The sequence below is a fragment of the Gadus macrocephalus genome, chromosome 11, assembly GCF_031168955.1.
Source record: "Gadus macrocephalus chromosome 11, ASM3116895v1".
Classification (NCBI taxonomy): Eukaryota; Metazoa; Chordata; class Actinopteri; order Gadiformes; family Gadidae; genus Gadus; species Gadus macrocephalus.
The window spans coordinates 25293677-25365765 of NC_082392.1; the positions used below are offsets into that span (position 1 = coordinate 25293677).

The following is a 72089-nucleotide window of genomic DNA, read 5'->3' on the forward strand; positions in this document are numbered from 1 at the left end:
TGTGTGTGTGTGTGTGTGTGTGTGTGTGTGTGTGTGTGTGTGTGTGTGTGTGTGTGTGTGTGTGTGTGTGTGTGTGTGTGTGTGTGTGTGTGTATTGTGTTATAAAGGTATGTAACCCAACAGGGTTCACGCCTTATTGCTGTAGAAAAATGAAATGCAGAGCACACGTTGTTGACATACCAACCAACAAACCATCCACGGGGGCTGTTAGGATGAGTCTGAGAGCTTTACCATGTATGCACACTTGTTTTTACACGAGTCTCTTTGGTGTGTAGGCCTACGGTGAAATCGCCCACGTCGGCGTTCTTTTCAGCTGATTCAACATGCGTAATCGACCATTAGAGTCGTTCAGTCTTTTACCATTCTGATTGGTGGAGGGCTAGCAGCTTGACTAGCGAATCAGTGAATCCCCGAAGTGAGAATGGTAAACAACGAAGACGATGTCGACACACAACTGCACACAACGCATTGTTTGGCATCGAATTGAATCATGTGGACCGAAGACCTCGAGCAACAATTTATCACATTATTTATTAAATGTTATACTTTATTACTTCTTACAATAAAACACATCTTTGAAAAAGCAAATCTCCCTGCAAAAACATATTTTATAGCCTATAATAGGCCATGGACTGCTCCTATGGTGTCTGAATGTGGGCCAGTCCGTGTTGTCTACAGACATCATTCACATGAAGTGAACACTTCCTTCGTCCTCCATTCCCGTAAGAAATGTCACTACTGACAAATGCCGATTTAAGAGTAGGCTACATTACATTGACATTTGAACTTTTCACATTCCATTATTCCCTGACCAAAAACTATGCGGCATGTTTCCAACATCTATGACCAACCCGGTATCACGCCAAGGCGTAAAATAGATACGTCTGTCCACATCGCAAGGCGTGTTCAGGGTGACGCTTTGCCTGACCAAAGCGTCACCCTGAACACGCGTCCTTCTCCATTCGAAATGAATGGGGGAATAGTACCAACAGGGGGCGATACGTTCTCCTAGCATTTGGAGAAATTGTTACGTAGCCGTATTAATCGTTATTATCTGAATGGGAAATGCAATATTTTAGGACAGATACACCATTAAACGTGTTTCTAATGACATTTCTAGCGAGAAATGTACATTTTCCTTGCATAATCTTCAGTCAGTGAATGTGTATGATCTTTATTAATCATTATTATCTGAATGGGAAATGCAATATTTTAGGATCGATTCACCGTTAAACGTGTTTCTAATAACATTTCTAGCGAGAAATATACTTTTTACTTGCATAATCTTCAGTCAGTGATTGTGTCTGATCTTTAGTTTTATAGTTATTAAGAAGATTTAATCGTCTCGCTCGCATGTTTCAACGACGTCAGGTTGCTAGGGACGCTGCTTTCGCTAAACTAGCAGCTCACGTGTTTCCTGTGTTTGTGTTATTAAACCGTTACTTTATGTAACTTTTAATGATATTGTAATAACCACAGGCGAGGTATTGAGCGAAGTAAGCTTGAAAGCAGGTTTATTGGATTCCACAATCGGACAGGCAGGCACAGCTCCACCGGAAAACTACAACAACCAAAACTCCCGCCCGGAAGGAAACCCCCGGAACCCCCTCTCAGAAGGCCCGCCCCTTCCTCCCAAACCCTGTGACGTGAAACACGTTTATCTGAGAGCCAACCCAGTCGCCAAAAGCATACATTGACAGTGTACGTTTTCGTGAACACTGGATTACGTCGCATTTCAACATAAAATAGCGTGTTAGCACACATACACACGCACGCACGCACACACACACACACACGCACACACACACACACACACACACACACACACACACACACACACACACACACACACACACACACACACACACACACACACACACAATGCATTTCGCTGCTAAAACAACAACTTGGACTGCTTCTAGGACATTTTGGGTGGATTTTGAACGGTATGTGGGCAGGACGTTTTTTGCAGGCAGGACCTGGCAACCCTGCGCTGTTGTCCGAGGTGCAGAAATGCTCCGGAACAGATCTGGATCCACCATGGCCAAAATAATTGTCATGAATAGCATGAATAGATTCATGCATTATCATTCAACTTGAACATGTGTTTTTACAGTATAGAGTGGCGAAGTCACGCCCTTTCCGGTAGGGCTCATGGGACCTATGAGATCGAAAAATATGAATGGGTGTCAATGGAGAGAAAATTATTATTTTCTGGTCACAGTCTTTATATGCCCTGGATTACACATATGTTGTTTGTGGATTTAAATGATAATTTCTCATGCAAAGAAAACTAAAAATGTTCGTGAAGAAGTTTGATAATTTTAGGTTTTATGTGAGGCCGCTTTGTGAACTACAGCTCTTCGCTGCTCTCGACGCATATGATATACGTCACCACACCCGCCCTTGGAACTCGGCACAGAGATGGTGATCTCTCTGCCCCACTTCACCGCTTTTTCCAAGGGGAGGATAAAAGCATCGAAAGAGGTGAAAACCATTATAAGTCTGGGCACGTGCAGAGTTTCAGTTATGCCGATGGGAAGATTGTCGGTCTTCTCCACGGCAGTCGCAGGGAGCGTGACGTCACATACGAGCCGTGTAGTCTTTCTCGTTGTGTTTTCTCTACAGCCTTTATCTGAACAATTGCACAATAAACGGTCGAACTCTTTGCATGAAAAATTATCCTTTAAATCCACAAACAATAATCCAGGGCATATAAAGACCGGGACCAGAAAATAATTATTTTCTCTCCTTTGACACCCATTCATATTTTTCGATCTCATAGGTCCCATGAGCCCTACCGGAAGAGGCGTGACTTCGCCACTCTATAGAGTGGTGGAGGGATGACGTATGTTGGCCAACCCGGAAGTGAGCGTCGACCTGGGTTTCCCTTGACAAAAAGCCAACGGGTTTTTCCATTGGATTTTGGATTATTGCAGAAAAATGTGCATCTTTGAAGCACCTCCACAAAAAATGAAAATAATTAAATAAATAAAAATAACTGTGCTCCAAAGAACGAAATGTAAACCAATGCATTCTGAATGGGAGTGTTTCTCCGATTTTTCCATGCTACACAGAACGAAATGTAAACCCATGCAAATAAAGACTTCATGGTCATAATAATTTAAATATCATTATTCTCCTCAGTGTGTAGGGTGGTATTCTATTTTTTTCGACGGGGCTGCATCCAGTCACTTCACCGTCATGGTTGCTATGGTGGTTGCTATCGACCAGCCCCTCTAATCCTTACATGGCTCTAAAAACCACGCGGCAAAGGAGCTGCCGTCCATTGTGTTGTTTTTTGTCGTAAACTAGGGTCCGATGGTTAAAAAATAGACAGTTATTCCAAGGTATCCTTAAAAGGCAGCTTGGATGTTTTTATTTTCTGCAGTTTAGACTTCTTCTATAACCTATTTTTTAAAGCAAAACACCAAGCTCAATGATTTAACGAGGCAGGGTTATTTGAAACAATTTATTAAATAAATATTTGTGAGAGGTCATTCCTTCTCCTGAGTTTGCTTCCTATTTATGTCTAGTGTACAACCCTACTGTCCACAAGCATCACCCCCCCCCTCCCCATATGGATTTGGAGAATTGTTGCCACGTCCCAGTGGTGGAGGTATCATATATATGAAAGAGGGCATTCAATTATACTACAATGATCAATTAGGAGGCCAAAGCCCTAAAGGAAGTGATGCAATAGGTGACTGGGTCGACAACATTTAAGTAAGCTGTACTTTGACGTCTCTTATATCAAAGGGGGTCTCAAAGGACGCATACGCTTCAACCTGTGGCTCCAGCCCTACAGGAAATGACTCAGCAAGTGCTCCATCTCGTTGCACCTGCACCCAGCGGCTCGCTTGCAAGATTTTGGCCTGAAGTTCTTCACAGACCTACACCGTAGCCATCCAACCTGCATATCTGAGAATCAGGCCTCTCTTTAATAATGACAAAAAGTTATGAAAGAAATACACATTAACTTTTGTCTCATAAGCGGCGTGGTGCCGGCTCCTTTTGACCTTTTGACCCCAGACTTCTGGGGGAATAGCTGAATCAATTCATTAGTCAATCAGAAGCATGTAAATATCTTCCCGGTGGCGTAAGAGGGCGGACAAGGTGTCCTTCAACATCTACGCTTCCAGGCGATTGCAACGGTGCCACACATGAGCATATTCGAACATGTTTAATGGTAATAATTAGCTGTCAAAATTGGAGGCCTTAATCAATAATGAGCAGCTATTGATTTGCTTCCCGATAGAAATTTGTGACAAATGACATGTTATTTAGCATCTACATGTTGAGTTGAGTCCAATGACACCCAGCATGACACTCTAGCAAATGGTAACATGTATTTTACATGGTACACCTAGGTCTAGGACATGATCTCGGTGTAGCAAGAGGGCGAGCTTGATCTCATTGGACTCAGCTTAACGTGTAGATGCTAAATAACATGTATTTTGTCCAAAATCTCCATCGGGAAGCAAATCTATAGCTGGTCATTATTGATAAAGGCCTCCAAAATCGACAGCTAATTACTACCCCGAAACATATTCAAATATGATCATGTGTGTGGCACTGTTGCAATCGCCTCGAAACGTAGATGTCAAAGGACACCTTGTTTGTCCCGTTACGCCACCGGGAAGATATTTTCATACTTCTAATGGATTGATTCATATTTTAAGGTTCTCGGAGTGAGACTTTAAGCGGCTGCAGCAGAAGTGTTGAGACGAAAGATGATATCAAGACATTTATAGAATATTCCCATTCACATTATGATTCTTCGTCATAACATCCGACCAAACATCCTTTACAGTCACCGAGCGAGGATTATGAAAGTCCTGGCCCCCCCTTCCTGCACTCGGGGTCCGACTGGGCCAAGTTTCGGGCAGGAAGGGCCACCCCTTCCTGCCCTCGGGGTCCGACCGGGCCAAGTTTCGGTGCGGGGGTCCCAGTTAGGCCTTAAAATAAGGTATTCAAATTTCAGGGCGGTATCTCAAAAACTGTTTTTCCACCACATTCTGAACCATTAGGTCTTGCAGGTAACACTTCTGAGGGGCTTTGTCCAAATGACTTTTTTTCTCTAAGGGCAAGAACTCCAAATCTCGGATATGTCGTTCATTTTTCAGAGGTGGAAAGTAACGAATTACATTACTCGCGTTACTGTAATTGAGTAGCTTTTTTGTGTACTTGTACTTTTTTAACTACTTTTTAAAATGTGTAATTTTACTTTTACTTAAGTACATTTTCTTTGGAGTAATGTACTTCGGTACATTTTACAGCACAAGCGTTACTGAGTAAAAAAAAATCTCACTGAAACAAAAAAAACGTGTTCTGGTAATGAATTATGGGATGTAAAAAACTGAACGTTGTGCCCCTGCGCGCCGGCAGCTCTAGAATTCTAGCCTAGAACCTAGTTCTTTTATAAAGAGTGTTGGCGCGTACGATCTGTCTCTCACTCAAACGATGATGGCACTTTTTGCTGAATGTAGCACTCTGTAGTTTATGTAGCACTTTTTTAAATAAAAAGAAATGTGTTTTGGAAATGATTTTACCGTGAGTAGTCATTTTGCCATTTGGGGCTGCTCCCTTGCATGGGTGAGGCCAATTTCCACTGGAATCGGCACGGAAGCGGCACGGCAGCGAATCGCTCGCCGAAAATAATAGAAACCATTCAAGTGAACGTAGGCTATTCCACTGGATACGGCACCGGCACGGCACGGAACCGTCCCCAAACCGGCACTTCGTTTACGATACTTGTCTCTTCTATTTCTGAAAGTTGCCGGTTCGCTGCCGTGTCTCAGAACACGACTACAGCCAATCAGTTTGCCTTTGCGCATGAATATTCATGAGCTCACATCGATCCCTATGCAATTCACAGGGTATTTATATATTATACAGTCTATCTATGGTATGGTATCAATAGCTAATCAGTGGCAAAGAAGAAATGAAAGTCTGCGTCGATGCCTCGCAAGTCCAGTGTCGCGAGTGGACGTTGCCATGACATCTAGAAATCATAGGTCTACCGTATTTAATGGGTTATGTCATGTGTATGGTTGATTATAAGGTAGGCCTATGTATATATGTATATATTATAATGTATATTATGATATATATGGTTTCAATATAACTCGTGAATAATATTGTATGAATACTTATTATAATTATTCACGTCTTGAGCCATCTGTCGGAACGTGTCCGTGCCGCTTCCAGTGGGGATTGCAGTACGGTTCCGGTGGAAATTGGCCTTGAGGCATAAATGCAATTTTGTTGTGTGCAGTGACTGAGCACTGTGTGCTGTGTCACAATGACAATGGGAATTTGCCAGGTGGGCTTTCGATTTCCCAGGTGGGCTTTTGCACATCACAGTAGAGGCAGAAAACACTGATTGTAAAAAAGTAACTTTTTACTTTTACTTAAAGTACATTTTAAATTATTTACTTTTTACTTTTACTTGAGTAGATTTTTTGACCGGTAAATTTACTCGTACTTGAGTACAATTTCAACAGAGTAACAGTACTTGTACTTGAGTAAAATATTTTAGTACTCTTTCCACCTCTGCGATTCAGATAATAACGATTAATATGGCTACGTAACAATTTCACCAAATGCTAGGAGAACGTATCGCCCCCTGTTGGTGCTATTCCCCCATTAATTTCGAATGGAGAAGGACGCGTATTCAGGGTGACGCTTTGGTCAGGCAAAGCGTGACCCTGAACACGCCTTGCGATGTGGACAGACGTATCTATTTTACGCCTTGGCGTGATACCGGGTTGCTATGACACTAGTGTGGTGACTTAGCAGTGATGATGCTACATGAGGCAATTATGATTTATATGATTTTTATTGATCTCTCTGAATAATCACCGTTGATAATGGTAATTGGTGTTGCATCGCTGGATCATCGGTCTGACAAGTTCTTCCAACATGTGGAACTGATCAGGAAAGAGCCGAGCAAAATTTCTGAAATCATGGTTCATCCATATGGCTCAACAAAAATTCGGAGAAGCTCCTTGGCCTGCTCGCAGTTGTATCAACTGCTTCACCCTCTTAATGAGTCTAACTTTTCTCCTCATTTTTCGCTTACGACTGTCTTCTTCCAAAAGAAAAAGCGCGAAAACTGACAAGGCCAGTATCTTCGTATCAACTTCATCCATCGTTTGACAATAGTGACTGGTGATGACAGCGTGCTTTGTGTTTTGGTCTAGGGAGAGGACCTGGTATTTCCGGTTTTGGATTTCTTTTGGACCAAAATACAGATTAGCACCACCTGTTGTTTTGGAGACATTACATCTTGCGCAAGCGCAGAACGTACAGTGTCGGCTGTAATCACGTAGGTGTGTGTTTCCCATTTCGGTTGATCGAGTCGGCCAGATTAATAGCCAGACTTAATTTACCGACGCGAATCGGGCCGGTGTGTCACCGCCTTTAGAGGAAGGGAGATGAGATACTCTGCCAAATTCTATTGCTGTGGTGGCCAGCTCGGGCAATACACTATTTATTCATAACGTTAAAATATAACACTTCTAATATGAATAATAAGTCAAAGTTAGATCAAACCAATAGTGCTTGGCCAACCTCTGACCAGGGGGGGCCATGGCCCCCATGTGGCTACGCCCCTGTGTGAGAATCTCGAGTGAGTGCGCACACACTCACAGACACTCACTCTCTCTCACACATTAACAGACACAACACACACACGCAAAAAAAACACAGGCACACACACACACACACACATGAACATAGTCACACACAAACGCACACACACACACACACATGTATACACACACAAACATACCCACACCACACACACAGCCATCCACATCCACATCCACAAATATCCCAAATTCATATACTAAGGAATATTACCCTATTCCTTAGTGTATGAATTTGGGACATTTGTAATTATATTTCCTATTGATTTTCACATTCATTAATTCCGAATAATGGTTGAAAATCAATCATGCATGATAAAAACAATATCTAAGGTTGGACTATGGACTTCAATCAATTTTAAATGTTTTTTAGAATCTATTGGTTTGGATTTTATGTAAACGTCTGCACATCTTAATACGACCTGTGTAATTTGTATTAAGGTCCTCAGCCACTAACGACACCAGCCAATGGCACCTTTTAAGAAATCTATCATTTTTTAATGGCATTTATTTAATTGAAACCACTTCAAGTAATTTAATTCCTGGCCAATAACCTATACCTGGGGGTTGTTCTGGTGATGGTGAGAGTGGTTCTTGACTGTTTTGTTTGTCATTTTTGGAAAAATTGTTTATCAAATGATAAACAATAAATGTTAACTTACAATAAAATGATCAAATCAAATCATAAATGATCAAATGTTAAATGTTAATGATACATCACCATGTTAACTTTGAATGGTGTCCTGAAATAGTTGTAGCCTACTGTAATGAATCGATGTCCCACATTGATATGTTGTTTTAATAGGAATTACTCCTCATGTCGTTAGAACTTTGTATTTTCTGCTACTGCTCCTCAGCACTGTTCGGGCTGTAGTATATATATATTAGTGGTGGGCCGTTATCGAAGTTAACGGCTGCGTTAACGCGAAACTTTTATCGCGCGATAAAAAAAAATATTGCCGTTAATCTATTTTCAAACACTTCCTTGTTCGGACCCATCACGTGACTAAACTAACCAATCAGAAGCTAGAATTTAGACTGAGGTAAACGTGAGGGAATCAGAGAGGCAGATTCAACAGAATATCCTGACTGTGTTAAATATGTAAATATGTAATAATTGTGTAACATAAATATGTAAATGATTAACTGACATTTAAGTACTGTTAAGTACATTTATAGCAAATTAACTCCAATATAAATTATATTAATTTATTCTACAACTTTCAAATATTTAACTTCTAAACCTTACATTATTATGGATTATTACACGGCTCTTCTCAATGCTGTAGACTGCTCCATTCACTTGCATGGGCCTTCCCAACGTTCAGCTGTCAATTATTTTTGTTTATGCTCCGTTCACTTGCATGGGCACTTCACAACTTGCGGCGGTGAATTATATTTGATAAATCACCATTGCCCAGTATAATTGACCACTGTCAAGGTAAACGAACAGATTTTTTGCCGTTTGCCATTTTAATCTAGATTAATTTTGGAATTAATCTAGATTAAAAAAAGTAATCTATGGCCACCACTAATATATATATATATTAGTGCTGTCAGTTAAACACGTTATTAACGGCGTTAACGCAAACCAATTTTAACGGCGTAAAAAAAAATATCGCGCGATTAACGTAGCCTAATTATTTTATTAAAATAAAATAAAAAATACTTTTTTTTATTTTTTCCCTTTGGCTCAAAACAAAGAAGCAGTAGCCTGACTGCTATGTTCAAGGCAGTATGTTTGTATGTTCATCGTTTAATTGCACAATAGGCTTTTTTTTTGTATCGTCCTGTTTTGATCAGTATGTAGGCCTAGGCCTATTGTTATCAATAAAAAAACATTTGCACAAGGCAAGCCGATGGCACTTCTCCATGTTGATAAGAGCATTAAAATGAGAACAATTAATGGGACAAAGAAATCAAGGGATATTTAGCATAGAAAAAACATTTGTGAATCGTGACTTTGACATTAATGTGATTCATTATTTTAATCGCTTGACAGCACTAATATATATATATATATATATATATATATATATATATATATATATATATATATATATATATATATATATATATAGGCCTATATACATATATATTAAACTGCGAATTTGAGTCCACCGCGTGTTTTTCCGTTCAAGCCTGAACATTGTACTCATTCTAAACCATGATCCGTGGGGCTGTGTCACATCCTCACCGAACAGAACTGGGTGTAAACTTTCCTTTGAGGCGGAGTGGAGCAGTGGATGTCAGGGCAGTACAACTCGATCTACGCTGCTGTACATAAACAGAACGGCTCTGAAATAGGGCTGTCATTTTCAAGACACGACTTCGCAAAAATATACTCTTTAATAGGCTACAACAAGAAGACTGATCGAACAGAACCAAATTGGGATTGTATGGTGAAAACAACCCCATCGGCACAGAGGTTCAACCAACATAACGGGGAGCAGTCTGCATTGTCTCTGCAGACAATATGCAGCGGTGGTGAATTCACTTTTTATGGACCTCTTCTTTTTAGTTTGCTTATCAGAACGGATGGGCTTTTCTTTACCTTGAGGACAAATTGTGCGTAAAACGTGTTCTTGGATGAGTCCGTTCTTTAATTAAAGTGATCTCATATTTTCGTGTCAATTAACATAACCTCGAATATCCCTGATCATTTGGTTGAGATGAAGGACAACACGTGCTCTGAGTCCCACCCAGACGCACATTCTGGCGGTTTTTGAATACGAGTGTAATCACCGAGGAGCTTCGAGTGGCCGATCAGCAGCCAGACAATCAGGATCTTTTATGTTTCGAGATCAGCTGCAACTCATGGCCATTGTCTCTTATGAATTGACCGATCTCACATTAAACTCTTCACTTAGGGGATTTTCGATTTTCGATTATACGGCTATTGAAATTAGAATGTGCCATTCTGCCGGTGGCCCGCTGCCTTCTCATGATTGACAGCTGAAATTGACACTCCACGCTTTGCCTCTCATCCAGAGGAACTCAAGCTCCCGCTAATTGCAGGTAATGCATCTTTTCACTGTGTTTGATTGCATAGGAAATATGAAGTAGCGCACAAGAGGGAGAATCGATCATATTTTTTTCTAATTGCTTCAAAATTATCTTTTGTTGCCAGCGGTTAAATGCAGGAGCCGCCGTTCCCCGGTGCGTGAGGCGGATATAGCCGCGGGTCGGAGGCACCATGCGTAACGCGGAGCGCAGCGCGCGGCTCCATCTCCTCTCCAGATAGGACCGAAGAGCCGACATGGTGAGTCCACAGTCACCATCCTAGAAACTTGGCTGCTTTGTAATGTTGACTGTTGACTTTCTTCTGTACTTCAGTGGATTCTATTTAAATCCAGACTCTTCATCATTCCTTCACATTGGCGTTACAGAAGGGACGCCACTCGGACTACTGTTTTTTTTAGTGTTTTTTTTTTAATATATTTTGTATTATCTGTTACTTTCTATTATTATCTGTATCGTCGGTAGAATTCGAACTAGATAGTAACGTAATAATTATAACACAATAAATACTAACAGGACTCTTACTAAAATAATAACAATAATAATTATACTTATGATGATAATAACAACGTAGGCCTATATAATAAATAATGGAAATGAAAATCATATTCATGAATTTTCTAAAAGTCGAAATAATCCTTACGATCCTAATAGCATTTACACTGTGAATGAACTCTTCCCCAGTCTGACTCGGAGGTGAAGCAGGAGCGGAGCGCCTCGAGCCCGGCGGCGGCGCCGTGCGCACGTTCTCCTCCGCCGGCCTTTCCGCCCGCGCGGCCGTCGGTGAAGAACCAGTGCGCGAGCTGCGGGATGGACATCACCGACCGGTATCTACTAAAGGTAAAGTAAACCCCTCAGTAACACAAACTGACAGGCAGGCGCCTGCATAATTTTTTAACTGATTTGTGTTGTGCGTTGTTGTGCGTCAGGTGAACGACCTCCACTGGCACGCCGGCTGCCTGCAGTGCTCGGTGTGCAGCGCGTCTCTGCGGCAGAGCAGCAGCTGCTACATCAAGAACAAGGAGATCTTCTGCAAACTGGACTACTTTAGGTACTGACCTTCGGTTTTGACATTGTATGTCTTCTTCTCGTTAGGGCCGATTTAAGGTCGACACGATAGATTTTCCCAACATTCGTTTCTGACGTTAAATTGCAAAAGAAAAAAAAGCTTACAAAATATCTTATAGATAATTGCATGACTTCTAGCTCATTGGCCTGTAATGTTATAACAATAATTCTCAGGTCGAAGATATTTTTTATCAGCCGATGGCAGGAGGCCTAATGCAGAGACCCTGAAAATAAACAATACAAAATAAACCATTAGTCAGTCATCCGTTTAGTCTAAATGAACCATTAATGATGTTGGTTATATATATATATATTTATTCACCAACTTGTTGGCCAAAATACGTGTTTGCTGATTTGCTGAATGGACCGCGCAATAATAGAGCCATGCAAAAAAACGAAATAGGCCTATGCAATAGCCCAATAGTTCATAAATTTGGACTATGTAAAACCCAAATTATAATCTAATTACGAAAACGTTTTTACATCAAGACTTCTTCTTTTAATAGTTTTAAAGCCATTTATTCATTTACGGTGAGTCTTGTTATTATTGTTAAGTTATTAAAATAAATCCTAGGCCTGAGCCGTTTCCTCATTTCGTTGGTGTTAGGCCTGTTTGCTGAGGATTGACGAGAGACCTTGATAGAAAAATGGTTCAATCGAGGCAAAATCATTTTGAATTTATTTTGATTGTTCAGGTTAGGTTAGAATTGTTTCAGAAATCTCTGAATTAAAAAGGGAGGCTAACGTATGCATTCAGATCGTGTTTACGGCCCCAAACTAGAGCGCCCAACGCCTTGAGCGCTTTAGGTTCCTAATGAGCAGAATGGCTGAGTAACGTGTGGGGCAAACTGACCATGGGCCAATGTTGACCGCTTACTCGAAAATGTAATTTGTTTTCTAATTTCTAAGTTCAAAGTTTTGGTCTGGCTGGTTTTACACGAACCGATTAGTCCTAAAACATTTCTGCAACTCTAAGCCTACAGAAAATATTTATAACATACGTTTTTCAACAGTAGAATTACATTTCTCATTACACGTTCGTTATTATGGGCCCTTCCAATTTATTTTTTCAATCCAATTGTGATTCAGTGAATTGTTTGAGAAGAAGGTAACCACCCATCTGATCAAATTTACTACTCTGACTAAACAACAGAACCCCTCAAGACTCGGATCTCGATGGAGCCTGACCACTAACCCCCTGCGGGTGGTGTTGTATCTCCAGTAGGTTCGGGGCCCAGTGTGCCCAGTGCGGCCGCCAGGTGTTCGCCAGCGACTGGGTGCGGCGCGCGCGGGGTAGCGTGTACCACCTGGCGTGCTTCGCCTGCTTCTCGTGCAAGAGGCAGCTGTCCACGGGGGAGGAGTTCGGCCTCGTGGAGGGCAGGGTGCTGTGTCGCAGCCACTACGACATAATGCTGGAGAACCTCCGCAGGGCCGCCGAGAACGGTCCGTCAGGGTCACAAACACATTTACACACACATTTGTGTGTGTAGTTCACACACACACACACACACACACACACACACACACACACACACACACACACACACACACACACACACACACACACACACACACACACACACACACACACACACACACACACACACACCACGCACGCACGCACACACACACAATACAAACACAAATTTGAGAAATATTTAGATATAGATTCATTTATTGATCCTGGAGGAAATTAATTATTGATCCTGGAGGCAATCATTATTCCCAATACATTTCTGCTAAACGAGAGACTAAAACCAGAGCAACTTAAGCGTGAATCTATAATCAAGAACATAGTAAATACACAATTCTATTACTTTCCATTCCATTCTATTAAACGAAATCAACGAGGCAGACCTTTTATGTAATGTGAAGGGTTCTACTCTACTAGACCAGATAAGAGCTCAGGATGGTGAACCGTGGTGTTAAGGTGCGTTCACTGTTACAACCCGGTCTCACTGAAATATGTGACACTGTCACGTCACGTCATTTAATCTATACATTCGTGATCTGGGACACGTAATTTCAATTTTTTTCGTGCCAAGAGCACAAATTTCAAACTCATTCGAAAAAGAAGAGATGAAGCAGATACCTTTTTATCCGTTGCGGTTTGCCTACAGAGCAGCGCACCTGCATTAAATATATCTGTGAATTGTCACAATTTCCCAGAATCAAAGGTGAAAGTAGAAACGGGTTGCCAAAAGTTGTCAAGCTGTCATATTAAAGAAACAGAAATTTGTGCTTTTGGCACGAAAAAAAATGAAATTACGTGTCCCAGATCACGAATGAATAGATTAAATGACGTGACAGTGTCACGTATTTCCATGAGACTGGGTTGACTGTTACGGTCTTCCCCTGCAGGCACCGGGCTGACCCTGGAGGGGGCGCTACCGTCCGACCAGGACGGCCAACCGAAGCCAGCCAAGCGGGCTCGGACCTCCTTCACCGCAGAGCAGCTTCAGGTAGAGTCCGGCCACCACCATGGTCGTGTTGTCTTTGCTTCTTCTATAGCATTTGGGTCATGCTGTGTGTCTGCCTGAATATGTTTGTGTATGTTTGTGGGTGTTTGAGTGAGTAAGTGTTTGTGTGGTGTTTGTGTGTGTGTGTGTGTGTGTGTGTGTGTGTGTGTGTGTGTGTGTGTGTGTGTGTGTGTGTGTGTGTGTGTGTGTGTGTGTGTGTGTGTGTGTGTGTGTGTGCGTGTGTGTATGTGTGCGTGTCCATTGTCTGTGTTTGTGTGAGCTGTCTGTCCAACACAGTGACCCGATGCAAAGCACCTTATCCTGTCCCCATGGTGTCCCCCATCAGCACCACTCACTCTTGTTGACGGCATCCTGCTCATGACTGACGCCAGCGTCTCCCTGCAGGTGATGCAGACCCAGTTCTCCCAGGACAACAACCCTGATGCCCAGACGTTGCAGAAGCTGGCCGAGATGACAGGTCTCAGCAGACGTGTCATTCAGGTACAGGCAGTTAGAGCTTACTCTGACCAAACCCACAAACACACTCTATGTAAAGTGGGGTGATTTTGGGGCTTGACCAAAGTCCCAACCGCAAGGAAGTGGCTCTGATCCTTGATCTCTGCACCCTATTTAAGTAAACCAGGTACGCTCAAGGAGATGACACCCCATACCTCAGTGGTTCCCATGGGGTCAGGACCCCACTCGGTTCTGCCTGAGATTCAAATGGGGGCAGCTGGAGAGTTAAGAGAAATGTGACACATAGAAATGGGGTCACCAAAAGGTCCAAATGGGGACCCATGTCCCCTCCTGCTCCTTAATGTCCTCTATCGGAATTCATAGAAAGGCCATTTGCTTTGGATAAAAGTACCTGCTAAATGACCAAATAGTGCTAAACATAACTGTTTATACATTTATCTATCAGGCTGCAACTAACAATTATGCAAACGTTTTTTACAGATTAATAAAGTAATAATTTAGTCTATAAAATGCCATAAATAATAGCAAAGGCCATCCCAAATTACCAGTGTCTAAAGTGATGTTTTAAATGTCTTTGCTTTATCCGGCAAGCAGGAAAAAAAAACGAAGCATTCATTTAATAAAGATGCATGAACCAAGATTTTCATTTTGTGAAGCATTACGCAGAAAATGTTTGCTTGTTAATATTTGTACTTTATAAATGTTATAATTCTGTGGATGAGCTAATCCATGAAGTGTTGCAGACGTACTGTCGTACTGACACCTGGTCCTAACGCCCCCCCCCCCCCCCCCCCCTGGCCCCCAGGTTTGGTTCCAGAACTGTCGAGCGCGGCACAAAAAGCACCCCCCCCAGAACAACGGCTACCCTCCCATGGGCCGCATGGCCCCGTCACTCCAGGACGAGCTGCACTACTCCTCCTTTTCGGGGCCCGACCGGCCCCACCTGCTGGCCCTGCACGGCTACCTGGACAGTAGGTCTCAACATCTTCAAACCTCCACACGCTGGAATAACATTCATAGCTTACAGATTTATACCGGCTAACGGCTATACCGCTATAATGCATTGTGATATATAATGTGGTCAGGTTAGGTAAGGTTATTCTGCCACAATTTGCCAAACATTTTATTTCTGTATATGTATTCATTTATTTGATTCCTTTTTTATGAATAAAGTGAAAGAAAAGGGCTAATTTTGGATCTGTTTTTGAAAGTATTCAATTTTCATGAATCAACAGCAGTCCTGTTAGTGTTTACATTTTGGTTGAAGAAGAATTATTTCTATAACTGCGATGTGTTCTTCACCTACATTCCTAAATCCTCGTGCCCAACGGTTCTTTTCTTCTGAATGTTGGGGAGATTTGCCTGTTCACTAGAGATGTGAAACATGATTGCAGTACTGTTGTGGTGGGTTGTGTCTTCTGTGTTGGCAGGCCATCCCTTCTCGGTGTTAACTGCCCCTAGCCACTTGGGGCACCCAGCCATGCCTCTTCCACAGCTTCCAGTCAGTCGCTGACCTCCATCCCCCCACCTCCACCCTCTGCCCTGACGCTTCTCCATTTTGTGGAAGAATCCCCGGGACATTCCATCTCAAAGCCCCCTGGCTCGTGAGCCCCGTACCCCTGGACGGAAATGAAGCGATCCACACAGAAGCTTACCGAATACCAAGCTGGGACTAATGCATCAATCTATTTAATATGTCTTGGATTTGTCATTAATAAGAGACTGCTGCAAAGCCAGCTATTTGGTTCCATGATCCGACCCAAATGACGAGATGGAAAAACTGATGCTCTGTCTGGCCTCAGTGTAGCCTGTGGATAAGGAACAAGAACAGGACGCTGTCTGTTGGTTGATGTACCACTCATCCTCGTCTCATTTTAAGTGGACTAGACACATAGGACCAGCTGGATTTATTCCCTCGCATATTCCACATTCAAGGTATTCCAGTAAGAACTTTGGGTTTGAGGATTGATTCAGTCTTAAAGTGTACACCTCAAAAAAAATTCTATGTGTTTTGATGAATCAGTATTCAGTTTGTGATACCTGTGATTGTATTGTCGTGCAAAAAATGAAAACTTGTTATTTATTTCGAAAGAACCTACACAAACAGCACTTTTAAATATATCTTGAAGTGGAATAGTTCATGGCTGTACGTTGTAAATACTCATCCGATTTAATAAAATATATTATCTGAATGGATGTAATCAAAAAGAGAGGGTTGATTATCAAAAACTTGATGTGTATGTGTGCGGGTTGGGTTGGTGTGGGTCGGTTGGGTTGGTGTGTGTGGGTTGGGTTGGTGTGTTGGTTGGGTTGGTGTGTGTGTTTTTTCACAGTTTGACACAGTACGTGTGTGCGTGCCTGCGTGTGTGTGTGTCTGTGTAAGTGAGCGAGAGAGATCCTAACTATATCTCACTCCCTCTATCTAGCACTCCCTCACTCACATGCATGTGTGTGAAAATAGCAGCCAAACAAAGAAGAATACACAGCGAGAGAGAGGGGCCAAGATTGAATAACACAACAAAGACTGAACATTTGAAACAAATTATAGGATGAAATCTATAGGTCAGCTTTAAGGTGCCAGGCTCGTCTAATAACTGATCATTATGAGCAATATTGGTGATAAACCCACAGGTTGCCTCCAATTGACTCTCCACACTTCACCACAGAATCAATGGGGATGGTGGCGTTCACCATAAAGGAGGCTTCACTTAGCAGTGCTAAGCTATTGATTTGGTCATTTTGAGGCTTTCATTGGGCCTTTTAACACACAGTACTCTCAGGTTTTACCATTGATGGGTGGCTCTTAAGTGCCCACTGTGTGTTTTTGTTAAAGATGCAGGAGAGCAAAGCTCTACAGGTTCATTTTAGAGATTTCCCCAAAACCTGACTCAATGTGGAGGGCCCTCTTGGTAGAAATATCCTGTGCTTTAGTCATGTTCTTTACGTTCACATATCACGTTGGGTTTTGATGTTGGAGCTGTGGTGGATTCTATGGGCTTCTACTTACATATGGTTATGTTATGATTGTATTTTGTTCATGTTCTTGTGTTAAATTTCTTCCTCATGTTTCATTTTGATCTAAACTATCAATATTTTCTTTGCCGTCATTAAGCAAGTTAAAACCTCGGACAAAGAAATAGTTTAAGCTAATGTATGTCCGTAAATATGTAATAAACATTAGATAATGTTTTATTTATCCAATGTTCAGTTTGTAAAACAGTCACATAAGTCTTCTTCAAACCAACAGTTAGCAGACATTATAATTGCAATTATAAATCTCATGATTTTAAATGCTATCTCACACTATTATTTTTATATAAATTGAATATGTGGAATATCATTATCTATAATACTATATAAACTGTTTGAATACAGATACCAAGCACAGATAATTGCTGTGTAACCTATTTTTAGGATTTGATCAAGGTTTTAAACCCTTCTCTGGCGTCGGGTTAGTGAGGCTGGTTGAACAGATGTGAACGTTGACATCAGGGAGGAAACACAATGGAGATTCACTGAGAAGAAGAAGAAAAAGAAGAAGAAGTAGAGAAAGAGGAAGAGGAGGAAGAAAAGGAATGTAAGAAACAAAGTTAACACAGAGCTTCTATGTTCCTGGTGACAACAGAAATCTCGCTGAACATACTGAGAAACCAACACAATGGATCCTGATTAGAGATGAGTAGATCTTTGATTCTGCCAGGTTTATGTGTGTGTGTGTGTGTGTGTGTGTGTGTGTGTGTGTGTGTGTGTGTGTGTGTGTGTGTGTGTGTGTGTGTGTGTGTGTGTGTGTGTGTGTGTGTGTGTGTTTGTATGTGCATCCATGCCTGTGTGTGGGCGTATCTATGTGTGTGTGTTTGTGCCGTGATTGCCCCTGTTAATGAATACGCCTTTGACGACAGAGAACGATGAATGTCTAAAATCCTTTATAAAGAAAATCATAATAACACCGATATTAAAGATGATGATAATATGATAATCTTATAATGCACGGATCATAATGCCCTAGTCATCCAGTAGAGACAGACCTGTCTTGGAGGACTTGAAGCAGACTTTATGAAGAACATGTACTGTGCTCTGTCCCCGTCATCAGCATCTTACACTGAAAACTCAACTCCAGCCTGCAATCCCAGAATGTGTTCTAATCAATATCTTTTAATCACATCACATCCCAGACGGAGAAAAGGCTAGTTTTCTGCAAGATGGAATGTAAGAACAAAGGGCCGTCTTCATCACGCTGAAGACCAGAGATGATTATCAGGCTGACATCTCGTTGGCCACCTGCCAATAGAACACCATAAACTCAGATTTCTCCCTGATGCAAGTCTCCAAGATAGGATCGCTCCAGGCAGCGTTTAGCCATGTTTTTCCACGCTGCCTAAGCATCTCTGAGCGGTTAAGCCGCCCAGTTGTGTCATAATGTAATGCGTCTCCCCACTGAGTGGCAGGCTGAAGTGGTTGCAGATGAAAGCGGCCCCCCATGCTAATGAATAGGCCCCTGATTGCAGAGGCCTTTGTGCGTCGCTCGGCTAATGAGCGGTGCCCCTCGTCTCTGCATATTCACATCACTATTCTCCATGTGGATCCGCCCTCCTCTGCACCCAACAGTCAACAAAAACCTGAAACACAGAACCTTCCTCATCGTCGCTCTCCTCTTCCTCCTCAAGTTTATCTTAAATGGAAATGTTTTGTTTTTTCTTGGGCTGCTCTGCTTCCCGAGTATAAATCTGCATTGTTGTGTATAGGATACAGAATCCGGAAATGAGACCATAACTATCATACAGAGCCAATAAAAAAAACGTTGGATATAATAATGGCCTACACTTTTTATACTGTTTTGACTTCTTGCCTATAATTAAAAAAGGAAACATAGAAGGCCCTTGTCTTTCAAAGCAAAGTAGCCTACATGTTAGGCCCAAGTGCAGTTTGACCTGACAGGCCAGCAAGGCATTTAGCAGAAACCAACAACACACGGTCCTGAAGTCTGCAGCAATAGGGCGTATAGTGAATAAAAGGAGGATCTACAGGATAATGGACGCCTATGGTGTTCTCTTAGTCTGGGTCACGAGTTCGGGTCCTGGGTTTACTATAATAAGGGTCTCTTAGTCTTTAGAAGCATCACTTTATCAATGATTCACTCTTTATGCTCCTGCTGCAGCCTGAAACACTGCTTCAGGTTGGATGTTTGAGTTGTAAGTGCTGTCGGTGTAGGCCTATGTAGAGTTAACATCAAACAGACGATTTCGTTCACGATACAAAATTATCGACCTGTATTTGTTACATTCTGACCACCTTGCGGCCACTGGTCACATATCCCAGCCCTTTGGAGAACGACTGTCATGGATTAAAACATGCATAGGAAGACACGAAGAGTACAACCAATTGTACTGTGAACCACTGAGCATTGTTTGGGCCCACCCCAATTACATGTTTTTATTGTTTTACTTATTCGTAATTCAGAACGATCTTGCCAATATTTAGTTCGTGCTAAATATAATAATTGATATGTGACATTTCCTCAGTAGCATATGAATACAATTGCAGGCCGCGAGGAAAACAAAGCGAAAATTAAGACATGAAATCATCACATGACATATAAATCACGATGCAAAAATGCACATACGACTGCTCACGAAGTCTGTTTGTTTGGGGGGTCGCCAAAGTTTTACAGCACTTCACTTCAGAATTATTTATAATCTATCCTGGAGGCGTCCCCACATACTGAAGTGTAGGTTCGCTTAGGCATCAACCCTATGCACTTCAGTTCGACGGTTATTGGACAGATCTCCATATGATCTGACAGTGTCTCCATACTGCTCCTTCTTTACTGTCGTTGGTTAGTGACAGGCTCAGGGCTAATGAACACGTCAAACAATGTTCTCGAAGAGGACCAATCAAGGAATCACATCAGAAAAGAGCCCTTTTGATCCGGCTGCCAATGAGTGTGTGAAGACTTCGTGAACCGCACTCAATAGATGCTGCAGCAGGTCGGGTTCAGGTTGGTTCGGTATGCAGCGGGTGAGGTTCAGGTTGGTTTGGCCTGCAGACGTCCAACCCTTTGCTTCAGTACCATTCTTTTTTCTTGCTTAACGGATTCGTTTAAGTTGTTTAACGGATTTAAGATTAAGTTCACCATCATCACTGCAGTGATGGTGAACGTTTTTTTTTTATTCCGTGCGTGAAAAGTTGGATCTACGAGTTGTGGGGTGTGTGCAAATGCCAGGGCCGTTTTTTGATCCAAGTCCGTCCCTGATAATAACCTTGTTTCGTTTATCAGTTGTGCCTCTATATAGTCGATTCGATTGACATTGTATAGGATTTAACAACGTAGAAGAATTGATAGCGCACGTCTGCTATTCTTTTTTCCAGTATCTCATTATGCTCACATGATGGCGCTATAACCTTATAGTAGCCTAACTGATGTGAATTTTATCTGAATTACAGTTTAGCCATTTTGAGCACATTGATGGCATGCAACTTGAATGTAATGCAGTCGTAATTTTTATTCAGATAAACTCTTACAATCTGTACAACAATTATTGGGGAAGTCAGGTTTGTTTAGGCCTATTTGTGATCTATCCTTAAGACTTTAGGCCAACATTTAAGTCATTGTCCGCTACTGATTTAATCTGTTTCTGGTTTTCTTTAAAAAATATTACGGTATAAATTATTATTAAATTATTGGTGTGTGTGTGTGTGTGTGTGTGTGTGTGTGTGTGTGTGTGTGTGGTGTGTGAGTGTGAGTGTGAGTGTGAGTGTGTGTGTGTGTGTGTGTGTGTGTGTGTGTGTGTGTGTGTGCATGATGATTTCTTTGGAAATATTTCTGTATGTGAGTCTGAACGTGTTAGTATGCGTGTGCATGTTTGTGTGTGTGCATGATGATTTCTGTAGAAATATGTCTGTGTGTGAGTCTGAACATGTTAGTGTGCGTGTGCATGTTTGTGTGTGCACATTTCTGTATGAATGTGTGTGTGTGAGCACATGTGCATGTGATTGCGTTGGTATAGCTGTCTGTGTGTAAATATAAACCAGTGCTCCAGGTCAGGCGACGCCCTCCTTTGTTCCTCCAGGTCCTCCCGAGGAGACAGCCGTCTTCAGGTGCCCCTCGTCTCATCGTCTCACGGTGCAGCGCATTGTTCCCCGGCTCAATAGGAGGAGGAAATGCTGAGGCTGTTCTATCCAGCTCTATGAGTTCAGGTTAAACTCATCCCTCCAGGCAGTGTCAGTGTAATGTAGCCATTCGGCTTTATTGGGAAGCTCTTGGATACGTTCTGTATGCTGTAATATTTGTATTTTCATTACCACAATGCTTTCATCAACTTCCTATTATGACACTCAATCCAATTGTCAATATTCTACAGTCTTATACAAACAATACAATGTTTTGAACTTTCAATTTTTTTTACATTTCTAGTTTCAAGTTGGACGTTTATGACATACGAAACGCTCAGATTCCACACTTCTCCAACAGTGCATACAAAACGGCACACACAATCACTTTCCCGATAATTTCTTTCATTCTTTTTTTCTTTCATGGCTAGTGTGACGTCCTGTGATCATCTGCATATGCGCTTCACCTGACTCCACCCCACAGATGAGTGCTGGTATATACAGCCAGCTGAGCCCAGCAGTCCAACAGCCAGCAATCTTTTAGTAGCCTAAGCCAGCGTGAACACACCTCTCAGGGCCAGACTGCAGACGCAAACCTTCAGCAACACAACTCAAGTTAGTATTTGTGTTGTTTTCTCTTTATTCTGATCATATGTATTTGTCGATGATCGTTTTGGAATTTGAGTTTCCGTAATATCTAAACTGAGCGTGGGATAGACATTTTTATGCAGTGCAAGACTTCTGAGTTTGTGTGTTTTTGATTCATGTATTTTTACCTGCAAAAATGCTGTGGTCAGTGTAACTAAAAGTTGCTCAAAGTATCATTTTATTAAGTTACTAAAAGAAACTGCAGTTACTTACTATTCCATCCGCATTTTACTTACTTTCCTTACTCCCATCATATCCACTCAGCCCTCCTGACTGACCTTGCCCCCCCCCACCCAGGTGGATCCCACCATGGCCTTGTCGGTGCGTAGCTTCTCCCTCCGCCAGCCCTCCTTCTCCAGCCTCTCGGTGAGGGACAGCGGGCACAGCGGGCGCAGCGGGCGGGCCAAGCCGCCGCTGCACACCACCATGTCCTCGCTGGGCATCACCAGCAGCGGCCTGGCCCGCTCCGTCTCCCTGGGCAACGGCCTCAACGCGCTGGGTCCCAGCTTCTCCGTGATGGGCGGCAGCAGCCTGGGTCTGGGCGCCAGCGACAAGGAGACCATGCAGGGGCTGAACGACCGCCTGGCCAGCTACCTGGACAAGGTGCGCTCCCTGGAGCGCTCCAACACCGAGCTGGAGGCCCGCATCAAGACGCTGATGCTGGAGAAGTCGCCAAAAGGACACGACGTGGAGGGGATGCTGGCCCAGGCGCACACCATCGGCTTGGAGGTCAGTGTGCAGGACAGCAGGACGTAGCAGTTGAGCTTTCAGGGTGACGTTACAGATTACTGCCCTGATCCCCAACCAAAGTTTGGCTAATCTGTCTATGAATTAATCAAAAGCCGTATCTCGTCAACTGGAATGAGCTTTACATGTAGAATTCAGTGCCGTCCGTCAAATCGTGTCTTTTTGACTCTGACTGTGCTCTTGAGCAACGTATCCGTGTCTCCTGCCTGCAGGTGAGGAAGAGGACCCTGGAGAATGCCCGCATCATGCTGGAGATCGACAATGCCAAGCTGGCGGCCGACGATTTTAGGGTCAAGTGAGTGTGTGACCTTTCTGTCAGACTCGAGGCGAGTGAGAACACCCTTCCCGCGCTGCCTGTAAGATACGTTGAGGTATGGCAACCGTGGGTTAGCGTAGCACCTGTCAGATCGCTCAGGGTCAGGAAGATGTATTTGTTTCTTCTGAATAACCAGTTGACACAGTGATGTTTAAGGGAAGGCACCAGAACACGCTGCCGGAATCATCTTCATCTTGTCAATCGTGTATTTCACAAAGGGTCAATGGTATGTTCCTGGCATGCCGTGGATGAATGCAAGTGCAAAGATCAGACGTAGCTGTTTGCGTGCCTGGGAGAGAGGAATGAGAAGAGAGTGTGTGTGTCTGTGTGTGTGTCCCTGGTCACACATTCTTCAATGTTGTCTGTGCCAGCACTACCAATACTCAAAGGTTGATTTCTGTGATTCTGACATTTACTCTACTATATACTCACTTCTTGTTCCTTGTGTTATTTCCCTTGTTAAGCACTATGTATTGCTGTATTTGCACCAAAAGCATGTTGGAAATAAAGTTTGCTGGTATTTCATGTCAGGAGGACTAAAGAGGCTCAGAAGGTACAGTTGGTTGCTGGTTTGTTCCACGTAGTGTCAAGATTCCCCTGAGCAAGACACCTAACCCAAGCTGCTCCCATCGAGCCGGCTACTGCCAGCGCCATGAGAGTATGTATGTGTGTATGAATGGGTGGATAAGTGAGGCTCTAATTGTACAGCGTGTGAGGGGTCTTTGTCTGTTGTCTCTTTACCACGGACAATGAAGTCTCAATCTCTGCTCTGTGTTTAAAGATGGGAGGCAGAGGCCACCCTCTGCCAGTCGGTGGAGAGGGACTGCCTGGCCCTTCGGAGGGCCAAGTCGGACCACGACCAGATGATCGCAACGCTGAGAGGAGACCTGGACAGCCTAAAGGAGGAGATCTACTTCCTGAAGAAGAACCATGATGAGGTGAGATACCCCCTGGGCAGATCTTCACCATAAGATAGGAGATATGATAATAGATATCCATGAGGTATTACAGTAGCAAATACAAAAGCAAAACACAGAATATCAGATCGTTACATGACAAAAAAAAGGACAAACAAAGTGTTTAAAAAAGAAAGCTTCCAGGGTTTTGAGGGTTTAAGACTGTAGGCTTGTTATGGATACAGCAAGTGTCTGTCGTCATTGTTTTGGAAGAAAGAAACTGTGAGAGGATATTGTTCCCTCGCTGTGTAGATGGGATGGGTCCACACTGTTCCTGTCGGAAACATGATCATGTGTGTAGGACCACGCCTTGCACACTATTCTTTGTGTTGTCAGATACAACGATAACACACACACTCACAGAAGCTACACACGTGTGTGTGTGTGTGTGTGTGTGTGTGTGTGTGTGTGTGTGTGTGTGTGTGTGTGTGTGTGTGTGTGTGTGTGTGTGTGTGTGTGTGTGTGTGTGTGTGTGTGTGTGTGCTTGTGTATGTCTGTGTGTGTGTGTGTGTGTGTGTGTGTGTGTGTGTGTGTGTGTGTGTGTGTGTGTGTGTGTGTGTGTGTTAGCATGAGTTTAGACCAGGTGGGGTAAACAGGAAATGACAGTTTATCCATCAGTTAACTCAAACATTTTCACACCTCCCTCCTGTTTCCAAGGTACACATATCATGGGCCAGCCCCATGATTTCAAACGTTATATCCTATTCTATTCCACTATATTTTATTGTTCTCTAATCTAGTCTAGTTGAGCCTAATGTAGTCTAGTCTAGTATTGGATTATGTATACTATAAGTAAGGGATAATGTATAGAGCTGGGGTTGATAAATTACTGGATTACTCGCGGAGTGATACGAAAGACGGCAAAAAATTCACTTTCCTTGACAGCGGTCAATTATACTTAGCAACGGTGAATTATCAAATATAATTCACCGCCGGAAGTTGTGAAGGGCCGATGCAAATGAACGGAGCGTTCCAAGATATTGAGAAGAGCCGTGAAATAATATTGTTATATTTAATAGTCTAGAATGTCCTAATGATTCTAGTCTTGTCAAGTCTATTCTGTAGTGTCGTCTGTATGTTCTATCATAGTCTATTCTAGTCTGCTTTGTAGTGTAGTTTATTCTAGTCTAATCTGTTCTGTAGTGTAGTAGTCTGGTCTGTATGTTCTATTGTATTCGTCTTGTCTAGTCCAGGGTTGCAGTGGGCGGGGGGCGCGGGGGGACGCTGTCCACCCACTTAATTCAGCATCTTACAAAAAATAAATATATACGTATAAAGATGTTTTTTTTGCACGTTTGTTTTCACTATGGCAGCGCCGTCTGCTCAGTTTGTCATGACTGTAGGCCTAGCCTGTCTTTAAAGTGGTGGTAGCGTGGCGATGTTAGGAGCCTTTGGTTATTTTGGATTTGTGCCTTAAATGTGTTGAGTGACGTGAGTGTTTGTCTAGACCTGTAGGTATTGTTTTAATATATAAGGTAATGCAAAGAAACAATATTATTAAACATGTTGATTTTTACAATTGAGATTAGTTACAATTTCCATATTTGGCAAGTAACAAACCTCAAATTTCTTCTGAATGTGTGTGCGACCGCGTGCACGCTGGATTCCTTTTTGATGACGTCATACAGTCCCCCCACTAAAAAAAGCCCCCGCTGTTCTGTTGTCTAGTCTTATCTAATCTGTCTGTATGTTCTATTAGTTCTTTATTAGTGCAGTCTAGTGTAGTCCGTTCTGTAGTCTATTCTGTATGTTCTACTGTATTCCAGTCCTTATTTGAACTCCCATTGGCTGCTGGTGTGCAGGAGGTGGGTGCCCTGAAGGCCCGTCTGTCCACTGAGCAGGTGAGTGTGGAGGTTGATGCTGTGCACGGGCCTGACCTAGGGGCCCTGATGGCAGAGCTGAGGGTCCAGTATGAGGCAATCGCGCGCAAGAACAAGGAAGAGGCAGAGAACTGGTACCTCAAGAAGGTCAGTTTGGTCTCTCACTTTACCTAGAGTATGGGATTATTCCTGAGTTGCATCAAAAATGTACTCTGTGTTTGTGTGTGTGTGTGTGTGTGTGTGTGAGTGTGTGCGTGCGTGCTTGGTGTCGGCATGTGTGAGGCTGTGTGTGAGTGTGTATTTGCATGGCTTTGTGTGTGCGGCGTCTGTGTGTGTGTGTGTGTGTGTTTTTGTGTGTGTGTCTCCAGCTGGAGGCGGTGCAGTCTGAGGTGAAGCAGAGCAACGAGGCTCTGCGCTGCGCCCAGGGGGAGCTCAGTGAGAGGCGGCGCTTCCTGCAGGCCCTGGAGGGAGAGCTGGAGAGCCTACGCAAACAGGTACCACAGGGCCAACTCCTGAAAGGACCACACTTATCGTAACCATTACTAACAAAGGATATCAGTAATGGATCTTTGAGTAAAGCAAGGAGAGGCAGCCACGATGGTTGGGGGGGTCTGGGGGATCCAATCATCGTGGCCATCTCTCCTGGTTTGCTGCCAAAGACCATTTACCGTGAGCACGCTTGACACAAATGGCAACAATGACAATATATAAATTTGGTCTTTGTGGTAACCCATTTTGTAAATGACTTGTATTGTGATTCACTGCTGTGTTGTACACAATCTCTGTGCCGACACACATTGATACCATAAGATGAAAGTGCTACGTTGCCATTGTATACATTTGTCGCAAGATGTGTTCACCCTTTAAGGGCTTATTTTTATGCCAACAGGTGTGAGTGTGATTAACCATTACAAGCCGTTTGGCTAATCACCCTCACACCTGGTTTCATAATATCATCCCTTTTCATGCTTTTCGGCAGAATTTGTACAAGAAGGTTATTTTGAAACATCCTATAGGTAATGTCTCCTGAATCCAGGAGATACGGTTACCATAGTTTGATTACGGTTACAATGGCTTAACTCAAGTGAAGGGATTTGAACAGAGTCTAAATGGAGTGGACATGCAGACCATTTAAAAAAAGTCACATGTTTGGAAACAAATAAAGTGAAGAGTTAAACAAATAGCTAAAGCGATAAAGTTTGAATACATTTGAGATGAAATTTAGAATAGCTGAGCTGTTAAAGGGCAACTTCACCGGTGGAGACATGAATCTGCATTGAAAGTGGGTCATATATTTATTCAAATAGTAACATGAATCTCAAATTTTGTCCCTTCTTGACCGAGAAAAGGCAGACAGTGACTTTTTGACTCGTTTGCAGACTCCCGGAGCTCTTTATCTAAATACATAATATTATATAATATAGTAGGTATTTATTAAAATGTTATATATAATATCATGGCTAAAAGCTGTGTTCGCCTCCGGATGATATTAGGAATTAAAGACTGCGTTGGGTTCTCGGACATCTCTGGTACTTCCACAACAAATAAAGACTCGTAGTGGGGGATATCTCAGCCAGAGTCCTGCATGGGTTCGGGTACCCGACGGGTGACCCGCACAATTTCAATGAAACGGGGGGAAAATAATGTCGATACTGTGTCGGACACGGGTGCTGGTCGGGTCGGACGATGTTATTCAGGAGCAGAGCAGTAAACTAAAAAAACGTCCACAGTGGATGATGTGCTTTTTTTGCACAACAATCTAAAGCACTACGCCAAACACCGGATAGTGCAAATCCCCGGCGTTCCATCTAATGTGTCTAATTTTCCTTCGGGTGCGGGTCGGGCGTCGGTATCAATTTATAGTGGGTCTGGTCGGGTGCGGAATGTAATTCTCGGGTCCGGGTTTGCAAAATAAGACCCGTGCATTGATTCTCGGCCATGGTGGAGAAGGAATTGGGGGAAGAAACATTGGTTTTGACTCTCTGAAGTCCAGATTGAACTGCAACTTCAGATTGATGTGGAAGGACCAGTGACGTCGGAGAACCCGACACAGTCTCCCTCTGGAGCCCCACTGCCCACTGCCGCGAGGCACCAACACCGCGAGGCACCACCGCCACTTGGGCTCCGGCGGAAGACAATCGTGGGCAACAATCCCTTTCTCCTCCATGTCGCGGTTTAGTCTACTTCAGATTGATGTGGATGTGGAAGTTCAATCTGGACTTCCGAGAGTCAAAGCCAACGTTTCTTCCCCCAATTCCATCTTCACCATGGCCGAGAATCAATACACGGGTCTCCACTTCAGCTGTTTTCCATTGCAAATTTGTTTCTGCCATGGTTGGAGGTTTGTGTCGGTCTAGTTCTCTAGCTAAGCAGTGAAGAATCATGGCGGACATTGTGTTTACGTCTCGTACGCCAGCTCCAGCCCCCCTCATTCCTTATTGGTGGGCTTATAAATGTGCAGAACGACAGAGAAGGGTCCATCTGCAGTCTTGGGCGTTTCCGTCATGACACAAGAACGCCCTTTAGGCCTCCTGGTAGCGTTTTATCGACCAATCACGAGGTGTTTCGAAAGGCATACTGGGTTTCGCAAGGCATACTGCGAATGTAGCCCTATTGGGGCATTAGAATATCTAGATATGGACTAGTGTCTAGGTTCGTAAGGAGGGAAGAATTAAGTGACAGCACAATGATCAACTGGAGCCACAGGTTACTATTAAATTGACTGTATTCTTGGTAGGAAAAATTATAACAAAATGGATTTCAGTGCAATCAATAACATTCACCAATGTTTCACAATTTAGACCATAACATTAGGTCAGGAACAATTATCTTTAACCACCATAGAATGGCTGCAAAATGTCCATTAGAAAAAATAAAAAATAAAAAAATAAAATATCCTTGCAAGTGTTCCTTAGATTCTTCGGTTCGGCCAGTTGAGCATGCGTTAGTCAAAAGGGGCAATGTCAAGTCAGAAGTCCAAAGCCAAGGGTCATGTGTGGCGCTTCAGAGTGCTTTCACCTGAGATACTCAAGTAAATGAAGGTAAATGAATGATATGCTCCTCCTGGGCACAGGTGATCTCGGTCCACTCCTTTAAATAAGGAGGTATCTTCTTCCCTAGCTCGCCACCCCGTCGTCAAGGGGAATTCGATCCAGATCTCAAAGTTTTTCCAAGGACAAAAAAAACAAAAACCTAGCCTTTATAAAAACAGGCTATTATACATGGGTCTTAGAATAACACCCTTTATGGCCATAATGGATATCATCAAAAACATACTGTTGAAAACACAATAGTATTGCAGCAACGCAGAATTATCTTTTAACTATATCATGAATTACAAATCATTTCAACTCTTTTAACCATGAAATATGATTAAATACGCCTTAGTTAACATGTAACATAAAAAACATCTTACAGGCTTCACCTCAACATATTAAATTCAAGGCTATAATAAGTACATCTAGACCAGTCTTTTTAAACATATGCTACATACCATTAGCACAAGTAGTGCATAGCAGAGCATACATGCTCGAGTTGTAAACATTAAACACCACAAAAGTAAAGTACAAACAAATTGAGTTGCAAAGTAAAATGGCTTAGCTTCCTATTTTCTATCAGCTTATCAGTGAAATAATGTGCTGCTTTTACAGTAGCTCAGAACAGTTAACATAGTCAGGTTCACACACACAGCATCAGCGGTAAAATACAAGCATTCTTAATGAGCCTCGTGGTAAGACACAGCATGGCTAGCACAATTAGCAATGAGCATTAGCTTCTTGCTTCATGAACTCACCAAGACTCTGCCGAAAACAATAAAACTCCCGGCGCTAGGTCATCAATTCCCTCTCTCTCACTTCAGGTTCGTTTCCCTTCAACTCCACTCAGTTTTTATGTAGTTTAATAACTGACTCTATAGTTGACTCGTTTTCTCAGCTTGTTTCACTCGTCTGCTTGTGTTAGCGTTCTAGCTGCGCATGGACGACAGAACGTGAAGGGGCGGGTCTGTATTCTTAAATACAGCCAATAAGACTCCAGTATGAGCAAAATCACTGATTGACAGCTTAATAACCCGACAGGTAAACAATATAAGGCTTAAGGGAATATAACAGACAAAGAACAGAGGGGAAACTTTATGAGAAATAATGGGGTTAATATGGGAAATAAAATAATATATCAGGGCCCTGTTTCCAACTGGTGACATGAAGCACAGTCGCAAGGCATACTATGCTTTCATTCCTTAATGGAAATTGTACCTCTCTCATTAGATTTAGCATCATGGAGCCCCCACTTGGCTAACGTTAGTTCTATGCTACCCGTACTTACTACTAGATCATATTTTGAAACTTCTGTTTGAGAAAATCTAACTAGCAAATGTTCCAGATGTTGACAGCCGTGCGAAGAAGAAGGGGTGCGGTGTTGACGTTGAAAGTTAGGCCGGTTTATAGTAGTTTCCGTTGTCCGGTTATTACCGGTCATTGACCGGAAAAAAATGAGGAGGACCGAAAATTCGAAATGTTCCCGGTCAGAATGACCAATGGAAATAATTCTCTGCACAATTTGAATTGTGTTTAAATATGCTACAGTGGTAATTTGTTTAGCCAATTCATGTTAAACAATGAGGGTTTTGATTTCCTACCACTATCCTTGAGCCGGGTCGGGCCGGGCCTTTGATCGAGCGTTTGTGTTTTTTTTGTTTTTGTTATCATTGCTTTATTGGCCTAATCTGAGGAGAAATCTATGCCATAAACAGAAATATTATAGGCCTTTATTACACGGGTCTTCTCAATGCCGTGGAACTCTCCGTTCACTTGCATGGGTAGTCATGTAACTTGTCAACCCCAGCGTCTTCGGTTGCTAAACGACAACGTCAACGTCTTTGGCGGACTATTTCACTGCTGATCAACACTACGAATGCTGGTAACGAATAAATTGTAAAAAGACACACCATGTGTCTTTCTTTAGTTATTTTCAAGTTATTTTCCAAATAAGATTTGAAAAGCTTTGGAAGTTTATTTACAACCCTATTTACATGGTTTCGGAGAAGTACACTTTGACATTTTAATACAGCGAGAAAGGCAACGAAGAATAAGAAGGGGGCGTTCCAGTCTGCGTAAATGGGAACCCCCACCACACGAGAACGCCCATTTGTGTCTGCAGTGGGATGGGATGGGATTTATTGGAACGAGTGGCTTCTAGTCCTCGGCCCTTCTAGCAGGCAAGCAAAGTTCTACTGAGATGACGTCAAACGCGTCATTTGACGTCAGGTCAGTAGAAATGTAAGGAGGACAGCTGCTCCAAGGGAAGTCTGGGTTAGACTGAGGAAAGAAATAACTATTTTTTTACATTATAATAGCGATTTTCGAATGATGTACGCCGGTTCTGTATCGGTGAAGTATTAATATAAAGCTGATCAAGAAATGGTTGTTTAAATCAGTGTTACAGTCAAGTGTTTGTGTGTGTGTGTGTGTGTGTGTGTGTGTGTGTGTGTGTGTGTGTGTGTGTGTGTGTGTGTGTGTGTGTGTGCGTGTGTGTGTGTGTGTGCGTGCGTGCGTGCGTGTGTGCGTGCCTGCGTGTTTGTGTGTGTGTCTGTGCGTGTGTCATCCCTTGTAGTAACCAGGAAAAGTGTTTTTCTGATATGTAAGAAGCAGCTAGCTAGCCTCTAGCCATATCAACGGGGGTCCCAACCAGTGATGCCAGTAACGCGTTACTTAGTAACACGTTACTGGCCTCGGACCACGTTTTTCAGTGACAAGTAATCTAACACGATACTATTTCAAACCAGTTATCAGAATAAAGTTACTCATCAAAGTCACTGTGCGTTAATATTTTGTTTATTTTTTACCGGATCACTGATTGCCGTTGAGAGTGATGGAGTGGTGTGTGTGTGTGTCTGTCTGTCTGTCTGTCCGTCTGTTTGTGTGAGAGTGCGTGTGCGTGGAAAGCGTAAGTCTCCAAAGACTTCAATCTATCAGAGGCGAGTGTCGACCTTGACTCTCCAGAGTCCGCACCACCAGTTATTATTAGCGGCAAAATTAGTCGTGCGGTGCTGCGTGTGTGTGTGTGTGTGTGTGTGTGTGTGTGTGTGTGTGTGTGTGTGTGTGTGTGTGTGTGTGTGTGTGTGTGTGGAGCTGCGTCCGGTGATCCGGGGATCGCCCCGGTGATCCGGTGATCGCCCCGTAAAGCGCACGGTGATATTTTGTCTACGCATTAAAAGTTGGCGGAAGCGGTTGAAAGCAGAGCCGTAGCACCAAATTCTTGGCCCTGTATACAAGAGTATACTAACTCTGGGGGAGTTAGTATTGGCAAAACCGGTTGTAATTTCTTATTTTGAGGCAGCAGGGGGTGTTGTCGCAGCTAAATGACTAATAAGGTAACTTGTAATCTATCTTAGTTACTTTTAAAATCAAGTAATCAGTAAAGTAACTAAGTTACTATTTTAAGGAGTAACTATTAATCAGTAATCTGATTACATTTTCAAGGTAATTGTGGCAACACTGGTCCCCACACACAAACGCCCGATATATAACAATCATATTAATCATTAGATTAATAATTTTAGCGCCAGAGAAACGAGAAGTACTGTAACAGTTTAAGCATAGCATTGTGTTTCTAGCTTTAATAGTGAAATTGTTGTGCTCTGTGACGTCCGAAATGGTTAGCTTGTATGATAGCCCAACCTAGAGCGCGAGAAGTCCCTCAATAGCCTCAACCGAAGACCAACTGAAAAAAGTGGGTATGAAATTAAACTATTGATTCTGAATAAAGTATAAATGTTGTAGAAAATTTGTTTAGATGTATTCGAAGATCAAAGTGTGTTTGTTAAACCTTTGTTTAATAAATGTTAACGTAGCCCAAATTATAGTTTGTTATTCCGAGCTAATATGAACATTTAAAAAAAAATATTGTGGAAGGAGTAGGGTCCCAAAGAGAATAAGAAAAAAAAGAAAAAGAAAGAAAGATAGAAAGAGAAAGAAAGAATAAAGCCTAAGAAGAACAATAGTTGAGCACTGCATACAGCACTTACATAATAATTAAAAATAGAAAAATAAAGGGAACAGAAGGGAAAGGGAAGGGGGTATTAGGCCCCGTCCACACAAAGCCATTTTTTTTGGTGAAACCGCATAAAGGCCCATTCACACCCTACGGTAAATACGGATACGGACCGTTTCGTCCGGTCCCGGAGGTGTTTCGTCCGTCAATGGGTCCGTCACATCTGAGCTTACGAATCCGGAGTGCTCCGGCAGAAACGGAGCAATACCACCGGAAATCGAGGCGGCAGTATAGAGTCAAAAGTCAGACCATTCGCGAACATAGATAGAGTAGTATAATATCTAATATGTATATATATTGTATTTAACGTTTTATACTTATATTATACTATATACCTGACCTTTTTATTTGATTGTTCCCCTGCTTTTGCATTTTGGTTGCTATGGCGCCGGTGAGACGGCAGCCTGTTGCGTGCAGCTCTGTGTAGTGTGTATGTTAAATGTCGATTTAGTATTATTATTATTATTTTTTTGTATTTTTCTAGACTTCCTATAAGTGTGTTAGCTACAACTTTTGAGTGTTGTTAAGTTCTTAACCAAGACTTAACCATACTATCTGGAACGGGAGTGGAAATATGTGCCTAATATCGGCCAGACGGACGGAGCAAACTGCCGTGGTATACACCGGTTGGGAACTGATAAGCCTGGTACATGGCTCAATATTTGGGATTCGACATGACATACCGAAGGAACTCTTACAGAGGAGACATCGGGGAACCCGTGCAGGGATGAAGAGAAACAAGAGGAGGTTGGCGAGAACATGGAGAGAGACTTTTGACGAGCTTCACACCACTATCGCGAGACTTCAGTCCAAGTTCCCAGAGGCGTTCATTGTTGTGTCTGGAGATTTCAACCATGTCTGTCTCTCTAAGACTTTGCCCACTTTTAAACAGTTTATTGCAACTAGAGGTGTTAAAACACTTGATCTCTTGTATGCAAATGTGAAAAATGCATACAAATGTACAGCACTGCCCCCTCTTCGTCGATCAGACCACGACATGCTACATCTCTCTCCCTCCTACACCCCAGCTGTAAAGAGGCTGCCTGTCACCACCAGAACATCAAGAGTCTGGCATCCTGAGGCTGATGAAGCCCTGAGGTGCTGTTTTGAGATAACAGATTGGGATGTGTTCTGTGAGGACTATGGGGAAGACATCGACGGCCTAACAGAATGCATTACCAATTACATAAATTTCTGTTATGATGACATCATGCCATCCAGGGTAATTCGTTGCTTCCCTAACAACAAACCATGGATAACCAGCAGCCTGAAGTCCTTACTAAATGAGAAGAAAAAGGCTTTCAGGGAGGGCGACAGGAATAAAATCAAAGAACTTCATAAGGAACTTAAGGTGAGGATTAAGGAGGGGAAAGAAGCATTTCGGCTCAAACTGGAACAACAGTTGCAGCAGGATGGAGTGAAGCAGGTATGGGCTGGAATGCGAAAGATCACGGGCATGAAGCAGAAGGGCAGTACACTGCCTGATGGTGAACTGAGTCTGGCCGATGATCTGAACAGATTTTTCAACAGATTTGACTGCCCCACACCACCACTACCGCCCCTACCTGGTCTGCTGAACAATGCTGCTTCCTCACCACCTCCCCTCCCTCTCTCCAACACTCCTGAGATGTTACCTGCACAGAGTCCTCTCTTCTCACCTCCTACTCCACCAGCAACCCCACCTATGACTTTCCATACTGCCCAGGTTAAGATGATGCTGTACAGGCTGAAGCCAGGGAAAGCAGTGGGGCCCGATGACATCAGCCCAAGGCTACTGAAGACTTGCTCTTCAGAGTTGTGTGGTATTCTTACACACCTGTTCAACCTGAGCTTGCGCCTACAGAAGGTCCCAAGGCTGTGGAAAACATCTTGCCTAGTACCTGTCCCAAAGAAGACCCATCCCACAAACCACAATGATTACAGACCAGTAGCTCTCACTTCACATATCATGAAGACATTTGAGAGACTTGTCCTCTCCTCCCTCTGCACTAGTGTGTCTACGCAAATGGACCCTTTACAGTTTGCATATCAGCCTAACATCAGTGTTGATGATGCCCTCATTTACATGCTGCAGAGGGCATACACACATCTGGACACCCCTGATGCATCTGTAAGGATAACATTCTTTGACTTCTCATCTGCCTTTAATAACATCCAGCCACGTCTGCTAGGGGAGAAGATGGAGATGATGAAGGTGGATCCATTACTGGTACTGTGGTGTTTGGACTACCTTTATCTCAGACCACAGTATGTGCGCCTACAGAACAATATTTCATGCACCATCCTCAGCAGCACAGGGGCTCCACAAGGAACTGTGCTGGCTCCATTCCTGTTCACCATCTACACAGCGGATTACAAATACAACACTAAAAGCTGCTTCTTGCAAAAATATTCAGACGACACAGCTGTTGTTGGCCTCATTAAAGGGGGAAATGAGGAGGAGTACAGAGACACCATAGACAACTTTGTGGAGTGGAGTACACACAATAATCTCCATCTCAACACCACAAAGACGGAGGAGATAGTTGTGGATTTCAGGAGGGGAAGGAGGAGGACTCAACCAACACCAATCAGCATCGGGGGCACTATGGTGGAGATGGTCGCCAACCACAGGTACCTTGGTGTGCAGCTCGAGAGTGAGCTGGACTGGAAAAGTCATATGGAAGCGGTGTACAAGAAGGGACAAAGTCGACTCTTTTTCTTGAGGAGACTAAGGTCATTTAACATCTGCCAACCCCTACTGTGCACTGTCTACCACTCAGTGGTGGCCAGTGCTCTGTTTTTCGCTGTGGCATGTTGGGGAGAAGGCGCCTGCACAGCGGACAAAAAGAGACTGGACAAGCTGATCAGGAAGGCCAGCTCAGTGGTCGGGGCTGAGCAGCTAAAGGTCCAGCAGGTGGCAGAGGCCAGAATCCTCAACAAACTGGCCTCAATAATGTCTAACCCCACTCACCCACTCCACGCCCTGAAGGTGATCAAGAACCTTCAGTCAGAGACTAATTGCACCAATATGCAAAACGGAGCGGTACAGGAAGTCCTGTATACCAGCTGCCATACGGTTTTACAATGCACAAAATTAACTTTGCACCTGCAATGTGTGTTTGTTATGTCTGTCCACGCTGTTCTGACACTGTAATTTCCTGTAAAGGATTATTAAAGGATCTATCTATCTATCTATCTTTGGCAATGAGTTGTAACTGGTCATTTAACAACATTTCGAGGATAATCTGCGGGTTGGTGAGGGGTGTCACATGCCACTGCACACTTTTTGCACTTTTTTTGCCGATTTCGGATGACACAAAGCAAAATCATCTCTACAGATGTCATGTTTGCGATTGTCGATGCCGTTAATTTGTGAAACGACAGTCACTGCCCTCTAGAGGATTTATTGGGTAACATCCACAACAACGCTGAACGGAGGCAACGTATGGGGCGACGGACGAATTTCGTCCGGATCCGGAGGTATGAATCGGCCGACCGTCCAGACGGAGCCGGCGAATCCAGTGCCCGAAACCGATAGATTTGAAACCACCTTCAGAGGTGGTTTCCAATCTATCCGGACCTATGCGTTTTCGTGTAAGGATTTGTGTCGACGCCTGAAACACAAACGATGACGTCATTAGCCCCCCACCAGCTTGGGGACGTAAGAGTTGCATTGAATTTGTATTTATTATTTCATTTGTATTATTTTTGTAGCTTTAAATAAAGCCCCTTGATAAATGTAATTACTAACTGTACATTAAAAAGTATTTCTGCTCAATTTAAAAGGTTGGATCTCCTCGTGACTGAATGTTTGTATACAGGACGCAGGCTGTATGCGCGCAGCCTTGATGCGCTCCACTTTTTTTTGTGGAGAACCAGCGCCTTGAATATTTACTACAGCGTTTCTACAGCTTGATGCGGTTTTCGCAATGACTCCGTCTTTACGGAGATATTCCTGAACCACATAAAACGAAACCGGATCGTTTCCGCCCGTTTCGGCTCTGTGTTATGGCCGATCCATACCTCCGGATCCGGACGAAATTCGTCCGTCGCCCCAAACTACCCTTCATACCTCCGTCTGGTTTCAGCGTTGTTATGGATGTTACGCAATAAATCCTCAAGAGCAATAGTTCTCAATCTGTGGTACACGTACCACTGGTGGTACGCGAGCGCCATCTAGTGGTACGTGGAGTATGCGCGAAAAAATTTAAGCAATCGGTAATCGTTACATAAACGTAAATGTCCAGCCACACAAACACTAAACACATAAGTCACACGGTTTCTAAATGGAATTAAAATTAAACTAGGCTTTATTTCTCCTTATTTCTTTCTGTGTGTATGTTGCCGTTGTTTTTCGTGTGCGTGCGCACCCAAAAGAGACGTTACTACGAGCCTCTTCTTTGGAGCATTAGCTATTGATGTTAAACCGGCATAGTTATAACTGCTTTGATGATGAGTGGGGGAAGCAAAAATACTGCAAACTCGTTGCAATCTTGGCTCCAAGGAAATATAAGGAGTAGAACACAAAATGAAGTTGCCAACAGTCAAGGTGATCCTAGCGCTAGTGCTTGCAGTGATTTGCGCAGTGAGGTTTCAGCACCGGATAGCAAACGACACAAAACTGTAAGGAAATACCACTCGAATTACATTAATCTTGGATTTACTTGGACTGGGGCTGAGGATGAACCAAGACCACAGTGCGTTGTGTGCGGAGATGTTCTCAGCAATGAATGCATGAAGCCATCACATCTCACTCGGCATCTTTCCACCAAGCATCCATCACTGAAAGAAAAGCCAGTTGACTTTTTCATCAGAAAACGCGATGAGCTAAAGCAGTCAAAATCAACAATTAGGCACAGCATTACACCCGTTGCCAAAGCTCAGGAAGCTTCCTATCGTGGCAGCCTTCGTATAGCAAAAGCTGGTAAGCCGCACACGATTGCTGAAGAGCTATGTTTACCATTCGCAAAAGAGATGACGAGCATTATGTGTGAGGAGAACGTTGCGAAACAGTTAAGCTTGGTGCCGCTCTCTAATGACACAGTGTCACGGAGGATACAAGCGATGTCAGAAAATGTTAAACAAACACTGGTGGAACGCATTAAAGACAGTCCCTACTTTTCTATTCAACTTGACGAGACCACCGATGTTGCAGATTTGGCTAATTTGCTTGTGTTCGTCAGATACGAATATGAAAAAGCAACTCATGAGGATTTTCTGTTCTGTCAGTCTCTTCAGACGAGAACTACAGCTGAGCACATCTTTCAGCTCGTGAATGCCTTTTTCCAAGAGACTGGGCTTGATTGGAAAAAGTGCGTTGGAGTCTGCACAGACGGTGCAAGGGCCATGACAGGTCGCCACAGCGGAGTGGTGGCCCGAATCCGGGAGGTGGCACCTGATGTGCAATGGACTCACTGCAGCATTCACCGCGAAGCTCTTGCAGTGAAGAGAATGCCCGCAGAACTAAAGGCTGTTTTAGACACAGCTGTCAAAGCAGTCAATTTCATTAAATCCAGACCGATGCATGCTCGCCTTTTCCATGTCCTCTGCGATGAGATGGGCAGCGAGCATGTCCAACTTCTGTTGCATACAGAAGTGAGATGGCTCTCAAGAGGGAAGGTGCTGTCCAGGCTTTTTGAGTTGCACAGGGAGGTCCAAGTGTTCTTGCAGGACAAAAGCTTCCCCTTATCAGGTGTGTTTGATGACACTTTGTGGCTCAGTCAGCTCGCCTACTTGTCTGACATTTTTTCCCGAATGAATGAGCTGAATTTGGGACTGCAGGGACTCTCTACCAGTGCCTTTGATGTCCAGGACAAAATCAGTGCGATGCTGAAAAAGCTGGAATTATTCCAGATAAAAATACGGACTGGTGATGTGTCTGCGTTCCCTAATCTGGAGACTGATCAAGTCAGGATCAAGTCAGGGACAACATTGCTGAGCACCTGAAATCTCTCCGACAACAGTTCGCTGAATATTTCCCTGCGATTGTGCAGGGGAATACATGGATGCGCAATCCGTTTGTTGTTAAGGCTTATGACGTCCTGGAGGAGAACCTATCGGCTCTTGAGCAGGAGCTTTTAATTGAACTGTCCTGTGACGAGACATTGAAGTCAACTTTCAGAGGCCAGACATTGCTGGACTTTTGGATGCAGCGACGAGGCGAATATCCGGCGCTTTCGGACAAGGCTGTGCGCTTTCTAATTCCATTCGCCACCACTTATTTATGCGAGAAAGGATTCTCTTCTCTCGCCTGCATTAAGAATAAATATAGAAGCAGGTTGGATGCTGAACCAAGTCTGAGGCTAAAGCTAACCGCAATCGACCCAGACATCGCTGCACTCTGTTCACAGAGCCACGCACACCCCTCTCACTAAGCATGATAGGCCCAGGGTCGTCATTATCCATTTCCATTCTATTTTTTTCTTCTTCTTATAAGTAGCCTACATTCCATTTAAATGCATTACTCGAAAATATCACAGTAGGGCCTACTTTTCATAATTTTCAATGTTCAATTTATCTCTGTAAATGGTTTATACAAGGCAATTTGCTTATGTTGTTTGACTCCAGTATTTTAATATTCGTGTTTTGATGCAGTACAATTTACACTTGTTAAACGTCACTAGACTGACTGGTATTTTATATCCCCATTTGCTGGGTAGGCCTATATTTTGATGCAGATCAGTTGTTAGTATTGTCACGTTGTAAGTTTTTTAAATACAATACATGAGTTTACATTAGTTGCTTCAGTCATATGAACAATAAATCATTAATATTAATGCCTTCTGTGTAATCTCTATGTAGTTACTGGCCTACACTACTTTATTTTAATTCTGGTGGTACTTGGAGAGCAAAATCATTTCTAAGGTGGTACTCATTGTAAAAAGTTTGAGAACCACTGCTCTAGAGGGCAGTGACTGTCGTTTCACAAATTAACGGCGTCGACAATCGCAAACATGACATCTGTAGAGATGATTTTGCTTTGTGTCATTCGAAATCGGCAAAAAAAAAGTGTAGGCCTAGGCGGTGGTGGCATGTGACACCCCTCACCAACCCGCAGATTATCTCCTCAAAATGTAGTTAAATGACCAGTTACAACTCATTGCCAAAGCAGGAGAACAATAAAATAAAAAGGTCAAAGGAACTGGGGGGGACGGAGAACGTGTCCCCTCCAATTTTCGAGACAGGCGCATATTTTGAAAGCGCAACACAGCGTCTTGTCACCTCCCCCATGAATGGTGTTGTATGCCCCCCACGGAGCCTTTAAACTAAAGCCTGATTTCCACCGGGAACGTAAGCGCCGCAGAACGGCTGCGCCGCGGTCACCGCTGCTGATCGAAACTCTTTCCACCGGGCGTGCTGCGGAACGTCTCAGCAGCGTCCCAGGAGCGGCACGCCGCACCGCAGCGCTATCATTCCGTAGCACTTCCATTTTTGACGAGAGTCGTTGCTGAACCGCGTCAATTTCAACAGAGCAGATCGAGCAGGAAGTGAAAAAGTAAAAGCCATATAGCATCAGGTAAATTGTAGCTCATGTAGCCTATCACAACTTCACATCAACGTCCACTTCACATTACGTCATGACCGGTGGCACCAGGTCAGCAGTCAATCAATCAAAGGGACTCAGAGGGTCGGCAACATGGACGACGAGAGACCATGTTGCAGTGAGTACATGAGGTTTAGTATTATCGCGTGATCTCGTGATCTCGCGTGAATACGATTGACGCAGGCCAGACTTCGCAGCCGTTCCGCGTCGCGTACGTCCCCGGAGGAAATCAGGCGTCAGACTGTTTGAGATGCGGGTGTCTGCAGCTAGCGACAGGTTAGTGCCGTTAAGATGAAAAGACAGCAGCAGCGTTTAAATGATTTCTTTCTCCAGGGGAAGAAAAAAAAGAAAGGAAATGTGAGTTGGTCATAGTTTTATCCAGGAGGATAATTATATTTTCAGACTAACGTTAGAGTTGTTGATGTTAAGCTGATGTTGTGATTCAACATCTAACTCTTGCTAGGTAAAAGTTGTTATTATGAACGTTACTAGCCAACGTTTGCTGGCGAAAATGTAGCGGACTTTACAGTAAAGAAAAGGACAAAAAGCGATTTGATTAAAGATGACTGTAAAAAGAACATTATTTTTCATTATTTGTCCTGGATATTGTAGATGCAAAGCTCAGTGAGCTATTTAACCAGGATGACTTGTTGACTTTGCAAAAGTTGGAAGAGACACTTCTGAGTGGAGAGATTGATGCTGCAGTCATCGAGAAATACCCAGAGTTGAACAGAGGGTCACTTTCAGTGCAGCTTTCTATGTTTCGCCTGAACTACTCATTTAGCAACAGTGCAGAGGCTGCAGGGATCATTCGTGGATTGCCCGTAGAGGTACTATTTGAGCAAGTGGAAAACCTGGTCAGGTTGCTTCTTGTAGTCCCTGTTTCACCCTGTGAGGCAGAGAGAAGTTTTAGGGGACACTCACACTAGGCCATCTGGCCGTGGCCGTTGGCCGTTTTCACACCTAACCGTGCTCAAATGGCCCCATTGTTCTCTGGCCTGCACTCACACTAGGCCATCTGGCCGTGGTCGTTGGCCGTCGCAACTTTGGCCTGGCCACTAGTGTTGGCTTGTTCGTTCGCGAACCGGTTCGAATGAACGAGTCTTTAGGACGAACGAACCGAACCGGTTCGTCTCTCTCGTTCGTTCGGTTGTCTCGTTCACCATTCAATTCACCGGAAACTCGACTGAACGAACGAACGAGTTTACGGTAGCACTAACTCCACTGAGTCTGACTGACTCAGGTTTGAACCGTGCAATAGCGTGCATTCCATGATGCGATTCACCGTTACTGGAAACTAGGCTGAATCGCGAACGACTCCTCCACGTTCAGTCGAGTTTCCGGTGAATCGATTCACCGGAAACTCGACTGAACTGGGAGGAGTCGTTCACGAACAGTGTTGCCAGATTGGGCGGTTTTCCGCCCAATTGGGCTTCTTTTGTTTACGGCAGGCGGGGAAAAAATACCTTGGGCGGGTGTATACATTTTGGGCTGCTTCTGTCCACATTTGGCGAGTTTTTATTATTGTGAAAAATATTTTAAATATTATTAATATTATATAAATGTGGCGTACATAGCTTTAATATGGCGAATGGAAAGGAATTTGCGAGAAATATGGTCACGTAAATAAAATATACAAACAAACAGAGCTTTGTCTCCCCGCGACCTTTTATTGATTGAGTCTAAAACGTTCTCATCGATTCAGCCAATGAGAGGACTACAGCATGTAGCAATCGCGTTGCCATGGCACATGGGTAAACAAATAGGCACCACCACACAAGTTAACTAACGATCGCTGGTAGGCTTCAATATCATGCAAGCACTTGTTTTATTGTTATTTTGTTCTACATCACAATTGCAAGCTTTAATATAGTATTAGTATTGTTATTACCTACCATTATGAGTCTCGTTTGGTCTAGTAGGGAATTCGCACAATGGAGATTCACTGCTTATTATCTATGTTATTAGCGCTACTTGGAAGACGCCTTTTAATTCTTACTGCACCCCATTATGTATTAAGGATATTTATGAAAAAAAGGCACACATGTGCATTATATTAATATTTATACCTAACCTGGGCCATTTCGTATTTTTATTTTTTTAATCTGCAATATTTCAATTGGCAATATTCTTCCCATTTTATTTATCAGTCTACAAAACTGTATGATAAGGCCTGCAATTAAATAATTGATTTGATATGTATCATTTCAATACTGCCATTCAAAATGTGTTTTCCTTTACAAATGTATCTTTTTAGAAGAATAAAATACATTTGTGAATGTTTTGCAGTGTAGTTCATTTATGACATATTTCTGTTCGAACCATTAATGGATCTGTCAGGTTTCCGATATGTGTCCCCTCCAATGTTAAACTCGTTCCTACGCCCCTGGACGGACCCATTGACGGACGAAACACCTCCGGCACCGGACGAAACGGTCTGTGTCCGTATTTACCGTAGGGTGTGAATGGGCCTTTAGTCAGGGGGCAAGGTTTATAAGGAGTTGAAGTAATCAATTTGTAAAACAATATGTGAAAGAATTTAGTATTGTTGTCTGCACTGAGAATTTGATCTTTTCCATCGTAAAGTGTAATTCTGGCGAACCCAGGGTATTTTTCAGCATGAAAACACATAAAATAAGCCCTCCAGTATAGAGCTTGCACGGAGCATCTCTTATGGCCCGTTCAGACTACACGATTTCAGCCCGATTTTGCCCCGATTCTTTCGTCGCAGACAAATTTGCGAATCGTACACGATTTTGACGGGTCGGCGACGAGACGAGGTCTTGTAATGTGACATGCTTGAGATCTGCGATGCTTTCTTCTGCGACGTTCGAAAACCCCACGACGATAAGTTTGGCGTGTCAGAATTTTTTGGGGAATCGCATGACGTATCCATTGTTTACATGAAGGAACAACGCCCCCAGTTGCGTGAGGGAAGCCCGTGAACAGCTGGAACTCACGCGCAGTGTTTACCAACTGACTTCACTGCACTACGCTGAGTAGGAGTAACTACTGCAAAAATGAATGCGATCAATAACAAGAAGAAGGCTAATAAAGAAAACGATAGAAAATGGAGCAATATAATGGAGACAACTTTGGTGGAAATGTGGCAGCAACGTCCCTGCACTTTCAACCCAAGAACGAGTCCGCAATCTTTTCTTCTTTTTCTTCCTTTCCGTCTCTATGGAGAGGACCGCCAGCATAATGCCTAGTGCTAGGTACTCGGGATCCATTGTTGACGCTTTGTTGCTAGGCTACGTTGTTGCTGCGTCTACTTTGTATAGTTCATGTCACGCGCAACGCAACTACTGTGAGGAATTGCCGCATTGAGCAGATATAAAAACTACTGGAACCTTTATGACAAAAATGTAAAAAGCATTTATGTTAGTTCTAAATCTTAGATTTCCAAATGTCTTGCAAACGTGAATGATACAAAGTAGAGAGCATCGCACCCTCGAATCTTGTAGTGTGGCCAGTCTTACGACGAGACAAGGCCCGATTTCCTGGCTCTGAGATCGTATAGTGTGACATGTTAAATCGTGGAGGAATGTCTGTGAATCGTGTAGTCTGAACCGGCCATTACAGCCCAAATGTCTTACATTGCATCGGCTAGGGACATAGCAACGCTTCCAAATCTGCATTTTATAACCACTAATATTGCTCAAAATAGCACCAAACCTCTACAGTAATATGATTAGGGTTCCTAGCAACAACATAGTTACCGTACCGGGAGTTTATTTAAAAAGACTGTTTTACAAGTTGGAAGGTCGGAAGGTCCACACCCTAAAAAATCAAAAGTTGGGTCAACTTACAATTTTAAGGCAACAAACTGCAATAGAATTTTAAGTTGGGAGTGACAACTTAACTTTTTAAGTTCTGCTTTTGAGTTGGTAATACTTTGAATTTCAAGTTCTATTAACTCAACCTGAAGTTGCAGTAACTCACAATCTTCAGTTAAGAAAACTGTAAAACCTTAGTCATCTTGACTTAAGTCTAAGTTGCAGTAACTCGTAATTTTGAGTTGAAACTACTTTAAATCCTTAATCATCCTGACTTAAGTCTAAGTTGCGGCAACTCACAATTCTAAATTAAGAAAACTTTGAAACCCAAGTCATCTCGACTTATGTTTACTTTGCGGTAACTTGACATTTTAAGTTATGAATACTTTCAATCCTTCGTCATCTTGAATTCTCAAACTTGCAATAACTTTGAAATATGAAAACTTTAAAGCCATACTCATAACTCAACTTCAACTTGCATTAACTCTATATATAATACATCATGCATGAAAGAAATTACAGGGGCTATAATATCTCAATTCAAATCTTTTTTTATTGAACATGTCTTGCATGTCTTAAGTGCTGTGCAAAAGCACAGAAGACCAATAGCTCACCCGATCAGGTGAAACAGTTGCTTTCTTAAAACATTGAAATATCAGCACGTGCTGTATTAAAATGCATAATACAGCATTATTCCTATAGACAGGAAGAGAAGAGATATTTGGGGGACTGAGTAAAATAAGTAAATATACAAAAGGGCAGCATGAACATTAACAATTTAAAACAGGCCCAACAAGTTTGTTTTCAACAGAACTTGCAGCTCAACATTAGGTTCTGACACAGGGTTACAGAAGTTTGTTTTTGAGGGATCTGACTCTTGCAGAGAGATCTGTCCCCAGCTCCAAAAAGATATTTTGAAACATTTCAAAGGTGTATCGCAGTTCCTTGGGAAACTGGATGTTCAGAGCGTATATCGGCCCTAAGAGCAACGCAAGGGCCGTTGGCAGGTCAGGGAGGTCATGTAAGACGATATGTTCTTCTAAAACCACAGCTACATTTTGAAGTCTTGCAGGAGCGGAACTTTGATCCTCCATCACAGAAAGTATCCCCACTATGAGACCCCTTGTCTTCTCCTCTTCTGGGTCAGTATCCTTGTGATGACAGACAAAGACAAATGTATGATTAATAAATGAAACAAAAGGTTTGTCTTTAAATTCCTATGGCTCAGAATAAGCTCTTGCTCTCAAATAACTATAAAAAATATTACATTTATTTTACCTTGAGACACTTATGTTAAAAAACAGAACATTTCCATCTCGTAAGTTTCAGACTAAATAAAGTAATACCCACGAAGTACAGCTTTTTACGATACTTAATGGATTGACATAAAGAGGGCAAGGAGAACATTGGAATGGATAAACTGGATGAAAATAAAGGGCAGCTTCTCTTGACCCTCACGGAGAAATAAAGGAAGGCCCTTCAATGCTGGGGTCTGTCTGTGTCCTGTTATGTAATTTGTCTTAAACACAAAGAGATGGATAAAAAACATTACTACAAAATCAAAGTAACATGTACTAAAGTAGAGAGCAAACAGGAAAACGTCAATGGTGAGTTTATCTGATATATTTCGTCCAATTTCTTAGTTTAATTCATTCGTTTTTATTAACTTACTGTAGGTAGAGGACTAAACCAATGTAATCACAATTTTCACTGAATGAAGCATATACTATATATGGTGTGCCCGCATGCACGCGCCCGCCTGGATGAACGGCTGAAAAGCACAACATGCCCCAGCGAAAACGCTAGTATTCATTAGTATCCACTGAAATACAACAACCACACAATATAACCCACAAACTAACCGTTTAATTAAGGCAGCTGTACACGCCGTAAAATCTGGTTTTTTTTCAATGGAGTCTGGTGACCTGGTGACTATAAGCCACCAGACTCCATTGAAAAAAAGTGTAATCGTACGGCGTGGAAAACCGTCCTACAGCTTCCCTATTTAACAGTTAGTTACACATAGCTAGAAGTGTATGCTACTGTATTCTTGCAATAACGAGATATGTCTAGTGGAATACCGAGTATTTCAACCGGTCTGAAAGGACTGCAGTGCCGTTCTCGCACGACTGCGCTGTTTGCTGCTTGAACATACCGAGACAAGCACCGCAGGCCTCGTCCTAGCTTGCGATAAACTAAAAGCTAACGGCGACGGCAAGCATTATTTATTCTGTTTAGGGTCATACTATCGTCAGTGAAAATGCATACCTTATCCACTTATTTATCGTGTATTATATTCACATTCATGAAGAACTCACACTTCAAGTCTAATTGGAAAGAAGGTTAAAACTTGCCTGTGTTGTCTCCAGCCCTGACGAAAAATGACTCGTCGTCACTCGTGTGAGTTCAGGTAACAAACCTCAACTCGGAAAGTTGGCTTTCCCGCATTTTACGACAAGGACATACGAGTTGCCAGAACTTTTTCACTTGTTGTGCACAAGTTGTGCATCCCAACTGAAGGAAATAAGTCGTGGTAACTTACAAAATGCGGTTGAAACATACAAAATGCATGGTTTGCTGGAATTACTTACATTTTGAAGTCAAATATGAATAATTTATTTTTTCAAGTCTTAAAAACTTAAAATACTTTTTTAGGACAACAATATTAAGTTGGAGTTTTTACAGTGCATGTTTAAGATAGCCTTACTCTATGTTTGCTACTGTTACTGTCTTACAGCTGTTCTCTGGACTCCTTCCTATGTACATATAAGTTACAAGTTTAATGTTACAATAGCCTATAGACTGAAGATGATAACTAGTTAAATATATGCAAACACTGTTTTATGTTCATTACCAACTACTAAAGAAACCTGCATGATGTAGTAAAATAAAAACACACACATTCGAATCAAGATGCCATTAAACATACTGTTTAGCTAAATTAAAATTACAATATTCACCATAGGACATTAATAATAATACGAATTTGTTTTATTAAAATATTTTTTTCTAAAGACTCAAAATACTGTTCCATCAGTTAAAAGCAACAATAACATACAGTAAAGAACATTGCACAACCTTACACTATAGGAATGTGTTCTGTAAGGCACCATGTCTGTCTGCAGCTCACCCGGTACCGCTCAATGTGTCCTTCAGGTGAACGTTCTGGAGGGAAACCTTGGGGAGACGGGCCACAAGTATGCGACGGAGATGGAGCGCCTGCAGGCCACCCTGAGCCAGCTGGAGGACGAGCTGTCCCAGCTCCGGCTGGACATGCAGCGCAACAAGACTGAGTATGAGCAGCTGCTGCGCATTAAGCAGACCCTGGAGATGGAGATCGCCACCTACAGGCGGCTGCTGGAAGGAGAGGAGATGTGAGTTCAGATGTGGGTGTGCGTGGAAGGGGTAGGGTAGTTTGTGTGAGTGTTGTGGATCTGTGGATAAATTAGCTTGCTATTGATCCTCATTGAAATGTATAATATATGAATCATGAAGTTTGTTTATTCAATGTGGTAGTCCATTGGATTAAATATTTTGTGTCACCAAACAGGATTAAAGAAACGGCTCCACCTCCTAAAAGTAAGTTAGTATTTCATGTATTGTACTTTAATTTACAATCATCATTTGGTGTTCCTTTTCTGCATTCTTCAAGATGGAGATGAATTATCCATCTTGCATCTTATCCATCTCCAACTGTTTCTGACACCTTTTTAATGCTTCCACATTTCGTGGCAAATTCCACCAACACAAAGCGATAGTTCACCCCTTGTCCATGTGATATTCTATTTACAGAAGAGCCTGAAGTAAGGACCAGGAAAATTGTTAAAGTTGTCACTCAGACGATGATTAACGGGAAAGTGGTGGATGAGTCCAGCGAGGTGGAGCAGATTGAGGAGCGTAAGAATTGAGGCTTCTAGAGAGAGCCGGGACTGGAAACACCACCTAACCAAGATAGCCAAGGTCTGCCATGACCACAGCCGAAGGCCGCCAGGGAACACAGCCAAAGTCCTGTGATCCAAGAGACCATATCGTACCATATTATTGAGACCCGGATAAACCTCCTTTGATTCCTGTAAATGTGTGTGGAAGAAACACAACTATACGCTTGTAGCCTTTGTGTTTAGTAAAAGTACAAAATTTTAAAGGTGTTGGAAAAGATTGAAGAATTTTGTGTACGACTTCTAAATTGTTAACAACTAAGACTAGATTATTATTAGAAACTACATTATTAAAAAAGATTAAACTGTTAAATACATTTTTTAATGTGTGCATTAACAAATGTATTTTTGTTTTTCATCAAAACGAAATACCCATCCTCTGTTAGTATAATATACCATTCTTCAGAATAAACTTTTTGAAAACAATAGCGTGGAATTCCAATTTGCAATCGTACTGTTTATGTCATGAAAACTAGGCAGTTATCAAGATTACAGGTTTTGTTTAAAACTGCGTGGGTTTTGTTCCCACTGAGAAATGTGGACCGATACGCAGAGCTCGGTAGTGGAAGATAATAGGGTGGGGGGGGGGGGATCTACGCTGTTTACAATTAAAGTACCGGGAGACATGAAACTACAAGAAGCAAACTCTGACCTATATACAATAGGTCTCAGATGACAACCCATTGTGTGTGTGTTAATTTGTGGGTATGGATGGCCTATATATTTGTCCTTTTTTTAAACTGTATGACAATATATGTTTAAAAAATAAAAACATGATGGAAAAGACAAAAAACTGACGAGACCTTGATTAGATAACTGTAATGCAGCATAGAAAATACCCATGATATTGGAAACCACCTATTCTCCTATTCTAGATTATGATAAAAGGTCAATTTTTGGTGTCAAGCCCCAAACATAAGCCTGTTGTTGGATTCATTGCTGAATTAAGCAGAGATCAAACTCCAAGAAATGATGCCATTTCTGAAACTGTTATATGAGCGCAACTGTTAACGATTTAGCTCTCTGGTCCGTAATCTGATAACCATGTGTGTGTGTGTGTGTGTGAGGCAGGGCTCTGTTTTCCCTGACTGCTGTCAATTGGGGATTATAAAGAAACCTGAGCTGCTTTACCTTCCTACCGATGAGTAAGCCAGCGTGAGAGGTTTCACAAAGATCTGCTTGTGTGTGTGTGTGTGTGTGTGTGTGTGTGTGTGTGTGTGTGTGTGTGTGTGTGTGTGTGTGTGTGTGTGTGTGTGTGTGTGTGTGTGTGTGTGTGTGCGTGCGTGCGTGTGTCTGTGAGTTTGTCTTTGCACATACCGATGTGTTTGTTTGAGTACGTTCAATTAAGTGTGTGTGTGTGTGTGTGTGTGTGTGTGGGTGTGTGTGTGTGTGTTGTGGCATCCCGCCCCATAAACCTCGCCCCGGGCAGGTCCGAGGTGTAGTGGTAGACGGCATATACCGCCGCCACCCACCGACTGGCGACAGAGAGCACCACTTCTCTCTCCCCAATCAGCGTGATTGGGGGACACCTGTGGGATGGAGCAGGAGCCATGTTAAAAGGGCCACGAGGACAGACAGAAGGGACCGGGAACCATGGAGAGCGAGGAAGCCCAAGAGACGACGACCCATTAGAGGCTCACGGAGACCCTAAGTCGATCTTGTTTATGGACCCTGTATACCCCGGTTTTCCTGTGAATAAATGCCAAGTACGGCTAGAACCCTGACTATTCGACTCATTTATACCGGGAACCCGCACCAATGAGTACCGGGTTACCTGTGTGTGTGTGTGTGTGTGTGTGTGTGTGTGTGTGTGTGTGTTTGGAGGAGGAGGTTGTGGTAAAGAGTGCTAAAGAGAGTGGTGTGAACTTTATTTTTACACTGCTCTTTAGATTGATTCACAATTCAGCATCAAGGTCAATCTGTAGGCAGTGGTGGGTAGTAACGGATTACAAGTAACGCAAATGAGTAAAAAAGTACATTTTTCGGCTGACGAGTACTTTTCACGTTCCTTTTTTAAGTCTGTAATTTTACTCTTACTCAAGTAAATATTTGATTTAGAATTATACTCTTTACTCAATTACATTTTCCATTGTGCTTTCATTAAAATGAGTATTTTGATAAAAACATTATCTTTGTTGACTGTAATACAAGCGTACACGTTAGCGACGCGCTTTCCCTAGGTTGCAACGTGAGTCGACCGTTACGTTGGGACTGAGGACTAGAAACGTATGGATGCAGACGCGCAGGAAGATATTTTCGCCAGGGGGTGCAGAGTTACGGTCCACGTAGGCTATAGTTTATATAATTCTAAAGAAACTATGTTACACTGTATTCTGCAGACCACTCACAAACTTGTTCGTCATTGTCGTGTCTGGCTCTGTGAGTGTGCGTGCATGCTATGTGCGTAGGCTGGATAAATCTGATTGCCCAATCAGCCAACCAAGTCAGTCTCGTTTGTGTTTAATTGGTTGTGTTCCTACAAAGCTCTTGCCTTTTGTCACATGCACAAAGCTTAATGCAATTGCTTTTGTTGTACAACTTGTGAAGAAATGTTTTAGGAGTGCATCTCTTTCTCTCCCTCACTCACTCAAGCATTCTAACCAGCCGCGTGCCATCCATATGGGCAGGTGGGGCGGCGAACTCCCTGCAAAAGCATGCTCCCAAAAAAATAGTTCCTCAGTAAATCATTGCTCCAAGTTTATTGTTAATAATGTGATTGTCACATTAACTATCTATAGTTTCTGTAGGCTTTCCGACAATTTTTGGTCTGTTGATATCAAATTGATGGTGGTGATTCTAGTTGAGTTTAAAGTGCGTATTGGAAGTTATTTTTTTTTTAAATATTTATACATAACATTCTCTGAAAATTGCCCTTTGAAATTGAAATGCAGGATTTTATCAGTTAAAAATATATCGGCAAAAATTCCAGTTTTAAAGTGACTATTTTGAGCAAGGCTTCAAAAACCATTGTTTTTTTATGTGATACGTCAAACGCGTCATATTACGTAGGAATTGGTAGACGCGGTCGCTGTTGCTGCCTCAGCTCTATGCGTAGTTGTGAGTAGTTACCGCGGTGAGCGGTCTTGTATTCACCCCCCCTGTGGTTTTTGGGTTTTTCTAATCGGTGAGATGAGGTTTTGTATCTGTGGGGGTTGTTCCAACTCCGACCTCCTGTCCGACCATCTCAGATTTCACAGTTTCCCCGATCGGAGAAAGGATGGAGCAGCCTTTCGAGCCTGGGTGCATTTTGTACAGGTGAAGAGAAAGGACTTTCTTTTCGCCTCTGTCACCAAATACTCGTTCATTTGCGCGGCTCACTTTAGACCAGAGGACTATGTTTCCGGGGACATGATGGAGTTCAAGATGGGTTTTCGGAGCGAGAAACGAGTGAGGCTGAAAGCCGGTGTGGTTCCCTCAATTCATGCCGCTCCAGCCGCAGCTTCGGGCTCAGCCACCGGCGGCAGTGAAGATCACGGACCGGTCAGAGATTCAACGATTCGGAAACGTGAACTGTGCACTGTAAGTTTTGTTTTCTGACGTTTACTAACTTCCTACATTAGTCAACATAATGACTTATGGTCAGTATCTTTTATTGTAAAGCAGCTTTGCTGTCTTGTAAAATCCATCCGTTTTTACTGTAAACATGCTAAAATGTTAGCTAGCAACAGCATCCTATTTTATGAAACTTTTATGAAATCATCGTCATTAAGTTACCTGTTTAGCCGTAAACCGTCGACTAGAACATAAAGCAATTTAACTATTCAAAATGTTATAAAACAACTTTAAAATAATACAAATTAATTAAATATATATGGGATAGGGGGTGAGTCAGCGATTTTTTGGCTAGGTGATTGACACTGACAGGCTGACGCCATGATGATGCTCCTTTGAGACGACTATGGAACTCCTAAAAAAGCTAATTTCTTGTGGTTAAAACGTTATTCAGAGACAGTTTCCGAGGCTGTTCACTTTGTTGGAGCGGTATTTGTGCTTTCCCGAACATCAGGCACTAGGCTACCACATGAGCGGTTTTTCAACGTCAGTGCGCACCGTGCGCACTAGACTGCCTGTCGATATGTTGCCGTTTCTAAATAAACTAGTAGACTATCAGGCTATCGGCTATCAGGGATTTTAAACAGTTTGAAATGAAATAGTATATGTAATGTTTTTCTTATTAGTTGCTGGGAAATACGGCACGTTTTGAAGCCACAGATGCGCCTACAGCCAGTGAAGACTCGGAGCAAGAGGCCGTCGCTTCCCTGGCTTCTCAGCCAAAATCTGTGCTTCACTTTGGCTCACAGTGTCACATAAGACCTCCTTATCGTTCATCAGGTAGTGTGACTTAACTCTTATATCTAGCTTTAGCTCTACATGTTCTTAGCCAACATATTCACTCTTTACATACTGTCACAATAATTAATTATCTATTTTATAGCTGGGATAGCTCAACAGTATATCCACTTTAATTTACATGAATAAGAACACCTCAGACCAAATGACTACAAAAACTAAACAATACTTTGTAAAAGTAGATTTTATTCCAGGTTTGTCGTATCTGATTGCATTATATTGTATAGGTGTAGTGGCCATTGAATATATGATGTTTTACATTTACAGTATATTAAGTAAATCTCTTTCAACCTAGCTATCCAGGTACAGACACAGACGGTCAGTGTGGGGACACAGACCGAACTCTGTGTATCATCAATTCCACTGCCCAGTCCAGTACAAACAGAGGATGAATCATCCTCTGTTTCAAGAGATCAACCAGATGACAGGTCATGGAGTGAAGTGGAAGAGATGAGCGTGTCATCTTCTGAGGAGGAGTCAGAGCCACAGCAGGGTTGTCAGTGGGACTTCGGGTAAGACAACTTCCTTAACTTTTAGATTTTGTTTTTTCAAAATTCTGTCCGTCAGAAATAATAAGTGTTTTGTTTTTCCAGAGTTGCAGACAAGTTCATTGTCTGTCTCACCCAGCTGATGGCTCTCTTCACCATTTGTCCTGCCTGTTGTGGGGAAACCCATGGTAACGTGGAGCAGCAGCAGGGAACATTTGTTCAGATCAAGCAAGTAAGAGGATGTTGTACTCATATAAAAGTAAAGATGTGTGCTAACCTGTATTTATATTGTATATATTGTGTGTTTTTTGTGTTGTCATTTTTTACTTTATCAATTCACTTTTTTGACTGTTTAAGAGTTCTAATGGTCATTTTCATACACATCTCTTAGGTCTGTGCAGCTTGTGGGTTCGAGCGTGTCTGGCAGAACCAGCCAGTGCTGCATAGAAACATGCCAGCCTGCAACCTGATGCTTAGTGGGGCCATCCACTTTTCTGGTTGTATGGCTACACAAACACTTAGGATGTTAAAACTGTTTGGCCTTCAATGTTTTACTGCAAACACATTCTTCCGCCATCAACGCCTTTACACAATTCCCACCATTGTGCAGGCGTGGAAGAATGAGCAAGCTGGCATAGTCAGCCAGCTGAAGGAGATGGGGGGGGGTCTAATCCTCTCAGGTGACTGCAGGTATAACACCTCGCTTGTATACTTTTATATGTTACCGTTACGTGCCGTAGTGTGTTGGTTTTGGGCTTGTTTCGTTTTGTGTTTTGTGTTCAGGCTTGCCCCGTACCGGTGACCGCCAGCAGCATAGGACCAGCTTCTATTGGTCGCCAGTGAGGGTGCCGTGTGTTGTTTGCTGATCCTTGCCAAATCTTTGCATGTGTCCCGTCTTCGCGTGTGGAGATCGCCTTCAGTTTATTTTTGTGGTTCTGAGTAGCTAAGTAACAGTATCCATTGCAGTGTTTTTTGGCTTAAATGTTTTAATTAATTAAGCTATTCATCATGACATTCATAGGTCAGACTCTCCTGGTCATTGTGCCAAGTATGGGACCTACACCGTGATTGAGGACCGCATCAACAGGGTTTTGGATCTTCAACTTGTCCAAGTAAATTACCATTAATGGACACACAAATCAGTTGTTCTCTTTTTGATGTGGCACACTTTCTTATATGACTGATTAATGTTTTTTACAGAGCTCAGAGGTACCAAGCAGCAACTGGTGTGAGCTGGAGGGTTTGAAGCGAACCATAGCATTTCTCAAGGAGCAACACTTGCAAGTTTCAGCCCTTATTACCGACAGAAATCGCCAGGTAAAGACAAACAAGAAAGACATATGTATCAGTGTATTCATTATATGTTCCCCTACATTAATTTTACAGTGGGCTGTTGATTTTGACACGCTGTAAGGAGCAAATGCTCAAAAAAGCCTTACTAATTTATTTATTTTTGTACGATATTTTCTTTGCTTTATTAGACAGATTTGTACCCACTGTGCCACTGGCGCCCCAGCCTTACTAATTTTAAGAAATGTTGTCTCATTCTTTAGGTTGCCAAGTGGGTGCGGGAGGAGTTGTGCCCTGAAGGAACAAGTCACTTCTTTGACATCTGGCATGTTGGTAAAAGTAAGTAACTTGATGTTTATAGGTTTGTTTAGATGAACACTTGGTTAAAATAAAAACATAAAATTGTGTTTATGTTCTGAAACAGGCATAGGAAAAGCGCTAGATGCTGCTGCAAAGGAGAGGGGTTGTGAGGACCTTAAGCTGTGGAGGCCATCGATTGTCAACCACCTATACTGGACTGCAGCTTCCACACCTAATGGGGATCCAAATGTAATGGAGGCCAAGTGGCAAAGCATGGTGAACCATGTTCAGGACATCCATGAACATGACAGTCCTGGATTTCCCTCCTGTGCACATCTCCCTTTGGAGGGAGAAGCAAGGAACAAGCAGTGGCTGGAACCAGGTACAACATACTACGACATGTGTGGCTGAATATGATTAGAGGTCAAAGTTCTTGTTGGTGCGTTGTTAATTTGTGTTCCACAGCACTCCATCAATATACAGCCCCGCGAAGAAAAAAAAATTATGCCACCAGTCTGGATTTTTCTTAAATCGTTATCCCTGAAATACTTATTGAAAATGCTCTAAATGACAATATTTTTATTGTTAATTTGGTATAAATGTGGTCATTAGTTTATATTATAGAATCAAAATGTTCATACTACTCAAACATATGCCATTAAAGAGTAAAACAAGAGACACTGAACATTTGAAGTGGTCTCTTAATTTTTTCTGGAGCTGTATAACCCAGAGTGTGCTCACACATAAACAAAGTACTGTTCAAACTTGTGTGATACTGGAAGTAATTATATAATCATGCCTAATCAGTGTATGTAACTAATATGGACATCTATTAACATTGGAACACATGTTATGTTGTTGTTTATGCAGGATCAACTGTAGCTATTAAGTTGGAGAGTGTCACTACAAGAACAGCATTGTTGAAGGATGTTCGGCAGTTGTCCCCACAGCATCAGACCTTTTCCCTGGAGGCCTTTCACTCGCTTATCCTCCACTTTGCACCTAAGCACACTGGCTTCTCCTTCCTTGGGATGTACAGCAGGTAAATAGTGTGATATTGAAATGAGTATGGTACAGTGAGGCTGCAACTGCATTCATTTTAAATTGGTACTTGGATATAAGAGCAGCTTGTGAATTGCTTTTTCTACAGGCTTCTCTTGGCAGCCCTGCATTACAACCACAATGGAAGTCGAGAGGTTGCACGAACACATGACGGCGAGGTTCAATATGGAGTTCGTTACCCAAGGTTCCGCAAAGGAGGCTGGGTCGTCCGCCCTGTCAAGGAGAAGCCATCGTACGGTAAGCTGTTTTAGTTTTTTATTACTTTATTACTTACTTTTATTAAGTCCCTGAATTGGATCTAAACATTTGTTTTCTTTCTTCAGCTTATGCATCTGCCCTTATGGAGTCTCTGATTGAGGCCTACTCCAGGTCACCAAGGAGTCTACAAGAGAGCTCAGCTGACTTGTCCTCCTCTGCACCTGCCCCCCTTTCCACATCCTTCCAGATGATCAGCAAGGATGAGGCTGTTGGCTTGTATCTTGCACGACACACACGTTTTAACACAGGAAATTAGTGTTAAAACACTGTTAGGTATTTTGTACACTATATTGTAAAGCCACATTTAATCTCAGAGATAGATGTGGGACCATGGAGTTATGTGGTATCTGCATTTGCAACCAAGAGAAAGACACATCTATTGGCACATGGATCCATTCAGGGAAAGATCCCTCTTTACTTGAACTTCTGGATTCTTAAATTATTTCCCCCATTCTGATTATCTGCATTTTATTATTAATGAAGTTAATAACAAAACTATTCTTTCCCTAGGTTTTTTCTGGAGGTTTGCCTGCGGTTACCACCTGGTCCTGCTTGACACCCACGCTTTGGTTGAAATAAGTTTATGTTCTAGTCTACAGTTTATGTATGCTACACAGGAATATTTTATGAAGTTCTAATCCTGTATCTTAGTTTTGTTGCTGTGGTTAATTTTACGTTTAAATTTGTATTGCAGTATGTTCCTTTTGTTTTTAAACTGCAAGAACTAAATATTAAAAGAAAAGAATCATTAAAAGTTTCTATAAAATAAGACATTATTTTTATTGACTGTCATTTAAATGAGGCCACCCAAAACCTTTATAAACCCCATGTTCCTCTGGAAACTGCCGTCTGATGGCAGACACAATGCATGCAGGTAAGGGCTTCCTGATGTGCCTGCCAAGAATTCCATAGGCCCAGCGGACAACCTGCCTGTATGCGGTGTAACGATACTGCCTTTAGGATAGGGAAACAATATCGACAGTTAAACTTAGTCATCAAAAAGGGTGATATTGTTAATGGTATTAATAAGGTAAATTACAATAGAAAAAAAATCAATTGAGTTCTGATATTGCTACCAATTAATGTATTTAAATGTTTAATGTTTTCAGTTATATAAAATTGGTAAAGTCCATTCAACATATAAAGCAAGGCACAAATTCTGGGTTTCAGCAGGTTTCAAAACCCCAGAATCTGTGACTTGAGCTCTATTTACTTGGTAAACTAGGATCTTTTTATAGTTATTTTATTAAGGAATGTGGACAACTGAACATACTCGTGTGTGCTGGCCTGCAGAGGGCCATGCTCCTGTTTGAAGGCCAAGTATGCTACCTGGAGCACAAAGGGGTTCAGACAGCATCCCTCAAAGCCTGGATGCAGAGTCAGGCATGTTACGTCTGGTCTGGGGTTTAGCGTCTCCACTAGAGCCCAGAAGGGATCCACCTCCCTGCAACACATGCTCTCCTCAGCTGAGCTCATTGGCTGGCATTTCCCACACAAGCACCTATCAAAAGGAAATGTGAGGTTAACTTCGCTCGTTTCTTTCAGTTTGATCGCGCACTCTCTCGCTCGCCCACCCGTCCGTCCGCCGGAGCAGGATTACTATTGCAACAACACATCAGTAGGGTAAAACTAACCTGTCTCACGACGGTCTAAGCCCAGCTCACGTTCCCTATTAGTGGGTGAGTTATACATCCTGTAGATTCATATATAATCAAGTACTAGTAAAGTTATGCCTGTTAAATATTGATCCGTGGCCATCATTTGCTGTCATTAGCTAATATTAACTCAAGCTAATGCCAGTCACTCACCAAGACACCTGCCCAATTCTCCACTGATTCTCTTGACACCACAACTCTATCTCCCTCCTATTGCCATGGTGTCTCCCCCTATTAGGTGGTTGCTGTTCTCCCTCACGGCTAGCTGGCTCAAAATTGTACGGAAGTGGTCCGAAACTGTTATCCATTGTTATGTTGCCTATGTAGTCTATGATGATTAGAACGTCCGTCTACCAATTCCTACGTCACGCTCGAAACGAGCGTTTGAGATGCGGAAGTAAAATTGTATCACAAAAACGGCTCAAGATGCCACTTGTAGTGTAGATTTATTAATAAAAACTAAGAAATCGTGTATTCGAATTTTTTTCCTATATGATTCTTCATTGCAGTATCTAACTTCCAATACGCACTTTAACGTGTCATGCAATGTGGGGCGGCGGAGCTCAACGACCGCGTCCCTCCGTATGTTTCTCGCGTAACCCTGCAGGCTGCAATAAGAATTGCAATCAGCGCTATAAGACGCCCATATGGTCGTAAAGTAGTCTGCCACATGGTCATATTCTAGGACTGTTGTTGTTTAAAATCGAATTACTCCGCCTGTATCTTTCGGCATTGAAGACTATTTATTTATTTCAACAGGTATTCAAATTGCATACCCGATTTCATACCTGATTTAAACAGCTGTTATTAAGAAATATCTGATTTCAAAAGTGTTGTTTGAGAGATTTGCACACATCGTCGGGCCAAGTTCCAAATCGAAGGTCTGCTTGATTGATGACTTGTATTTCTACTTTTCATGTATTTGCAGTGCACTCGCTAAGCCTGTTGTTAAAATAAAATATGGAAGAAATAACTTCCCTATAAGGGACATCATATAACGAGTGTTGCGGATGGCACTTCAAAAGCGTGCAGTAACATTAGGCTATTAGTTTATTTCTTACTCACAATTAGTTTAGTTAACATGTTTTAATGTAGCTCAAAATATATATGTAAAAAATATATATAAATTGTGGGTGTGGTCATACGCAGTAGTTTCTGCCACACCGAAATGAAGGAGCACCGCACGCTACTGATTCTAACACGTTATGTATTTTTCTCTGATCCAAGCACTCCAATACAAAAATGTAAAGTAACTTGTAATTTGAGTAACTTTAAAACAAAGTACTTTTTTACTCTTACTCAAGTAGGTTTTCAAATTGGAATATTTACTTTTACTTGAGTAGATTTTGAAGGAGGTAATTTTACTTGAGTATAGATTTTCAGTACTCTACCCACCACTGTCTGTAGGTCAACTCTCTGACACAGGGAACCATATATAGCTTGTAAAAATCATTCCCTGACCCAGGAATCACTGAGTAGCAATAAACACATGCAAGCTTTCCATTTAATTATTAGAGAAATAGTCAGATGACAATGTTATTTATATTAATCAAAGAGTCCAGTCTTATAGAGCAACTAATAAAAACAAATGTGGGACAATAGCTTAAACAGGATGCCAAATATAAATCAATATTATATATACACATATATATAAAAAAAATATATATATATATACTGTATTATATATGGATGTATGGATGGCCATTATATTTTTCAGGATAGCAATATACATATTTATATATATATGTTTATTTATATGTATATATATATATTGCTATCCTGAAAAAACGTTGAGAAAATAATCTTGAGAACTGATGATTTTTCGCATACGGTACCTTAGTTTTGACCCCTTGCCTAAAGAAAGAATGAGCGAAGACTGCCCTCTAGTGGTATCACTAAACAGCTCTACACTGTACGTACTTTATGAAAAGAGCATCAAAAGGCACAGAGCATTGGAATAAATCAACGAAAAAGATAACGAACAAAAGCCAAACAAAATGCTAAAATTGTTTTTCTAAGGATATTTGAGACATTTAACACACTTATTCCATGTTTGATAGTTTTGATAATACTCCAGTTCTATTTCATATAGGCGAAACAGCTAAACCTTAGCCCATAAAGCGAAGCCTACGCCTACAATCATAGAGCTATAGTTATAACAACATAACTATCATAGAGCTAGAATTATAATAACATTCATAACTATCATAGCACTAGAGTTATGATAACATAACTATCATATAACTAGAGTTATAAAAAGTTTAGGAAATAAATATGAACTATGCCACAATTATGTCCGCGATCAGCACAAAGTCCACATGGAGCGCAGGTCGCAATCCACGACGGGTCACAATCAATGACAGCGGACCGTCGAATTCTGCGACCCCACTGTAAAGGCGGGAAAAAGGAGTCAAACCCCAACCAAATGTTTCAGGTCACTCATGGTATATTATCCCAAGAAAATAAGAAGAAAATATTATGTGTCATCGATACCATATCTTAACCAGATGATCTAAGTGAGCTGTGCCACTGCTGTGGAGAGGGAAAAGAAGCGCGAGGAGGAATTTCGGGTCTCGAGACAGACCTGATGCTACTGGCTGGGTAAGTTATTGTTATAACACTGGATAGGGGCATACTTCCGCAATCCACCAGTGCTCAGAGGCCAAGCCTGGTATTGCAGCTGTTTAAGCCGGCTGTGGACGGGGGTCCGTCATTTCATGTGGCCCAGAAGTAGATATCGCCGTCCACTCCAATACAAGTGGGGAACAGGATTGTGTCTCCGCAAAAAATGTCTGGATATCAATCAAAGGCTCATAATTACCTTCATGCCATGTCCTAAAAAAATGTAAGTTTTTTCTTTCCTTAACGCCACCTCAAGCGTTTTATTAGCCGTTATCTCGCTGGGGAAGAGGGGTGTGCAGCTGAAAGGAGTCGTAGTGAAGCAAATGGCATCCGAGAGGGCCTAGTTCAGTGCTCCGTTTTTTGGACTGGTTCATCTGCTGCTCAATAACTCTCACGGTCCTCTGCTTGCGATCATTGTGATTCATCATGTATTGATCCATTTATTCAAAAGATCCAAAGACAAAGAAGCGGTGCATTACGGTATCAGTTCTATATTTCTGCATCCAGTACGTCACGGACTAGGTCACGTGTCTTGGCCACATAACGCGGAAGCAAATCGCTCCTGTATGATGCCCTGCGCCACTGAGCAGTTTCCATAGGAATGAATGGGCGGCCATTTTCGGTCTGTGGTCCATCCTTTAATATGTCCATGGCCTGGCCAGGACACGTGTCCATGACGTACCGGATGCAGAGATCTTCTTCTTCTTCTAGTTTAGTGGCGGATCATAGTTTTTCCCCATATACCGCGACCTACTGGACTACTCAGGAGTTTGTGACAAGGACGTTGACAAGGACAAGGACGTTGGAAAATCATACTTTAAATCATACAAATAAATTCAAAGAAAAAACCAAACTAACCAAACAAAATAAACAAAATAAAACAAACTAACAAAAGAAATGAATAAATAAAAAATATATACATATATACTTAAGGTTAAATTCTTCTAATTAGGTTAGGATCTTTTAGCTAATTTATCAGCAATTTCATTGCCATATATTCCATGGTGGGCTGGAATCCAACAGAACTGAATCACTAAACCAAGGCTTATAATATTTAAAAGAAGATGCTTTACCTCTATCACCAAATCTTCACATATTGAATTATTTGTTATAAAACTTAGTATCTACAACCCATCTAAGAGCGGTTATTGTTGTGGCCATCTCGATTGAGTATACTGATAAAGTCACCCACTCTATATCCATATCCTTTTTCAAATTCTGGAATATATATGCCAATACCACATTGTCCTTTGGGATCTTTAGAACCATCTGTAAATATTTTCAGATATCCATAGAATGAAGTATTTAAATAACTTGAGCAGGCATTAGCAAAACTTTGCTTGGTGAGATGCTCGCTTTTTCGAAATGGAATAAGATGCAGCTGGGTAGGCGCTGAGAGGTGATGCATGAGGCATGATGGTGGCACGGCAGACAAGTAGAGGAGCATGATGGACTGGGATCTGATGAGGAAACAAAAAAAGATTATCTAACTTAAGATAAAATATACTCTGAAGTTTCCATTTTCTGCAAACAGAAGAGAAGGGGTTTAATTAAGGCTTTGTATCATTAATAAGATAAACTGTGAATAACAAACGAAAAAATATAAAAGGCCTGGCTTAGTTTAAAGCCCACTCACCACGTCAAGGTGCAGGCCAAGAGTGGGAACAAAGAACAAAGACTCACATCACAAACTCAGACAGTCACAACATGTAAAAAACATAAATACATGAAACATGCATATAAATACGAGACCAAAGACTCACATCACAAACTCAGACAGTCACAACATGTAAAAAACATATGAATACATGAAACATGTAAGACCATAGACTCACATCACAAACTCAGACAGTCAAAACATGTATATGAATACGAGACACAATAGAACAAAGACTCACATCACAAACTCAGACAGTCACAACATGTAAAAAACATAAATACATGAAACATGCATATAAATACGAGACCAAAGACTCACATCATAAACTCAGACAGTCACAACATGTAAAAAACATATGAATACATGAAACATGTATATACAAGAAAATAGACTCACATCACAAACTCAGACAGTCAAAACATGTATATGAATACGAGACACAATAGAACAAAGACTCACATCACAAACTCAGACAGTCACAACATGTAAAAAACATAAATACATGAAACATGTATATACAAGACCATAGACTCACATCACAAACTCTGACAGTCACAACATGTAAAAAACATATGAATACATGAAACATGTACGAAGAATGCAATCAATAATTTATATAAAAGTAAATGTTTACATATCGACCAGCAACGAAGTTGGAGTAGCCTACCCAAATATTGAATTGTAATACACCAACATTGTCAACTGTCATACATAGCTAACCATAACCCTGTCATACATAGCTAAACAAGCAAATGAAAATGAAATACCTACCAACGCAACTGAAATGTTAATATCAGACAATTTACAATATTATGAAAATTACGTAGGTCTCCCATAATCATTCAGGTAATCAATACGTGCGTGCCTGTTCCAGCTATTTCAATGATATGTGTGTTATATATCCGTGTTCAACGCCATTCATGTCAAGTAAAGGACAAATCTCAGACTTTGGAAGTTAATGGAGTTAATGGAAGTTAATTCGGAATTTAATTTAATTCGGAAGTTAATGGAGCCGTGCACTTCAAGAAATATGTCCATAGCATGGAGCCGTTTGTTTCAGTACGGCTCCTTTCAGCTGCATACCCAACGTAAACTGCTAATAAAACGCTTGAGGAGGCGTTTTGAAAAGAAAAAACTTAATTTTTTTTAGAACAGGGTAGAAATATAATTATGAGCCTTTGATTGATATCCAGACATTTCTTGCGGAGACACAATCCTGTTCCCCACTTGTATTGGAGTGGACGGCGATATCTACTTCTGGGCCGCATGAAATGACGGACCCCCGTCCACTCCCAGCTAAAACAGCTGCAATACCAGGCTTGGCCTCTGAGCACGGGTGGATTGCGGAAGTATATGCCTATCCTGGGGGCCTGGCTCGATCCAGGCCCCCAGGATAGGCATATACTTCCGCAATCCACCCCTAGCTGGGAGTGGACGGGGGTCCGTCATTTCATGCGGCCCAGAAGTAGATATCGCCGTCCACTCCAAAACAATTGGGGAACAGGATTGTGTCTCCGCAAGAAATGTCTGGATATCAATCAAAGGCTCATAATTATATTTCTACCCTGTTCTAAAAAAATTTAAGTTTTTTCTTTTCAAAACGCCTCCTCAAGCGTTTTATTAGCAGTTTACGTTGGGTACGCAGCTGAAAGGAGCCGTACTGAAACAAACGGCTCCATGCTATGGACATATTTTGAAGTGCACGGCTCCATTAAAGGTCCCATGACATGCTATTTTATGTATTCTTTAATATAGGTATTAGTGGGCAACTAACACAGTATTCAAAGACGTTCCCTAAATCAACACAGTCTCACTCCGAGAACGTCAAATACCAACTGTTGGCAAAGGCCCTTTAGCGTCGGTGACTGACGGGAAAGGTACCCTTTTTAGTCGGTCGGTGACGGTAAAGGTACCCTTCGGCGTCTTCTGCATACGGAATGGGGGGTGCCTCACTACGTCTCTAATAGACGCTGTGAGCATCTTTCCTATTGGATAGTTTTTAGGATATTCTTCTGTGAAAATGGCGGACATACTTTTTATCCTGGGTGGAAAATATGATATTTTAGCATAGTTAAACCATTAAAAGTGTTTATGTAAACATTTTTAGTGAGAAATGTGCATTTTACTTTCATAATCGTCGTTCGGCGAATGTGAAGGATGTTTGGTTTGATAGATATGACGAAGAATATTTCATCGGGCGATAATGGCCGGCGTACAGGCATCCCGGGCTCACGAAAATAGGTGACACTGTCACGTTATTTAATCTATTGAAACGTGATCAGGTACACGTATTTTCTAAATGTTCGTGTCAAAAAGCACAATTTTCAAACTCATGCATATCAATTGGAAGTATTTGTCGTGATTTGTCACTAAGCACGACTTCCATCTAAGGTTCTGTCCGGGAGCTTTCTCCCTATTGTCCCTTAAGGAGCTCCGTACAGAACATTTATTGTTAAAAATTGTCTGTGATAACTAAGAATATGACAGCTTTTCCAGTCTCACCAATATGCGCACAGATCGCACGGTTTGACACTTTCAAAATGCGTGCAGTACATACGCCAAATGACCATTTCGTGTGCATACGATACGCACGCACACACACACACACACACACACACACACACACACACACACACACACACACACACTGCATTTCGCTGCCAAATAAATAAATACTAAGGCAGAATAAAGAATAAATTAATTCATTATCATTCAACTTCAACATGCGTTATCACAGTATAGTGGTGGAGGGATTACGTATGTTGGCCAACCCGGAAGTGAGCGTCGCCCTGGGTTCCCTTGACAAATAGCCAACGGGTTTTTCCATTTGATTTTGGATTATTGCAGAAGCACCTTGAAGCACCTCCTCAAAAACTGAAAATAAATAAAAATAACTGTGCTCCAAAGAAAGAAATGTAAACCAATGCATTCCGAATGGGAGTGTTTCTCCGATTTTTCCATGCTACACAAAACGAAATGTAAACCCATGCAAATAAAGACTTCATGGTCATAATCATTTAAATATCATTAATCTCCTGAGGGTGGTATTCTATTTTTTTCAACGGGGCTGAATCCAGTCACTTGACCGTCATGGTTGCTATGGTGGTTGCTATCCACCAGCCCCTCTCATCCTTACATGGCTCTAAAAACCACGCGGCAAATGAGCTGCCGTAAATTGTGTTGTTTTTGTCGTAAACTAGGGTCCGATGGTTAAAAAATAGACGGATATTCCAAGGTATCCTTAAAAGGCAGCTTGGATGTTTTTATTTTCTGCAGTTTAGACTTCTTCTATAACCTATTTTTGAAAGCAAAACACCAAGCTCATTGATTTAACGAGGCAGGGTTATTTGAAACAATTTATTAAATAAATATTTATGAGAGGTCATTCCTTCTCCTGAGTTTTCTTCCTATTTATGTCTAGTGTACAACCCTACTGTCCACAAGCATCACCCCCCCCCCCCCCCTCCCCATATGGATTTGGAGAATTGTTGCCACGTCCCAGTGGTGGAGGTATCATATATATGAAAGAGGGCATTCAATTATACTGCAATGATCAATTAGGATGCCGAAGCCCTAAAGGAAGTGATGCAATAGGTGACTGGGTCGACGACATTTAAGTAAGCTTTACTTTGAGGTCTCTTATATATCAAAGGGGGTCTCAAAGGACGCATAAGCTTCAAACTGTGGCTCCAGCCCTACAGGAAATGACTCAGCAAGTGCTCCATCTCGTTGCACCTGCACCCAGCGGCTCGCTTGCAAGATTTTGGCCTGAAGTTATTCCCAGACCTACACCGTAGCCATCCAACCTGCATATCTGAGAATCAGGCTTCTCTTTAATAATGACAAAAAGCTATTAGAGAAATACACATTCACTTTTTGTTATCTCATAAGCGGCGTGGTGCCGGCTCCTTTTGACCTTTTGACCCCAGACTTCAAAAACGTGGCCACAGGCCAGCTGTGACTACACACCTTAAGCCACAAATGTACACCTCCATCCCACAAAAAATGGGGACTAGAAACTAACCTCTGTCTTATGTACATTTACTGTACTGTGGGAGGTCACGCCCCTTTTCCGGCCTTTTCGAGATAGCTAGGGATGCTAAAATGTTTACACACATTTCCCGGGGCCCCGAGAACGACATATCCGAGATTTGGAGTTCTAGCCCTTAGAGAAAAAAAGTTTTCCCAAATGGACCGTCATTTGGACAAAGCCCCTCCGAAGTGTTACCTGCAAGACCTAATGGTTCAGAATGTAGTGGAAAAACAGTTTTTGAGATAGGAAGGTCCTACCGCCCTGAAATTTGAGTACCTTATTCTAAGGCCTAACTGGGACCCCCGCACCGAAACTTGGCCCGGTCGGACCCCGAGGGCCGGAATGGGGGGCCCTTCCTGCCCTAAACTTGGCCCAGTCGGACCCCGAGTGCCGGAAGGGGGGGCCTGGACTTTCATAATCCTCGCTTGGTGACTGTAAAGGATGTTTGGTCGGATGTTATGACGAAGAATCATAATGTGAATGGGAATATTCTATAAATGTCTTGATATCATCTTTCGTCTCAACACTTCTGCTGCAGCCGCTTAAAGTCTCACTCCGAGAACCTTAAAATATGAATCAATTCATTAGAAGTATGAAAATATCTTCCCGGTTACGTAACGGGGCAAACAAGGTGTCCTTTGACATCTACGTTTCGAGGCGATTGCAACAGTGCCACACATGATCATATTTGAATATGTTCCGGGGTAGTAATTAGCTGTCGATTTTGGAGGCCTTTATCAATAATGACCAGCTATAGATTTGCTTCCCGATGGAGATTTTTGACAAATTACATGTTATTTAGCATCTACACGTTAAGCTGAGTCCAATGAGATCAAGCTCGCCCACTTGCTACACCGAGATCATGTCCTAGACCTAGGTGTACCATGTAAAATACATGTCACCATTTTCTAGAGTGTCATGCTTGGTGTCATTGGACTCAACTCAACGTGTAGAGGCTAAATAACATGTCATTTGTCACAAATTTCTATTGGGAAGCAAATCAATAGCTGCTCATTATTGATTAAGGCCTCCAATTTCGACAGCTAATTACTACCATTAAACATGTTCGAATATGCTCATGTGTGGCACCGTTGCAATCGCCTGGAAGCGTAGATGTTGAAGGACACCTTGTTCTCCCTCTTACGCCACCGGGAAGATATTTAAATGCTTTTGATTGACTAATGAATTGATTCAGCTATTCCCCCAGAAGTCTGGGGTCAAAAGGTCAAAAGGAGCCGGCACCACGCCGCTTATGAGTCAAAAGTTAATGTGTATTTCTCTCATACATTTTGTCATTATTAAAGAGAGGCCTGATTCTCAGATATGCAGGTTGGATGGCTACGGTGTAGGTCTGGGAATAACTTCAGGCCAAAATCTTGCAAGCGATTTATTTAATAAATTGTTTCAAATAACCCTGCCTCGTTAAATCAATGAGCTTGGTGTTTTGCTTTCAAAAACAGGTTATAGAAGAAGTCTAAACTGCAGAAAATAAAAACATCCAAGCTGCCTTTTAAGGATACCTTGGAATATCCGTCTATTTTTTAACCATCGGACCCTAGTTTACGACAAAAACAACACAATTTACGGCAGCTCATTTGCCGCGTGGTTTTTAGAGCCATGTAAGGATGAGAGGGGCTGGTGGATAGCAACCACCATAGCAACCATGACGGTCAAGTGACTGGATTCAGCCCCGTTGAAAAAAATAGAATACCACCCTCAGGAGATTAATGATATTTAAATGATTATGACCATGAAGTCTTTATTTGCATGGGTTTACATTTCGTTTTGTGTAGCATGGAAAAATCGGAGAAACACTCCCATTCGGAATGCATTGGTTTACATTTCTTTCTTTGGAGCACAGTTATTTTTATTTATTTTCAGTTTTTGAGGAGGTGCTTCAAGGTGCTTCTGCAATAATCCAAAATCAAATGGAAAAACCCGTTGGCTATTTGTCAAGGGAACCCAGGGCGACGCTCACTTCCGGGTTGGCCAACATACGTAATCCCTCCACCACTATACTGTGATAACGCATGTTGAAGTTGAATGATAATGAATTAATTTATTCTTTATTCTGCCTTAGTATTTATTTATTTGGCAGCGAAATGCAGTGTGTGTGTGTGTGTGTGTGTGTGTGTGTGTGTGTGTGTGTGTGTGTGTGTGTGTGTGTGTGTGTGTGTGCGTGCGTATCGTATGCACACGAAATGGTCATTTGGCGTATGTACTGCACGCATTTTGAAAGTGTCAAACCGTGCGATCTGTGCGCATATTGGTGAGACTGGAAAAGCTGTCATATTCTTAGTTATCACAGACAATTTTTAACAATAAATGTTCTGTACGGAGCTCCTTAAGGGACAATAGGGAGAAAGCTCCCGGACAGAACCTTAGATGGAAGTCGTGCTTAGTGACAAATCACGACAAATACTTCCAATTGATATGCATGAGTTTGAAAATTGTGCTTTTTGACACGAACATTTAGAAAATACGTGTACCTGATCACGTTTCAATAGATTAAATAACGTGACAGTGTCACCTATTTTCGTGAGCCCGGGATGCCTGTACGCCGGCCATTATCGCCCGATGAAATATTCTTCGTCATATCTATCAAACCAAACATCCTTCACATTCGCCGAACGACGATTATGAAAGTAAAATGCAAATTTCTCGCTAAAAATGTTTACATAAACACTTTTAATGGTTTAACTATGCTAAAATATCATATTTTCCACCCAGGATAAAAAGTATGTCCGCCATTTTCACAGAAGAATATCCTAAAAACTATCCAATAGGAAAGATGCTCACAGCGTCTATTAGAGACGTAGTGAGGCACCCCCCATTCCGTATGCAGAAGACGCCGAAGGGTACCTTTACCGTCACCGACCGACTAAAAAGGGTACCTTTCCCGTCAGTCACCGACGCTAAAGGGCCTTTGCCAACAGTCGGTATTTGACGTTCTCTGAGTGAGACTGTGTTGCCTAAATTCAGCCGTGGTGCAAAGTTACAGCCACCGAGCCAGTCGCACATTGAGCTTCCCCCAAATGCGCTGTTTCGGTGGGCGTGTCAAGGAGGAGGGTGGGGGTGTGGCCCTAAGCAGCTTGCAGCCACCATGCGCTCTGTTTACAGTGGATGTATCGCAATGGCGAGGCGCACACAGCCTTTAGCCGTGTTTTGTAAATATTCTAGAACACACGGGAGTCCTGGAGCTCTATATCTAAATATTATCATATAGCCTACACAGATATCTATATCATATAATATATATTATCACGGCCAAAAGCTGTGTGAGCCGATATTATGAATCTCAAACGACCGCGTTGGGTTCTCCGACGTTCCTGGTTCTTCAACGTCCACATCAATGTGAATACACACACTGTAACGCAAGTGTTTCTTGTCGGTTCTTTGACGTGTCTTGTATTTCCACAACGAGACTGTCGTGGGGGTTATCTGAGCCATGGTTGAGAAGGAATTGGGGGAAAGGAACTTTGGTTTGACTCGCTGAAGTACATGAACTGCGACATGCCGCCGGTTGCCGCGAGGCACCATCGCCCGGCAGCGGGCAGCCGGCAACAGGCAGCGCGCGGTTCAGTCGACTTCAGGTTGATGTGAAAGTGGAAGAACCAGCGACGTTGCAGAACCCGACAAAGTCGTTTGTGATTCATAATATCGTCTGGAGGCGCACACAATATGTTATATGATATAGATATCTATGTATATGATATTATTTAGATATAGAGCTCCAGGACTGTAACGCAAGTGTTGTACACGGTCCGTGGATCTTCTGGCCAATCGATTTTCGTTTTAAAACCAGGAAATGGAAAACGGATAACGAGCCGTCTCCCGTCTCCCGTCTAGGAGTCGGAAAATGGGAAACGAGGAACAAACCTATTTCCCATTTCCCATTTCCCATTTCAAAACGGGAAACGGGGAACGGGTCGTTTTCTGTGGTTCGTGTGCGTGGTTATGAATGGAAATTCGGGTAAATAAAAACAGGGGCAATTTTCATGTCTATTTTTACATAAATTTTGCATTAATATGACCGGGAACTTGATGTCTTTTGTCAGTGTCTGTTAATCATGGCTACCGTTGATGAAGTTGGACATTTAATACACGAAATGAGGCAAAGCGGCATGTCTTACACTGGGATCCCACCGGACGCGTACGCGCCGCGGAACGGCTGCGCCGCGGAACGGCCGCGTCCTCTGCCCTGCGTCCATTCCTACCGGGCGCGTAACGGCAGCGTAGCGCTGCCTTGCGAGCCAGCCGTATCCACGCGAGATCACGAGATCACGCGATAATCCTAAACCTAATGTACTCACCTTCCACTCCCAAAACTATTGCAATTAAATGCCACGCTTTGTCCTTTCTGACATTTTCCTTATAAAAAGGATGATTTGGTACATAAATGACTTCATGTTGCTGAACTTCGACAATGAGTCTCTCGTCGTCCATGCTGCCGACCCTCTGAGACCCACCGGTCATGACGTAATAATGTTGATGTGAAGTTACATGAGCTGAGTAGGCCTATTGTGTTTTATTTTGAAAATTGACCGGATGCTCTATGGCTTTTACTTTTCACTTCCTGCCCGGCTCGACCTGCTCTGTCGAAATTGACGCGGTTTAGCAGCGGCTCGCGGCAAAAATAGAATTGGACGGAAAGATAGCGCCGCGGTGCGGCGCAGCACGCCGCTCCTGGGACGCTGCTGAAACGTTCCGCGGCGCACCCGCTGGAAATGGTCTCATTGATTATAGTGGAAGCGATCAGCAGCGGTGACCGCGGCGCAGCCGTCCCGCGGCGCGTACGCCTCCGGTGGAATCGAGCCTTTATGCTGACATTTCAGAAAGACTAGTCGCTGAATTTGACTTAATAAGAGGTAAGAGGCTTATCAGAGAGAAGTATTCGGCGATACTGCGTCGAGCATGATTTGTTGAGGCGTCCTCTGTCAAGCGACCGATTGGAGGTAGAGGTGGCTCGCGCGATTCATGAGGTAGGTTAGTAGCCTGGGCGAAAGCCGACTGCGCGGAGCCAAAATGTAATGATGGGCAAATTAAGTTTTGTTGAAGCTCAGATCCATATAGGCATATTGTTTCAAAAATTGGGTTAGTAGGCTACTTGAAGTGTCAGGGCCCTCTCATGTTTGCAATTAAATGCGCCCAATTCGACAAGACGTGACATCCTACCCCCGAAAATATTGGACTGAGCTCAAACTTTTGCACACTATACTTGCATACATTTGACATTTTACGCAACTTGTATTTTTTGGTGATCAGAATAAAGTGTTCCTGAACATCCTCTTCTCCTTGTTTTTCATAAATTATGATGATGATGTGTGTGTACCTAGCCTACTACTGCTCTATTAATGAAGATGGACGTAATGCAGTCAATCTAGCCTTTTCCCGTCCATGAGAAATGTACTGCGTGGGTTAGCCCTATTTATCCTTTGAAATAAGTTATATCTCATGTCATGTGTATGTGAACACTTAGGCCTATGACCTGTGGGTCTTATGTCTGCTAGCGTTTTGGAGTGCGCGCACCCAGTTAAAACAGGTGCCGGACTAAACGCGATCGAACAAAAGAAGAAAAAGGTCCGCACACTGTTCTGCTCCCAGTTTATTATACACAACGTTTCGACCAGTCTGGTCTTCGTCAGGTGTAGGTGTGAGTTTGTGTTTCTGACAGTTCTTTTAATTTTTAAGTTTTAAAGACTCTCAATCAGGGGCGGGCGCAGTGCGCCGATGAATGATGAATGCTCCACACTTCATATTCATGTTCATTTATTCATATTCATTTATGTTCATATTCATATTTATTCA

At 42.4% G+C, this 72089-nt stretch overlaps 3 protein-coding genes across 9 annotated transcripts; all 3 read left to right on the forward strand.

Annotated features, from left to right (window-relative positions):
• The first annotated feature begins 9844 nt into the window (after window positions 1-9844).
• lhx6b (LIM homeobox 6b) lies at window positions 9845-16869 on the forward strand. 2 transcript variants are annotated; one of them, XM_060066057.1, is made up of 9 exons: window positions 9845-10670; window positions 10783-10914; window positions 11358-11513; window positions 11603-11724; window positions 12964-13184; window positions 14103-14203; window positions 14606-14701; window positions 15483-15652; window positions 16108-16869. In XM_060066057.1, the coding sequence occupies exons 2-9, from the start codon at window positions 10912-10914 to the stop codon at window positions 16136-16138; spliced, it is 900 nt and encodes a 299-aa protein (XP_059922040.1). In that variant the 5' UTR covers window positions 9845-10670; window positions 10783-10911; the 3' UTR covers window positions 16139-16869. The 2 variants fall into 2 exon arrangements, with proteins under 2 accessions (XP_059922040.1, XP_059922039.1); XM_060066056.1 differs by having other exon boundaries at window positions 15483-15648.
• Window positions 16870-20412: 3543 nt separating this feature from the next.
• Window positions 20413-48989, forward strand: krt1-c5 (keratin, type 1, gene c5). Of its 2 annotated transcripts, none has more exons than XM_060066058.1 (11): window positions 20413-20703; window positions 21745-21871; window positions 22216-22399; window positions 22730-23161; window positions 23392-23474; window positions 24277-24433; window positions 26254-26418; window positions 26640-26765; window positions 47782-47999; window positions 48176-48204; window positions 48418-48989. In XM_060066058.1, exons 4-11 carry the CDS (start codon window positions 22742-22744, stop codon window positions 48531-48533), a joined length of 1314 nt encoding a protein of 437 aa, XP_059922041.1. In that variant the 5' UTR covers window positions 20413-20703; window positions 21745-21871; window positions 22216-22399; window positions 22730-22741; the 3' UTR covers window positions 48534-48989. The 2 variants fall into 2 exon arrangements, with proteins under 2 accessions (XP_059922041.1, XP_059922042.1); XM_060066059.1 differs by having other exon boundaries at window positions 21745-21865.
• Window positions 48990-51488: 2499 nt separating this feature from the next.
• On the forward strand, window positions 51489-56567 carry LOC132467329 (uncharacterized). Of its 5 annotated transcripts, none has more exons than XR_009527993.1 (9): window positions 51489-52082; window positions 52742-52895; window positions 53209-53425; window positions 53507-53633; window positions 53793-54513; window positions 54602-54718; window positions 54955-55030; window positions 55116-55373; window positions 56142-56265. XR_009527993.1 is itself a non-coding variant. In XM_060064559.1 (7 exons), the coding sequence occupies exons 4-7, from the start codon at window positions 55244-55246 to the stop codon at window positions 56565-56567; spliced, it is 642 nt and encodes a 213-aa protein (XP_059920542.1). In that variant the 5' UTR covers window positions 53684-54513; window positions 54602-54718; window positions 54955-55030; window positions 55116-55243. The 5 variants fall into 5 exon arrangements, 3 of the variants coding, with proteins under 3 accessions (XP_059920542.1, XP_059920543.1, XP_059920544.1); XR_009527992.1 differs by lacking the exon at window positions 56142-56265 and adding an exon at window positions 55862-55998; XM_060064559.1 differs by lacking the exons at window positions 51489-52082; window positions 52742-52895; window positions 53209-53425; window positions 53507-53633 and adding exons at window positions 55862-56033; window positions 56377-56567 and having other exon boundaries at window positions 53684-54513; window positions 56142-56290.
• Window positions 56568-72089: the final 15522 nt, after the last annotated feature.

Bases quoted from the DNA above. Each gene is read 5' to 3' on its own strand.
- krt1-c5 (XM_060066058.1), top strand. From the start codon at position 22,742: ATGGCCTTGTCGGTGCGTAGCTTCTCCCTCCGCCAGCCCTCCTTCTCC. The intron at 23,162-23,391 runs GTCAGTGTGCAG...TCCTGCCTGCAG, and splicing joins CGCACACCATCGGCTTGGAG to GTGAGGAAGAGGACCCTGGA. The intron at 24,434-26,253 runs GTGAGATACCCC...GCTGGTGTGCAG, and splicing joins TGAAGAAGAACCATGATGAG to GAGGTGGGTGCCCTGAAGGC.
- lhx6b (XM_060066056.1), top strand. The intron at 11,514-11,602 runs GTAAAGTAAACC...GTTGTGCGTCAG, and splicing joins CCGACCGGTATCTACTAAAG to GTGAACGACCTCCACTGGCA. The intron at 14,702-15,482 runs GTACAGGCAGTT...CCTGGCCCCCAG, and splicing joins TCAGCAGACGTGTCATTCAG to GTTTGGTTCCAGAACTGTCG.
- LOC132467329 (XM_060064559.1), top strand. From the start codon at position 55,244: ATGGAGGCCAAGTGGCAAAGCATGGTGAACCATGTTCAGGACATCCAT. The intron at 56,034-56,141 runs GTAAATAGTGTG...CTTTTTCTACAG, and splicing joins TTCCTTGGGATGTACAGCAG to GCTTCTCTTGGCAGCCCTGC. The intron at 56,291-56,376 runs GTAAGCTGTTTT...TTCTTTCTTCAG, and splicing joins CAAGGAGAAGCCATCGTACG to CTTATGCATCTGCCCTTATG.